The 72089-nt window shown below is 35.7% G+C and overlaps 2 protein-coding genes across 3 annotated transcripts; both read right to left on the reverse strand.

Annotated features, from left to right (window-relative positions):
• Positions 1-3053: 3053 nt before the first annotated feature.
• On the reverse strand, positions 3054-3737 carry LOC123678639. The gene has a single exon (XM_045615771.1). The coding sequence runs from the start codon at positions 3735-3737 to the stop codon at positions 3054-3056; it is 684 nt and encodes a 227-aa protein (XP_045471727.1).
• Positions 3738-17188: 13451 nt separating this feature from the next.
• On the reverse strand, positions 17189-57031 carry LOC123677500. 2 transcript variants are annotated; one of them, XM_045614050.1, is made up of 4 exons: positions 56875-57031; positions 39949-40084; positions 25197-25376; positions 17189-17829 (listed from the first exon to the last, which is right to left on the reverse strand). In XM_045614050.1, the coding sequence occupies exons 2-4, from the start codon at positions 40082-40084 to the stop codon at positions 17447-17449; spliced, it is 699 nt and encodes a 232-aa protein (XP_045470006.1). In that variant the 5' UTR covers positions 56875-57031; the 3' UTR covers positions 17189-17446. The 2 variants fall into 2 exon arrangements, with proteins under 2 accessions (XP_045470006.1, XP_045470007.1); XM_045614051.1 differs by lacking the exon at positions 56875-57031 and adding an exon at positions 55652-55799.
• Between the last annotated feature and the right edge of the window lie 15058 nt (positions 57032-72089).

Below are 72089 nucleotides of genomic sequence, written 5' to 3' on the forward strand. Positions count from 1 at the left end.
CTGGATCTTCTGTGTGATCTTCCTCATGCTCTTCATTTTCGCGATTGTCAAATATGTAGGCACCGTCGTTTCCTTGTCATTGATCTTGATGATGAAATGTTTTGGGTCTCTCCTCAAAACTTCGTATGGTCCGTCGTAGGGTTTCTGCAAACCTAATTTTGGGCACTCATGTCGGACGAAAACGAACGGTGACGTATCCAATTCCTTTAACACGAAGCTGGGTCGTTCTCCGTGGTGGTTGGCGTTGATAGGACTAATTCTTCTTATTTGTTGCCTCAGATCCACTACGAAGTCGGCTGTGTCCGCACCGTCATTCGTACTTGTAGATAGAAATTCTCCAGGCAATCTTAATGGCTCTCCGTATACCATTTCTGCAGCGGTTGCTTTCATGTCATCCCGCCAGGCTGCTCTCATCCCTAGGAGGACACTGGGAAGCGTTTCGGTCCATCTGTCGTTGTTGTGGCATTTGATTGCTGCCTTAAGCTGTCGATGGATTCTTTCTACCATACCGTTAGCTGCTGGGTGGTAGGCGGTGGTTCGGATGTGGTTCGTGCCAGTCAACTTACATAGCTCGTTGAACAGGCTTGACTCGAATTGTCTCCCTTGATCTGTGGTGATCCGGAGTGGAGTGCCGAACCTCGCTATCCAATTCGTGTAGAACTCCTTAGCGATGGTGGATGCTTCCTGGTTCTGAAGGGGGATTGCTTCTGGCCATCTGGTAAATCGGTCGACACAGGTGAGGCAGTATCGGTAACCTTCGGCGTACGGTATGGTGATAATGTCCATGTGTACATGATAGAATCGACATACCGGTGGCGTAAATGACCCTGGTGGAGTGATGACGTGACGAGTAACTTTGGATCGCTGACACTCTAAGCAGGTGCGGGACCATTTCCTGCAATCTGCGTTAACTGAAGGCCAAACGAAACGTTGCTTCACCATCTTCGTAGTCGCATTGGTGCCAGGGTGTGCCAGTCTGTGGATCGTGTCGAATGCTACTTTCCGGAATGGCTTCGTCAGGAATGGACGTGCTTGGGGGGTCGACGTATCGCAGTACACCAAGATGGTTGATCCATGCGGCTTCATCTTCCGGACCAGCAAACCTGTATCGCCTCGCAGATATCTCCGTAGTTCGTCGTCGTCCTCTTGTGATCTGGCTAATGCTGCATAGTCCAAGGTGGGAGTAATTTCGTCCACTCTTGAAAGGGCATCGGCGACGACGTTCTGATCTCCTGGGACGTAGCGTATGTCGGTGGAGAACTGGGAGATGTAGTCCAGATGTCTGAACTGTCTGGGCGAGCACTTCTCTGGCTTCTGCTTGAAGGCAAATTTTAGGGGTTGGTGATCCGTGAAGATCGTGAAGTTTCGTGCTTCTACCATGTGCCTGAAATGTTTGATAGCTAGGTAGATGGCTAACAGTTCTCGGTCGTAGGCTCCATATCGAGTTTCTGGTGGTGACAGCTTCTTCGAAAAGAATGCCAGTGGTTGCCATTCGCTGTTGACCATTTGCTGAAGGGTCGCTCCGACTGCAATGTCTGATGCGTCGGTTACCAGGGCTAAAGGTGCACCATCCTTGGGGTGCGCCAGCAATGTTGCTGAGGCTAGCATGTTCTTCCCTTCTGCAAATGCTGTAGTGGCTTCTGGGGTCCACTGGATTTTCGCTTTTCCTTTCAACGTTGGAACTAGTAGATCGTTGAGTGGTGCCAATGTCTGTGATGCTCTGGGTATGAAACGACGATAGAAGTTTAACATACCCAGGAATCTTCGAAGGTCTTTGGCGGTTGACGGTTGGCTGTACTCCAGAATGTCTTGGACTCTATCTGGAAGTGGTTTCGTACCTTCAGCAGAGACTAGGTAGCCTAGGAACTTTACTTCTTGTTGTCCGAAGCTACACTTTGCTGGATTGAGAACGATGGAGTATTTTCGGAATCTTTCGAATATGGTGCGAAGATGTTCCATATGCTCCTCTTCGGACGATGAGGCGATCAGCACGTCATCGATGTAGCTGAAGCAGAAGCCTAGTCCTCGTAGCACTTCATCGATGAATCTCAGGAAGGTCTGTGCAGCGTTCCTGAGTCCAAAAGTCATAAATGGGAACTCGAATAACCCAAATGGAGTCGTGATGGCGGTCTTAAGTATGTCTTCTTCGGCTAGGGGAATCTGGTTGTACGCTCGTACTAGATCGAGGGTAGAGAAGATCTTCTTCCCTTGGAGGATGTGAGCATAGTCCTGTATGTGCCTCACAAGATACTGGTCGGGGATAGTCCGGGCGTTCAAAGCTCGGTAATCTCCGCATGGTCTCCATTTTTCTGAACCATTCTTCGGAGCGAGGTGTAGCGGGGACGACCATGGACTGTTGGATGGACGGGCGATTCCTAGCCGGAGCATTGCTTCGAACTCCTTTTTGGCTGCCTTGAACTTCTCAGGTGCCAAGCGCCGTGGTCTCGATGCAACTGGTGGTCCATTGGTCGTTTTGATGTGATGCCTGGTCTGGTGTGTGATTCGTCCGAGGGCTCCTTCTGGTCGAGTAATTTCTGGGAAAGCCATTAATAGCTGATAGTATCTGGATGATCCGTTGACTGTCTTGACTTCTGGGATGTTGCACTCAGTCACTTCTCCTCGAGTAGTGAGTTGGGTGGTTCCGTCCAAAAGTCTTTGGTTTCTTACGTCCACGAGTAGGTTGTAGAAGCTCAGGAAGTCGACACCGATGATGGGTTTGGATACATCTGCTATGACAAACCTCCAGGTGAAATCTCGGCGTAGTCCTAAGTTCAGCGTGAGGGTAATTGTACCATACGTTGCGATGGGAGTACCATTGGCTGCTGATAGGACGTAGTCAGACTTCTCTCTTCTACCGTGGACTACACTTCGTGGAAAGACGCACAGATCTGCTCCAGTGTCGATCAGGAACTGCAGCTTGGAGTCCCTATCGGTGATGAAAAGGCGGCGCGTCGATGGGCTGGGATCACTGGCCGCCCCTAGTGAAGGCCCCCCTCGTTTCCCGAGGCGTAGTTACAGGGCTGTCTGCATCTAGTGGACCTGGCTCCAAATTTTCAATGATACCAGCACTTGCCGTCGATTGGCTGTCGGCCTCGGCTATGACTTCTTGGACGATGCTGGGAATGGCCTCTGCTCCTGTCTCTCCGGGATCGGTCTGCTTGGGCTGCCAGTTCAGCTCTCAGGGTTGCTATCTCCTGGTTGAGTCCGAGTGTGAGCTGGGCAAACTTGGCACTGAGGATGGCCTCGATGCTGGTTGTCTCGTTCACCAGTTGTACGGGGGGTCGGATTGCTTCCATGATGTGGTCTGCATGGACAGCTAACTCTTGGAGGCTGCTGTCTTTCACAATGGCCAACGACACCTGGACACTTCTGGGTAGACGGTTCATCCAGAGGGATTTCATGAGGCTCTCCGGAACGGCTGGATCAGCAAGGCTATGTAAATGACGAAGAAACTGTGAGGGCTTACGGTCTCCCATTTCTTCTCGCTCCAGGAGGCGTCGGGTCTTCTCCTCTTGTGTGGCACTTAGACGTCGAATTAGCTCCGTCTTCAATTTGTGGAAGGCCTCGTCGGTAGGTGGATTCAATATAATGTCCTTCACCTCCGTTGCGTACTTAGCTGGTAGGGCACCCACAATATATCCAAACTTAGTCCGGTCCTGTGTCAACCCCGCGCTGTGGAAACTTCCTTCAGCCATAGCGAACCATAACTCAGGATCGGTGACGACAAATTCTGGCATCCGGCGACTCTTGATACCTCGGTTTCTTGTGGCATTTTTCTTCGGGATTCGCTTCTTCTTCAAATCACGTCGGGGTCATCAATTTGTGGGCTGTTGTCCTTATACGGTGACTATCAAGTAGTTCACTGCCAAGGAATTTAGGGAATAAAAAATACGTATTCGATTTATTTCAACCCATTAAAAGAGTTTGAAGAAGATGAGTATTTGTCTAGATTCTTAGGGTCGTTGGACGCTTGGGTCGTCGTGGCTCGGTCGCAGGTAGTTTTTCACCGGTCGGGAACAGATGTGATATTCTTCAATCTTCTTGTTGTCGGTGCAAGTGTGGAACATCTGTGGAAGTCGTAGTTTCTTGTAGAATGATCTGAACTCTGTTGAATTATTCTCCCTGAAATGCCTTGTTTTAAGGGCATTCAGGCTGTTTTCTATTCGCCATTCACAACGCCTTTCTACGGATCCCTAAGGGGTGTGGCTTTAATTATTCCAAGTTTTTACACCGAGTTCTTCTGTTTTTAAGATTTTCGTTCTCGGACGGAATATTTTCGAGGGAATCGATAGATTCCCTACAATCCAATGGGGTTTTATCTGATGAAAAGTCAGAAGCAGATTGAGTAGATTGTTTGTTGCCTACGATGGGCGATAAAGGAAGGGAGATGTTTAAAAGTTGGGAATCATGGAGTTCATGATCATAACCTGGGGACTGTGGGTTTTTCCTACTTTTCTTACCTAAGACTGCTGAATAGGAAGGAGCTGGAGTTGATCGAGAGTTAAGTAGAGTTCTTCTATTGTGCACAGAGACAATTGTTGAATCCTCTATTGTATTGTTAGCCCTAGAGGGGAGCTAAGGAAACAATTGTGAGCGTAGTTGTTGGGAAGGGGAATTATTGTCCTGAGGCGACAGGTTTACCTTATAAGTTTTGGGGATGAGTTTAACAGCCTCAAAGTAGGATATATTTTCTACAGATATCAAATTATTGATTTTCCTCTGACGTAGGAACTCAGGACAGTTACGACCCGTTAATGCATGTTTTCCAGAACAGAAGACACATTTCGGGTTGTTAGGATCAGGGCACTCACCCTCATTGTGATTACTCGCACAATTTCTACAGCGTTTGGAGTCAACAGGGTTACTGCAGTTAACCTTGGTATGGCCATACCTCAAGCAGTTGTAACACTGTATGACAGGACCCACATATAGGGACACATGTCTCATACAGCCTCACAAGACAATTCTATCTGGGAGGTTTTTTCCCTGAAATGTTAGTATCCAAGTATTCGATGGGACGTAAAAAACTACACCTTCTGTAGTTATTCTTCTATTCAGTTGTCGAGCATCTAATATTTTAACGTTACTTTCTGCATGGTTGATTATATCCTCTTGTTATTTCCGACCCAACATATTTTATTGTTGAAATATTTACCCAGTACATAAGTAATATAAGTTGTCTTGTAGTATTTCTATGCGCGGCATGCGCAGTTGTATATTTATTCTGTGTAATTGTTAGATAGGCCATGTGCAAGCTATGCTCGCTCCTTTCTCTCGTTGGCCGTTGTTGAAGAGTATTATTGTATATTTGTCTGTGTGTTTACTACACAGTTATTTCCTATATTTCATTAAAGACTTCTAATTATTAAACAGTGCGTTTAATTTATAACAGGTTATGTGCCCAGGTGCGTTCTCATCGCGTGCAATCTAGACTTTTTATAATAGTTTATCGGTCGGGAACGTTCCACTACGTAAGTACATTTATATATATATTGTGAAATAGTGTTGTGAAACAGACGAACAATAATTCAAGATGGCAGCAGTTAATTATTTCGCCAGTGTGCCAAAGCTAAACGGACGCGAAAATTACCAGGAATGGGTATTCGCCATTGAAAACGTGCTAGTACTCGAAGGGCTGGATAAGTGCGTTGATGGCAGTGAATTGGACTCCGTTCTATTAGCCAAAGCAAAGGCAAAATTAATATTGACAATGGAACCATCGCTTTACACCCACGTGAGAGATGCAAAAACTCCTAAAGAAGTATGGACGAAACTTAAAAATCTGTACGACGATAGCGGTTTTACCAGAAAGATCGGGCTTTTAAGGACTTTAATATCAGCCAGATTGGAGAACCATGATTCTATGGAGAGTTACATAACTCAAGTCGTCGAAACATCGCAAAAGTTGAAAAGAACGGGCTTCAACATTGATGATGAATGGGTCGGATCATTACTCTTGGCAGGCTTACCCCCGAAATATTCACCGATGATTATGGCTGTTGAACACTCTGGTATAAAAATAACAACAGATGCCATTAAATCGAAATTGCTCGCAGATGGCGGTAGCCAGGGGCATGGAGAAGCGTTTTCTGCTAAAAGTAACGCACGAAAAGGGAAACAGTTCCAGAGATGGTCCAGAGATGGCGGAAGAAGCAGCGATTCGAACAGTAGGTCGTACGTCAATGAGAATAACCAAAGATTTGAGAATAACGTAAACAAAAAGGATCGTAGTAATATCACATGCTTCAAATGTAAGGAAAAAGGACATTATGTGTCGCAGTGTCTAAACAAAAAGGTAACTTACGCTTTGAGTGCCGTGTTTGCTAATGGTTCTTTTAGCAACACTGACTGGTATATTGATAGCGGTGCCAGTTTTCACCTTACAGCAAGTGATAACAATCTCATTGACAAACGGAAGCCAGAAATAAGAGAAATATTATGTGCGAATGAGGCCAAACTTGCAGTCGAAAGTGCAGGTGATGTCAGAATGGAAACTATGGTGAGAGGAAAAAGTGTTAATGTACTTTTACAAAACGTACACTTCATTCCAGGACTAACCACGAATCTGGTCTCTGTTAGCCAATTAATTAGAAACGGAGCCAGAGTAAATTTCCATGACACAGGATGTGAAATTTTTAATAAAAATAACGTTCTTGTTGGAGTAGCTGATTTGAAGAACAATGTATACAAGCTGAGATTGAATAACAAGAATTCAACAGCATTGTTGGCCGCTCCAATGGTTACACCAGATCTATGGCACAGGAGACTAGGGCACATCAACTCGGATTTCTTGATAAAAATGCCAGAAGTAGTTGAAGGTATGACACCGTTCAAACTTGGAGAAAAAATACAGAAATCTAATTGTGAGGTATGTTGCGAGGCAAAACAAAATAGATTACCGTTCCCAGCAAAAGGAAGTAGAGCCAGTGACGTATTGGAGATTATTCATAGTGATGTCTGTGGACCTCATGAAAAATTATCTATAGGAGGCTCAAGGTATTTTCTCACATTCATAGATGATTACTCAAGAATGTGTTTCATCTATTTTTTAAAATCGAAGGATGAAGTTCCAGAGAAGTTTCACCAGTTCAGATGCCTAGTAGAAAAACAGAGGAATAAACGAATAAAAATTCTGAGAACAGACAATGGAGGGGAGTACATTGGTAGAGATTTCCAAAATTATCTCAAAAACAATGGTATTGTTCATCAAAGGACAAACAGTTATAATCCAGAGCAGAATGGTATGGCAGAGAGGTTCAATAGGACGATTGTAGAAAGAGCAAGATGTTTACTCTTCGACCAAAACCTAGGTAAGCAATTTTGGGCTGAAGCGAGTAAAACTGCTTGCCACCTAATCAATCGTTCAGTTACCTCTAGTATTTCAAAAACTCCATATGAAATGTGGCACAACAAAAGGCCAGACATTAGTAGCATACGAGTATTTGGAAGTACCGCAATGTCTCATGTCCCAAAAGAGAATAGGCAGAAATGGGATAAAAAGGCCGTCAAATGCATCCTTGTAGGATTTGATGATCACACCAAAGGATACCGACTTTATAACCCAAACAGCCGAAAAGTTTTCATCAGTCGAGATGTCACAATAATGGAGAACATAAAGAAGAGTGTTGCTCTAAACATCGAAGAACCAGTTCAAGAGGTGACAGATTCAGTGGGGGTCTCCGCATCAAAAATGAAAGATTTCAAAGAAAATGGTCAACCAACAGATGAACTGGACGACAGTGAACCTGAAACTACTTCAGGTATATCAAACGATCAACCTAGAAGATCTCAAAGACAGAGAAAAAAGAAGGTGGATCCAGACTTCGTAACATATGCATGTGGTGGACATAACAGTGCAATAGGTAATCCGAAATCTGTTTCAGAGGCTTTATCCAGTCCTGATAGTATTTTTTGGAAAAGTGCCATCGAAGAGGAACTACAGTCTTTTGAAGAGAATCAGGTATGGGAATTAGTTGAAACGGAGAGAGATGTCACTGTTGTCGATTCAAGATGGGTTTTCAAGAGGAAGTCCAGTGCTGATGGAGAAGTGAAATATCGAGCAAGGTTAGTCGCAAAGGGATTTACACAAAAGTATGGAATTGATTACAATGAGACTTTCTCTCCTGTAGTCAGATATTCCACTCTTAGAATTTTATTTGCATTAACAGTCAAATTAAATTTAGACATAAGGCATTTAGACATAAAAACAGCCTTTCTAAATGGAAATTTGTCAGAAAAAGTTTTTATGAAAATACCTGAAGGTTTTATATGCTCAGAATCTGATAAATGTAAAGTTTTGAAGCTTAATAAGGCAATTTATGGTCTTAAGCAGTCAGCTAAGTGTTGGAATTAATTCAGTATTATTAGAATTGGGATATACTAAATCTCAATATGAACCTTGTCTTTTTTCCAAAAAGGTTGAAGATAGCTTTATAGTCATAACTTTATATGTGGATGATTTTTTCATTTTTTCCAATGATGTAATGAAAACTAATAATTTAAAGGACGAATTAAGCAAAATATTCAAAGTAAAAGATTTGGGTGTTGTCAGAGAATGTCTTGGTATGAATGTTAATTATGATAAGGAACAGGGTATTTTAACATTGAATCAGGAATCTTACATTGACCAAATTTTGAATGAATTTAATATGTCAGAATGTAATATTATAAAAACACCTATGGAATGCAATATTAGTCTAGAAAATGGTGATCAAGATCAACTTTCCATGTACCCTTATCAGAATTTAATAGGGAGTCTTATGTATTTGGCAGTTATAGCTAGACCAGACATTGCATTTAGTGTAAGCTACTTGAGCCAATTCAATCGGTCATATAGTCAACTACATTGGAAGCATGCTAAACGCATATTAAAATATTTAAAGGGTACTAAACACTATTGCTTGCGATTTTCAAAGGAAAACATGGAACTAGTAGGCTTTGTAGATGCCGATTGGGGCAACAATTCTATTGATAGGAAATCATACACAGGGTATGCTTTCAAATTTTGTGGTTCCGTGGTTTCCTGGCAAAGTTGCAAACAAAAAACAGTTGCGCTTTCTAGTACCGAGGCAGAGTACATGGTTATCTCTGAAGCGGTAAAGGAGGCTATTTATTTAAAAGGTTTATTGTACGAGCTAATGGGAACAGCTCTTTGTGTGAATTTGTTCAGTGATAATCAAGGTGCAATTAAATTATCTGCGAATGATACCTATCATAAAAGGTCAAAGCATATTGACATCAGACATCATTTTGTTCGACAAGTTATTGCAGAAAAGCAAATTGTATTGAAACATTTACCGACACATGAAATGCCAGCTGATATTTTAACGAAAAGTTTACCTGCTGTTAAACATAATTATTTTTCAAAAATGTTGGGCATTCATGATATGTAGTAGTTCTTAAGTTTCCTCATGTGATTTTGTTTTTATTTGTACTGTGTAAGTGGGGGTGTTGAAATATTTACCCAGTACATGAGTAATATAAGTTGTCTTGTAGTATTTCTATGCGCGGCATGCGCAGTTGTATATTTATTCTGTGTAATTGTTAGATAGGCCATGTGCAAGCTATGCTCGCTCCTTTCTCTCGTTGGCCGTTGTTGAAGAGTATTATTGTATATTTGTCAGTGTGTTTACTACACAGTTATTTCCTATATTTTATTAAAGACTTTTAATTATTAAACAGTGCGTTTAATTTATAACATTTATGACCCCCTTACTTGTGACCATTCTAGATGGGATAAATACATCAATATCGGGATCATTCACAAATGGATTTTCTGTTAAAAAATTGTTAGCTCTATCAGAAAAATTCTAATGAAATTCTATTTTTGCCTCTTTTAGAGATATTTTTGATTCCCTTTAATTTTTTAGCCAAGTTCATGGGGTGGATGTTCCCGATATTTCTTGTAGATTTTGATTCTATCATTACCATAAAAGGGCCCAGATCTGTGTGGTTATATTTGAATTGGAGCTTAGGTTTATTTGGTTTTGAGCGGTTAGCTTTTTGTGTCATAATTTGAGAAATTGATTGCGACAAGGACTTTGCTTCCTCAATGATTTCTGAATAATCGTGGAAGGAGTCTACAAGATTATTTACCTCTCTTGATGGGAGAGACAATTCAGCAACAGAGAAATTCTCACCATATGATTATTCACTAATTGAATATAAGTTATTTAATATTTTTTGAGAGGATGGGGTTAGTAAACCTATGGTTCTAGGGGACATAGGCGATCCCGGGGGGGGGGGGGGTGGATTGGGGTGGAGGGTTAGACATAGGCGATACAGGGGGGTCCTCAGACCCCCCTGAATTCCAATCCATCAAAAAACAAAAGTTCTATCGGCTTCAAAGATAATACCTCTGTTAATGATGTTAATAATCCCAGTAGTTGCCTACCTCACTTAAATTTTGTATCACAAAGATTTAGTAAGATATGAAAATTAATCTCAACAAGGATTTCCACTAGTATTAATTACTAATATTTAATTTTTCCAATAAAACTCAAGACTACACGTGCTAAGAACAACGGTTAACCTCCGAATTCCTAAATTGAAATTATAGATTCTCTAAAACACAGAACAAGGTTCAACGTATTTATTGTGCACAGCTTACTCAGTTGAGATTCAACAAGTAATTAATTAATTCTTAAGTTTCAAGTGGTTGGCTTGGCTTCATTAGTCGAATGTAAACAAACATTACATATCAAATCTATGCTCCGTAGGATGATCATTGGCTTCTAAACATAGAGCCACTTAACCAGTTCATTTATTCCAATTCAGGAATTATTGACATCCCGGGTGGCTGTGGAAAATCGAAATTAAGTTGGTATTTGCTCATTCAGTAATATTTTGATTTGCAGATTTCGGGTTGCTATTGGAAATGTCATTGATAGAAATAAGGTTGATTTTGTTCAGTTTTGTTTGTGTTATTGGTTTTGATCCAAGAAATTGTAAAACTCAAAATTTTGCAACCTCAAAATCTAGCAACCTCAAATCTGATGTTTTTACATGAACTTGTGTATCCGCGGCTTGCCTCAGTGGAGACGAGGGGATTTTTCAGGATGGTAAGATGTGATATGTAATTCAAATGGGCGCCAGGTAAATTTCTTCCCGGAAATACCCTCCAGTCAGAACAAACAACTCTAAAATTTATCAAAAGAGTGTAATGATAAAAAGGTTTATACAGGTAGCACAAGATACAGCTGCCAATTGGCGTTGACAAGAAGTAGGAGCAAATTGGTCGCAATTGAACGATAAGGAGGGGGTCACTGATACAAAACAGTGAGAAACACAAATAGATTCAACCTCACTAAATGCAAGAGGGAATAGAACAGCAACGTTACTGTCGTGGGCATGAATATACAGAGGATCTTAGATGAATTTCAGCCACTGAATGGGGGTGGTGATCACCCTAGTCTATTTATGCCTAAAGCAAGAGACAGCCATTCTCTGTCCCAAACTACCATTCATAACTTTATGATGAATCAGGCGGATGAGCCTTCGCTTTCATATTTAAGAATATTCCTAAGTGTCTTGCGCATTTCAGCAACAGTGCAGGGGTTGGTAATACCTCGAAAACCTAACTCATAACTTAACTCATCCTTTTCTAACCGATTAATCTCCATCTTATTATCCATCATATACAAGATGAATAAAAGAAACCTTAAAAAAAAACTAGAATGATACAATAAAACGATATCCGGGGACGATACTCGAAACGATGATGGTAACGAGATTACGAAAACGAGAAACGAGATTCCAAATGCGAAAAACGACAAGAATTGAAATTCAGTCGATAATTAATCGAAACGATAACTTACCATTAAAATGATGAGTGGAACAGCCATATCAAAAGGGAGTAGATCCAAAAATAAAATTTGTAACAGTAGCAGCATTATAGGGCCCCACGTTGGGCGCCAAAATTTGTAACTTCAAATATGAGGTTTTCACCCGATCTACCTTCTTGGGTATCCGCGGCTTCTTCAGGATGGTAAGATATGATAGGTAATGCAAATGGGCGCCAGGTAAATTTCTCCCCGGAAATACCCTTCAGTCAGAACAAACAACTCTAAAATTTACCAGAAGAGTGTAATGATAAAAATTTTTATACAGGTAGCACGAGATACAGCTACCAATTGGCGTTGACAATAAGTAAGAGCAAATTGGTCGCAATTGAACGATAGAAAGATAGAGATAGAAAGTGAAATTGAAGAAATCAAATATCAACCGCGTCGCGTCGCTTGAGCTCAGGCGCAGGCGCGTAGTATGGTAACAATTTATGCGGAATTACTTCTAAAAAAATTCGTTCAATCAGTACCTCACAAATGAGATAATCGTCGGTATATATAGGCGATATGTCGTCAGACAATGAGGATTGTAATCCTACTAATAATCTAATAATGGTAACTTTCTTTATAACACTTGCATGAAAATAACCTTACTTGTAAGTGGTATATCGACAAAGGTAATGAGATAACGTTATCTTTATGAAACTGAAAGTCTTCGCAGTTTGAACCTGCGTGGTAATAAAGTTCTTCACAAATAGTATATCAGTAGACAATAATTAGGAATAGGCAACTTTCATAAATACAGATATTTCAACAATCCACCACTTGTGTTAAAATCCTCAATGGTCCTCAACTTGATGGTTCTCCTCTCAGGAACTACTCCTTCTATACTTCCCCAATCTCCTCGATTCCAAGTTGGCTGTCCCTCGAAATCGATCTCCAGAGTTGTCGACAACTCAGCAATAATCTCACAGTTCTACGTAGAAAACGTGGTGTTCCACCAAGACGTTATGTCACAAGGACGTTCTACTACACCATGTAGATGAGGAGTGCAAATGAGGTTTCGACAGTTAAGTTAAAGGGTTTAATCTCTATCACGTAGAATAAAAATTGATCAATATTAAACACAAGAAAGAACGAGGAACTTTTCAATACATACCCAGTTGTTCGGGGGCAGACTTCTTTTTCACTGAGTGGAATTTTTCAGTGAATTCCAACCAAATTTCAGTATATGGAAATAACTATTAAAGAGGAAATATCAGATGGTGAGAAATATTACAGAAAGTGTACACTACGAAACATACCTGATTGACGGAAATTCCAAAGAACACCACATGCAATTAGAGCAGTAGAATATTCAAATAAGCTTCCTTTGAGAAAAATACGGAAAATACCAGATTCTCCAAAACGAAAAAGGGCTTGGATTGTCAATAATGCACAAAATACGATTATCGAAATGATGGATGACCCTAAGTCGAAAATTCGAAAAATCGCAAATGATCACCATCAGCTCCTAACCAAATTGCCCTCATCACAGTGTCCCTGGCCCGTCAATTTTTCTTACTCGAAAATCTATGATCGACAGTTGACACCGGTAGCGCTAATGCACACAGTTTGAAATACAAACAATAAAATTAATCTCAAATGATGGAAAATTCCACAACAAATTCGAGCACGTAAAAATTGAATGATTTTATTGTAATCAAAAGCAACGAATAAACCAGTCTGAATAAAATTTGACCAAAAAGCATCTGGATTTTAATCAAACGAAGACAACATTACATAAAATTAATTGGTTACACATTAAAAAGAGAAAAATTCTTTTTGATAAACAGAGAAATATAAAAAGTAGATAAGGTACAATTTTATGGTAAATACAGATGATTTTTGCAACAAAATGTAATATTCATTCATTCATTCCATTCAAAGTACCATACTTTGGGCAGTGTAAACCCCCACTGTGGACCAAAATATGAGTTGGGCTCAGCAGTAATGCTATGTACCCAAAATCAAGTAATGTAATATAAAATAATTCAATCGATAATAGTAATGTGGAATGATTCCTGGGGTCACGGAGTCTAGGATTAACCTATATCATCCCACAGTGGCAAACATAGTTTATAACAACCATCTTCTACATTTATGACGATTTGCTATGTTATAACATCGATTCAGCACTTAATCTCACAAACTACAACAATATTTTCAACAGTTACACAAAAATTTTTGAGCTCCAAAATGGGACGGAAGGAAAAGTAGTCATCTCCCTGTAACAACCATTTTGGAACTGAAAATGTAATATTCATTTATCTGGATGAAACTTGGTTATTTGCATAGACAAATAAGGAGAAGACTGACGACGTTTGAAATGTTGATGCTAGCGACCCGAGGGATAGGGTTTGGAACTAATGTATCGCTATTTCACACAATAACATATTTCATCCTTTTCTACTGAAAATGATGACTACCGTAAATTCCAACTCCTCTTTAGTCAGTTGAAAGTGGCTAGGTTGACATGGGTAGTGCATGGCATTCGTTGATTTCACTTTCTTTTTCACGGGAACACGCTCTATTAGTGATGACGTCACACACCGCCATTTAGTTCTTCTATCAGTGTTCGGAATCCAAACAAACAAATTGTCATTCAAATTAGTACGTTGTCGTTGAAGCAATTGGCTTATTTTGAAAAATAAGATTATTTAAGGAACGATTTTACTATTAATTGATAGGCAGAAGGCACGAGATTAATGCCAGTAAGTTCGAACTTGAAGTTCAACTAATTAACACGACTTTTTACAAAATCTGGGAAATGATACAGGATTCAAACTTACTGGTATTAACTCGTTTCTTCTGTCTATCAATTAATACCGAAATTGTTCCTCAAATACTCTTAATTATGAAAATAAGCCAATTCCTTCAACGACACCGTACTAATTTGAATGAATATTTCCCTCCTGTCAAAAATTCTATGTATATGGAGAACAATTATCGAAAATTACAGCGACAATTGCATTGTAGGAAGCGAAACAGCACTGCGATAATTGTTCTGTTCATAGATGCATAGTTTCTACGCATCTTACACAGTTCGGATCTATGGCAATTCCATTCTATATTAGTTTGACAAGTGATGTAACAGTTCATTCGGGAAATATTCCCCCGAATTACACTCGTGCATCGAAATGACCGGATAATTTCGCATTCCAGCGTGTTTTCTTTGAAAAACTGCATTCGGTCATTTTCATTTTTATGACAACACGCTGTCATGCAAAATTATCGGTAATTTTGATGCACTTGTACAATTACTTACGAAAATTTATTTGTTTGGATTCCGAATACTGACAGGAGAACCAAAAATGGCGGTGTGTGATGTCACACTAATAGAGCGTATAGGAAGACGTATATTCGTATTTCAAGAACCTATTTGGCAAATTTATGTTGTTTCTTCGTCGGCACAAAGGGATGCCGACCAGCCCTAATGACTGCACGTGTCTTTCAGCGTCAATCTGGATATTTATGACTATGAAGCGGAACCTTTTTGATGGGAATTAACTTTGTTGGTAATCCTGCCTGTTTTTTATGAACGAATTATTTCTCATTCCGAATTTCTAAACATGTGATTTTTGTTGATCAATCACAAAACGTTTGTGGCTCAATGTTCATCGGATTTTCCTATCCAAGGAATCTCCCATTTTCTCGTGCCGTTAATATTTTCACAGAATTTTTGACTGAGAATTGTTTTATATAGTTAGGCTATATATAGGATATCCCGGGAAGAATGCGACAAATGGATACATAAATGAAGGTCATCATGGAGGACTCGTATCAAGATCGCCGTTTATTATATACAGGGCGATGTTAATCTTAATAAGTGAAATTTCACAGATCAATAACTCTTCAACTAATCGACCGAATAATTTCAAATTTTGAAGTCTCATTCTACTATCGTCTATTTTTCACTCGTGTCATCATTTGTTCCTCTACCGCTTTTTTGTTTTCTTTCTCCTTGATCTCATATATCTCTTGTACACCAAGATACTTATACCTGTCCTTCAATTATCTCCCCATGTGAGAGTGTGACGTCCTCCTCTCTGGCCAGTTTTCCTCTTTTTACGTCGACCGCCGCACATTTTTAGAGACCAAACTTCATTCCAATATCTGCACTGGCGAAAACCTATAAAGAGAAAAACACAAAGTGTGAGGCACTGTCGAGACAAATCAAAAGCATGTGGAGACTGCAAAAGGTGGAAATCAAGCCGCTTATCATCAGCTGCAACGGGCAAGAACTCCAACTACCTACATACTCAATATGTTGGATGCAGAAAGCTGTTATCTTGGGTATGGTGAACATCATACGACAAGTGGTCTACCCTTATTGACAGAAAACTGATTCTTTGGCACTTGTGCCCGGACAGTCTAGTGCCGCCGCGAAAGTGTCAAATTAACAAAAAATTATATATAGGGTGTCCCGTAAAGACCACGTCAAACCGAGGGAGAATGTAGATCAAAGGATAACCCACCTGCTATGGCAAAATTCCCATTATAAAAGTCTTACCGTTTTCGAGATATATTTTTTTGTTGAAAATAATGAATTTTTGCCCCTTTCAATAGTTTTGTCCTTACGGTTGGTACAATTTTACATCTCTTTGGTTAATTTTTTCAGTGAAATATTGCTGAAGAATGATTTTAACGTTTACATTGAAAACATCCTCCGAACATTTTAAAGGGGGGCTATGAGAAATATTTTTATTGGAAATTTTGGTAGTGGATTATTTTGTTCATGAAGTTTTGCCCATTGTAGTGGAAAAAAAATGTACCGAGCTACTGCTGCACATTACACCAATAAATTGTCTATTTTATAGTGATTTCAAAGAGGTATCACACAAATCATTTGTTATTCAAAGAAAAAGATATGGCTGTTTTTATCCAAATGGGTACGTTTCTGACAAAATCAAGTTTGTCAATTCTGTTAAGAAATCTTCGATATTGTATTACTTAGTGAACAATGGCAATTGTTTACGTGCGAAAATATTATTCGCATAATTATTCACCTCAACGAAATTCAATTTTGCCGGCAAATTTTGCGAAAACATCATGCAGATCCAGATTTTTTCAATAAAATCATTAGGAGCGACGAGTCTTCCTGTACCAACATATGACTTGTTCATATGACTTGTACATACATCTTAACAGTAGATTATTCTAGATAGTATTCTGACTTTTGAATTATTGGAGGTAGGTATTCAGTTTTATAGTTCTAATCTATGAAAGTATTTTATTGTGTTTTTCCTACTATGCCACCCCTAGGCTATTGGCAGCTGGCTTATATTGCCACTAGCACTACTATTAATGGTTGAATCAGCCTTTATAGAAGAAACATAATTACGGAAAAAAAATAAAAACAAAAATATTTTTCTAGAATTTTATTCGTTTTCACACGTTTTACAGCAAAAACTTGCAGAGCTGAAGGATTTGTACAATTCACTTACATTTATTAATTACACTACCATTAAGGTCGAACCATTTCAGTTTCGGCATAGATAATTGAGCTTGTTTTGTACAGATATTAAAAAATTGAACTTATGAAAAAATAAATATCCATTTACAATATTAAAAATTAAATCTGTTTATAGTAAAGAGAGAGTGGTTGAAAATTTGCTCTTCATTCATAAACGGATTCCCCTATTTGTGGAAGCGACATAGTTCAATAATTCATCGGAGTCTTCACATACAACTGGTTTCTCGTGGTAGCAGGCCACGTCGTGCCACGCGATGCCGTCGTTGTAAACGTTGTTGAGGATAGAAAGGCAGGACTCGTTGGTGCCGTTGATATCGAATTCTGCATTGTCTGGTTGGGGTTGTTTTTTGTGACCAGTTTGAGACCAGGGGTTGTAACTAAAGCCGTTGGGAGTCCTGTTGGTTGGAGCCATCTTTTCCCTGTTTGCAGACCAGAACCAACCTAAGACCTTTTTGGGCTCGAGGTCTGGACGATTCTCACAACCTTTGAAGTCGCAGAGACGACCTGATGTCCAGATGTATGGTACATCATCTGAAGAAATTGGATATTAATATTTAGAAGGATATTGAATATTTTGCTGGAGTTTGACTGAATTAATTGGGAACGAAAAACTAAACATAAAGCATACATTTCAAATGAAGACTTGAAATTTCATAGTTGAGCTTTATTGGGAGAGAAGGATTAACGGAAATCTGATTCGTTCGATTGATACCAACTTTCGTTTTTTTGAAGGTAAGACCCAGTTCTTTTATTCATAATCAGATTATTTCTTGCTTTACTCATTGCTTTAATATATTATTTGCACATTTTTTCCATGAAACTTGTCTGAAATCTTCAAACTTTCTCAAATAGTACTTCATTACAATGTGATTTTTCTATAAAAATTTCTAATTTTCTAGCTTCTGAGGGATGATATATTAATGCTTCTCCTTCGGTAATCAAAAATTGAATTGAACATACAAGGTGTTTTCCAATGAAAACCCATTTTTTCATTGGTTAAATGAAACCTACGTCAAAAAAATAAATGATAAATGTAAATAATACTGCTCTAAAATGTTAATTTCCCGAGATATATGTCAAAATCCCATTTTATTCTGAAGAATGGTCTGATTCTCGTTTACATTGTCGAAGTTTTATCCATTCTTCAGAAGTCATGATGAGAAAAATAGTATATTGTGCAACAAGTGGGGAAAGTCCAACTTTTCTCGCGAGTGTGGAAGTTTGTGGCACGAGCCTGAAAGGCGAGTGCCGCAAACACACGAGCGAGAAAAGGGCTTTCTCCACATGCTGCACACTATACTTTTCCTACAACTGCACAAATTTCAATAATTCAAGTAATGGACTTGATTCAAATTAAAATGGCCTTCGTTGACAGTATGTGCTTATTTATTTCGTTTCCATAGAAACAACTCAAAAGCCCAATTTCATTGGTCTACCAAGCGAGGTGTGGGCAAAGTGCCGTGAGAAATAATATTTCCCACAGTATGAGCAATACATAGTTTTGAAATTCAGTAAGCTATGAAGAATACGCTTCTTTTCATAGTAGTTGTAGGAGAAAGAATTTAATGATTAAATTTTCAATCTTCAGTTCCATATAACCAAAATATTTCTTTGCGAGAAGTGCTTATGAATTTCTATAAAATTTTTCTTCCGTAATATGTGTTAGATGTGAATATTTTGTGTTGAATGCTCGGCATTTTTGATAACTGCCGTTATCAAGAATAAATTGAAGATAATATTCGAATAATGTTACATGGCGACAAAAGACGAGCTTCTTAACAATAATAACAATTAAACAAAACTGGCTTAGAATTGGCAAATGCGAATATTCGTACCGCATCTGAGCCTGGATCCTACTAATCACTTATCGGTTGATAGTTTGATAATCGGTACTACCAATTATCAAACTATCAATCGATAATTGGCACTACCGATTATCAATCGATAATTGGTACTACCGATTATCAAACTATCAATCGATAATTGGTACTACCGATTATTAAATTATCAATCGATAATAAATTATAACGATCTAGGCTCAGAAGCAGTATGAATAATCGCATTTACCCCATTGGTTTGAAGGAGCCAAAATAGACGGTTGGAAAAAATTCAGGCGATATAAAAAAATGACATCCCTCAAAACCAACGTTATGTCCTGTTTCAGAGAAGTGTTTAAATAAGGCAGATGTTGGATCGCCTTGGCGTATTGCGAGTTGGTGCTCATATACTCTGTTAGTTATACGTCTGTTGATTTGTCCTATGTATGTTCTGGGACATGCGGAACATGGTATCTCGTATACACCTTGAGACTCGTTATCGATCGTATCCTTTGGTGTTCGAAGAAATTTGGAAATTTTGTTATCGGCTGCGAACACTGTCTTTATATTCTGTTTTAGTAGGATGCGACTGATTTTGTCAGTGACACCTTTGATAAAAGGTTGGAGAACTTTATGAGGGAAATTTTCTGGAGGATTTTTGATTTGTTGTGTATGGGTCTGATGTCGGTTGATGGTTTTCTGAATTTTTTGACTGTTGTTGCCTAGGAATCGTTGGATTTTGATATGAGGACATCTAGAAAAGGGAGTGAGTTGTTGGTCTCAACTTCCATTGTGAATTTGATAAGGCTATTGATATTATTCAGATGATTAAAGAAGTCTTGAAGAGTTTCGGGTACATGTGGCCATATGACGAAGATATCATCCACATATCGAATCCAGCAAGTAAGTTTTAACTTTGAATTGAAAAGGACCTTTTTGTCTTTAACCATCAATATTTTACCTATCAATGATTGCACAGGAAATTCAAGGGATGTTCTGAAATCTTGAATGAATTCTCTACAAGAAGTAGCTATCAGATTTTTGGAATTATTTTCTATTCGTTCTTCACTTCAATTCGAAAAGTTGATAAAAAAAGGGATTATCAAGCGCTGAATTGAAAATATCGAAATAACCATCAAAGTTGAGTATGCGTTTTACAGTTCAATATCACCATAAAATCCCAGAGAATTTCAATTCAATCCATGGAACGGTTTTTCTGTTTCATTTGATCGAATTTTAAAAAAATTAAAGGAAAAATGTTCCACTAGTTTGACCATAATTCCTAGGTGGTTCTTATTGCCTGTTATCAGTTTCAAATCATTCATGTAGAGCAAATGATTGAGGGTGGTAGTATTATTATTTCTTCTAATGTTGGAACCCTCTTCAATAGCGTTCAGCTGTTTAGAGATTGGGTTCAGCTCTTCTCTTCTCCTGTTAATTGGGACCTGCCTGGTTGTTATGTTTGCCGTGGAAAGCTCGATGTTTGTTTTCCAATAGCCCATTGTATGTATTATGCTATTTATGTATTCGACTAGCCGGCCATGCAGACACCAAAACTTCTTCAACCAGAAGTTGTGAATTCTATCTGGGCCTGGGGATTTCCAATTGTGAGTGCGGTTCAATATTTCTAGTAGTTCTTCAGACGTTATTTCACTTTGTGGCATATTTTCTATGGTCTCAAATGATTTTTCCTCTCTTCTTATCCAAAGCGCTTGGAAGTTAGAAGGAGTTGGTGTTGACAGTTGATCGGTCCGAAAATCTCTTTATCTTCGGCGCTGGGAGAACTCCTTGATTCTGTTGACGTTTGTTCATTCAGCATACTATGAAATTTCTCTTCGGAGTTTACAAAAATGATATTGTTATGTTTTCGTTTATAGCTCTCGTTGTATCATCTCATTCGTTCAGATTATACACTCTATTTTTGTTTGAGTGTGTCAAAAGTTTCTTGAGCACTTCCATTGTTCGCATCATATTTTGCCATGTCGCCTATGTCGATCCATAATTACATCCACTATCTTTTGCAGTTTTCTCGACGGAGAACCTTTTGCAAATTGTGTTAACGTTCCTATATCTTGTCGGAGGCTATCTACTTTTGCTTCTAGCTTTTTTTGCCAATGTGGTTTGTTTTGCTGTTTTATCTAGGCTGGTTGCTCACTTCTAGATTTCGGCATCACGCCGAGCACTGCTGATATTGTGGAGGCTGCACAGTAGGTAAGGGGTTGTCCATTAATCACGTGAGGCTTGAAAGGGGGGGGGGAGGGGTTTGATAAAAATCACGAAAATAACACAAGGGGGAGGGGGGGTGTAGTAAGATATCACGTGTATTTATTTTTTCGTCAAACGCGCGATTTTTAAACAAATATTAAGCGGCACGGCGCGGCGTGTAGTGCAAAGCACAGTGCCAACAACTGACCTGCAAGATGCTTATCCAGTTGTTAGTGTTGAAGAATGTCTTGCTAATCCGTGGTCCGAGGACAATATACATTAAATATATTCATGTACTAGTACAATACATGTTTTTCCTTTGATGACACTCTTCGTTTATTATTATTGTTATGGCAATCAAAAAAAACTTGCAACCAGGTGTAGACATTTTTATTATAGTCCTTAATTTCAGAATAAAATAAGATTATAGTTTATACCTGTATTTAAATTAAGATAATATTCAGAAAATTTCAAGATTCGTTGTAGGTACTAAAAATACACGTGATGTTGAGAAGGGGGAGGGGGGGTGGTCTTAAACCTCACTACGTATCACCAATGGGGGAGGGGGGGTTAAAAAATGCTAAAAAAAAGATCACGTGATTAATGGACAACCCCTAATAAGATGCAATGACTCGAGGTTCTGGTCATTCGAAAGAAATGGTGGAATTACCTCTGTGCAGAATATATAAGAGTTTTCTCGATGTCTTCAGTCTAGAAAGAATTGGTCGTTTCAGAGGATCAGTACCCTCGCATCCTATGAAATATCTATTCATTATAGCAGATAATTGCTCTAAGTGATCTCTTTGACCTTCTTTTCGGTTTTCGATAAATACAGTTTGTATATTTGGCCGTTGCTCATCTCTTATAGTATCAAATATCTGCTGTTTTGTTCCTCAGTATTAATTTGTGCATTGATGTTGCGTTGGTTTTCAGCACAATCGTAGTTTTCATCAATTGTCGCTTCGTTGTTCGCGAGGTTCCTGTTCTGTAGCCTTTCTGATCCTTGGACCTGTCCGTCGCCTCCTAGGAATTTTCTAACCGTTCTTGCAGTACCTAAAAGGGCAGCTTTTTGCATTATATTACATATATACTCACCTCCTACCTAGTTGCTTGAAATTCCTCTTGAGATTTTTGGGTACTATTCCAGTCGCCGTTATGGGCTTCAAGTTTTTTGATGGGATCATTTCATACCTTGTCTGATTGAAACGCATATAAAGTGTTAGGTGATTCCATTTTGGGGGGGTCATGACCCCCCTTACCCCCCGCTTGATCAGCAGAAGTGCCTGGATCTATTATATCACACCAATATAGTTTCTTACCATGTATGGAAACTAGCTGACTGTTTGGTCATTCATCAGTCGCATACGTTTCTTTCCCTCTTCCCATTTTCTCAGATGAGCAGCGGAAAGAGAACTTCTGAGCAGTGTGATCAGAAAGATGGGATGGAATTAGAGTTGTTTCTCCGCTTTCCAGGTTAGTTATTATGTTGTCAATGCAAGTGAATGAGGTTGAAGTGATACTACTCGGTTTATCTAGCATTAAATCCTTCAATGGGTGAAACAAACTCTCTACTTTCTTTCGTTTTTGAAAGAAAATCAATATTAAAATCTACAACTCAAATATACTTTTTCCCTCAAGGGTGTGTATATTAGGAAGTTTATTTAGATTTTCAAAAAATAATTCATCATTCCCAGTTGGCGGGTATTACTTTGACGATCCTAACTGTACCTCCACTGCAGATTATCAAATCAGTACGCTGTTCACAAGAAATATTAGACCTACAGTAAATTGTAATGCGATTATAATCCGTGGCCCCTACTTGGACGACAGAAATAAGACACCAATTTCCATCCTTCAATGACATATGCTACTGCATATGTCATTGAAGGATGGAAATTGGTGTCTTATTTCTTCACTTTTCCAGTGACAGCCAAGAAGCCTGCGCAAATATTGTTTATAAACACTGTTCAGACAGTGACCTATAGATTGGACATTTTGATGGACCAGAATACAATCTTTAGTGTTCAAATTTTCACATTCCGGTGAGCAAGTCGAAACAAAAAATTATTTATGCATGTAACTGCTGACCAAATTTCAGGCTCTTTAATTTTTTTGAAGTCATTCTCCGGCACATTCCGAACATTCTTCCGATTCCGATTCTAGCTTTTCACACTTAACCTCTTCAAAACCATTTTCTTTCACATAGGTGTAAGATTAGATGTAAGTTACATGTCTTCTTCTTCAGCCCTCTTTCATCCAGTGTCGGACATAGGCCTCTTTCAGTTTTTTCCTTGCTTCTCTGTCTTTTACTGTTCTCATGCATTGCTTGCCGGCTACATCGACTATGTCGTCCATTCATCTTTTTCTCGGTCTTCCTATGCTTCTTTTCGCCTCTCGAGGTCTCCAAAACGTAACTTTGTGTGACCATCTCTCCACACTCTGCCTTGTAACATGTGCCATCTACTGCCACTTAAATTGCGCTATTCTACTCATGATGTCAGTTACTCTGGTTTTTTTTCGTATTTCGGTGTTCGGAATTCTGTCCCTCAAGCTTATACCCACCATAATCCTTTCCATGGCCCTTTGAGTTACTCTCAGTTGTTCTGCCACTTTTTTCGTTATTGCCATAGTTTCTAGACCATATGTTGCCACTGATAATATACAGCTGTCCTAGGTTTTGCGTTTTAAGTGTAGAGGAATATTTTAGTCCGTAAAGATGAAACTCAGTTTGCCGAAGACTGCCCAATTTCCAATATTTGATTTTCTTTTCCATTTTTAATCATATGCCCCAAATATACATATTGTTCCACCTTCTTTATGCTTTTAAGTTAAGTTACATGTAGATGACCATATTTTAGCGCATTCTTTATCGTGATTTTTTCACCTTTCCCTATTCCGATAATTCTTTTAGTTGAGGTTCGAATTGTATTTTGTGCTTTTGACCAACTGAAATTATTCGTCAGCAGATGTAGTTGATCTGATCTGATTATGAATTAAAAAACTGGGTGTTACCTTTGAAAAACATAATTTGGTAGTCGAAAGAATCTGAAGAATTTCAGTTCAGTTTTATTTGAAACATTCTAAGCAACGGTTTTCGTGAATCAACCTGTATAGATTGGAATATGAATACTGTCAATCGACATTCAGGCTTATCTTGGTAATTATGTACTGTATAAGAAATTCCACTTTTGTATGCCAGATATTGCCTGTTATTTTCTAGTTTGGCTCTATTTCAGATTGGAGAAAAAAATTGGAATCAGGATGTTTTTAGTTCAAGAGGAACAGCAGAAAGAGAACACTAATGATAAATAATAAATAAAATGGCTGATACTTGGTAACGAATTAAGAAAATACAAAAAAATAAACCGCATACTGCTTTTGCGTCTGCCAGCGTTCAATAAGGTGCCTACTTTTTCGTTTGTTTGTCATCTTGGGTTGAGTTATGTGGTACTGATGATCCCTAACAAGGGTGAAACCGGTATATCGCTACTCTCCCTCGATGACATGCAATGTCCTTGGGTTACTTTCGATTATGATTCCTACGTAATATCGTGGAAATATTCTGTTTGAAAATGGTTATGTTGATGGCATTTTTGCTGATACATTAACCAGATAGATAATTAATATTGTTATGATATCATTACATACTTGTAAATTGTACTTCTTTTACTTTTTCTTTTTGTATTTTCTAATGATAAATGCTCTTAAATTCATGATACTATCGAAAATACAATTGCAATGGGTTTAATGTAACTCCTCCTTTTCGAATTGCTTCGTATTCCCTTTTTTTACTAACCTCTTTTAAATATTATTCAGTATATTTTTGAAATGAATCCTTGAATGGACCTATGTACTATTAATTGTTGTTTTACTTACTTTGTTGAATCAGTCGGAAGATCATATTGTTTTCTTCCTGAGTTTCTAGAGAAACTAAATCCATACAGTATTCCCTGCATATATTTCTGCCGTCCAACCAATCTACTTTCCTACCAGCGAGTTCAGGCACATGACCACTGAAGAAATAGTTGTGGCCTCGGAAAAAGAATTGCTTTGGTCCTGGAATAGTAAATAAAATGAAATCTCTAGAAAAATGGATAAATGAAAAAAAACTAAATCAATTCTATCACGGTTATAAATCGTTGATTGTTTGATTAGGTGTATACTTTGCCCAGAACTGGAATAGTTTATGACTGCACCCGATTGTCAATCGACCATTTTGTTCAGCTAGATTAAGTAAAGTATGAGATAGAGATTATTAGAATGTCTAAAATGAATAAGATCAGAAGAGAATTAATACCCATTTATAAAATAGCACAGGCGGATTGAGTGGAAAATTCTCAAGTCGAATTTTCGAGAATCCTGTAGAGGTATTGTCCTGAACGCATTTGCAGATTATTTGGCGGCGATTCTAATCACTTGAGTTTCTGGTACCTGTTTCTGACCTGTATTTTATTCTGCCGGCTTTGCAGCGGTCCTAGACTGAGTTAACGACGTGTTGGCTTGCTATTGTGAAGAGTTTTGGTCCCGGAATATATGAGTATTTGAGGAGAAATATATTGTCTTCGAATCCAGGAATTCAAAGAACGTTAATACCCCCTTTATCGTCGATACAGCACTGTTGGGTATTGCAGAGTTTTGCCTCAGAATGAATGAGTATTGCTGAAGTATTCTATAGAGTTCGAGTCCTGGAATTTAGAGAACCTGAATGGTTGCCAATACCTGTGGTACGAATGAAGAGAACGCGAATTGTACTGTTGAAGCGAGTGGAGTTTTGTACCGGAATAAATGAGTATTGGAGGAGAAGTGTTTGAGTCCAGGAACTGAAGTTATAATCCCTGATCTCTGAGTGTCATAAGCGTTATTGCATACATAGTAAGACAACGGGTTCAATATTAAGTTAGTTGAAACTGTGAATAATTTCTGGTCGAATAGGTAGGTATTATTAAATATATTATATTATTATATAAACTGTGAATCTTCCCGAATCGTACAGCTATTCGTTGCAAGAAATAGTTTTCTCGTAAATAGCTGAACGATTCGATGAGATCTAACCGGATTAATTAGTAGTTATACATTGTTTTTTTTTTTTAATTTCGGTGTTTCACAGCCACACACACATGATTGAGACTAGAACCTGAGTCACTTCCTGGATGAAGGACTCGGAACCTAATCCACATCTTATATGATGTTCTCCACATTAAATTTGCCAGATACAGTCCATTTTCTTTTCAAAAACTTTTCAGCAAGTTGGAAGATAAAATTCCAAACTTATCTAGATCTGATTGCATTTCTCTGGTGAATTGTGATCATTGTCGATTAGTGTTTATTGGTCAGACTACTCAGTGTTTTAAGAGAAGATTAGCAATTCATAAAAGTGATATCAGATCACACCCGAAGAGATGTGCACTTGCAAATCATACATCGTCTTTGAAAAATCAGTTTAATTTCAATGAACCTTAAATTCTTTCAGCCGTTTCCAATTATAATGAAGAACCTTTGAAGGATAATATAAATGAGGAAAATGATATAAAAAACTTGAGTATTATTTATAGTTATCTGCTATCGTTGAATAGGTTGGATGATATCCCGGAAACATAAGGCGAATATTGTCAATGCTTTCGGATTGTTTTTGTAATTTTTCTAAATTTGTGTTCACTTGTTCTTAGTGTTGTTTATCATGATTTTATGACTTAACCTTAAACAATTGACAATTCAAACGAATTATCGGTGTGACCTGGGGGTGAAACTGTGAGTTCTATGATCACGATCCAACCAAAAATGGATGAAATCTGGTTGTTGATTGGACAGCCGGAAATTTGGAATTACATGTCATTCATCTTTATCGTTTGTAACGTTTGTGTTTTCTCCTACCGTCTTGATACCAAACAAAGGCAATTAAAGAATGAATTTCTTTGAACCATCTATTATATAATTTTACCCCCTATGGCTCTGTTTTAGAAAAACATTTCAAGAAGAACGAGATAATACGACACGAGAGACTTCTACATGTCGATGAAACAATATCATTTTTTCTACTAAAATGATCGAACAAAGCGCTGTTCCAAAAGTTTTTTCGAATTTATCTTCATATCTTTCAAACCAAGGGCGTAGTCCTTTTTTTTTTGGGGGGGTAATCAAAAAAAATATTTTTGACGACATTGTTTACTCATATCTATAATGTGAGAAAAAGAGGTTTGATAACGAAGTTTGAAATATTATTTCGAGTATTAACTCGAAATAATTTATTTTATTACCAATTCGATGGTTCTTATCTTATACTGGGTGTTTCTGAATTGGAGTTACGAAGAGAATGAATGAGAGATTCTTCGGATAATTTAAAAAAATAAATGGTCCATAAACATGAGCTCGCAAATGCTTCGTTTTCGATATACAGGGTATATCTTGTAGTCCTACTTTTTTGTGGTGCTTAACCATTTTAACGAATCTTTATTAATCTTCGCTACAGAGTTGCTGAATAAGTACCAAAACTTATAATTAATTTATTTAGCACAGCTACCTAACTGGATCTTTATAACAATATGGATTGAATTTTGATAGTCGAAAATGGATTAATCCAAGAAAGATTTCAAGCAATTCTTACCCTCGTTTACATTGCTAGAATTCCAATAAATCAAAATAACAATGAGTTTCATTCAGAATAAAAAAAAATTCAAGATTTTCCAAACGTATGTCCAATGTTTTGATCATATGATGAGCTGCATCTGCCTCTTTCATATTCAGCCTGCCGCGAACTCTTCGTGAAAGTCACGTGAGGGCCTGTCTCAGTGGCGGCCGCTCAGAGGAGGCAGAGGAGGCCGGGCCTCCCCAAATTTTACCGCATTATATTTAATTCTTAGTTCAAGTCCAACTATATTATGTTAACCTAAATCAATAGAATATTCAAATTTCTGGATACTTTTTACCCCAATATTTCATCATATTTATACATTCTCCGCAACAGACTTCAAAACTGAGAAGATTGCGCACCGCTGCACCGTACTACAGGCATGCGATGCGCTAAAGAATACAGCAGACTCCAGACGCGGGTCGCGGAGGCCCAATTCCTCTCTAGTCGCGTTTGTCTTGAACGTAGAATTTAAAATTTCTCCCGATACGAAGCTCCAGCCACTCTAAATGCGAGCTGGATATCACGTGACGGAGGCCAGGTCTCCGTTGACCGAAGCATATATTCGTTTAACCCGAACGGCCCGAACATGATCCACGGCGATTAACGATGGGTCTATATCAGCTGTTTCTGTTTATTAGCGCCAGAATTAGGGAAAGATAAAGATAGGTCAGAACTTTTTATTCCTTTCGGCGTGTGCATTGTGGTTTCGTGTTAGGATTGTTCGGCAAAGTTTGTAGGTAAGGAAGGATATTGGCTGGCTATTCAGATATATTTTATCGAGAAGAATGGAAACGGAAACGTCGGAAACTAGAAATGAAAATGATAGTGTCAGTAGGGAACTCAGAGTTACTGAAGATATTGTAGTTTTTATTTTGATTAAAAAGTTCAGCCAAATGCCTTACGATGACAAAATTTTCATTACCAAAACTATATATTTATTCATTCCTGCACTTGGGTATGCATTTCGCTGGCTAAGTAGATACACTAGTGGTATACCTATTTTTTTGCTTGGCCTCCTCTGAATGAAAGCTCACGAGCCGCCACTGGCCTGTCTATTTGATACTAATTATAATTTATACTATATTATATATTATAAGTTATACTAACGCATTTCTATCGACTTAACTTGGTTCATAAGTACAAACCACGTACTTATTCCTCTTTGATATTAACTACACAATATTATGAATCGAATTATAAAACTAACATAATATGATATGCAACTCTAAATATATATTGCAGGATTGTAAGTGATATACAATTCTCCAACAAGTTCCTTTAGGCGCCCTCTTTAAATGATCGATTCCTGTCACTTTCTCTAAGAATGTAAATTTCTATTGTTTTATAGATAACACGGTGGCCATTTGTTTAGCAATAAATAACAGTTACTACTACTACTACTACTTCGATAACAAAACTGTCAAAACTATATTTCTATTTATATATTTTCTGAAAAAAAAAACTTCAACTTCATAGCATAACAAATTGCTGTATAAATTCTAAATCTTCTCTGATTAGGTATTGATTAAGAGCCATAGCTTGTAGATTTCTCAACCAGAATCTTATACCCAATTATGTGTGCATGAGGCAATTTTAAATGTTGCAAATGCATCAAGCGAATTCGTCAATTCAACACCATCCAAGATAATGCAATAGTGACAATATATCAGATAAATAAAATTATACACTTGCGACATACTAGGAGAAAATGAAGACATTAGATATGCGATGTCTGAATGAATGTGACCTATTTCGATCCAAGTACGTGTCAAATATGTGAGAATTCTACACACGGTGATTTTAATTTAATATCTCCGATTTCACTAAATATTTATATCTTTGGAGTATTTCCACTATTATGGAATATAGTTATGCAGATTATCTAGAACAGAGAACCTTACCCAACCTAATGTTTGATAATAGTATATTCTAAAACAAGTTGCAGAATGGGCTTCTTTTCCAACACTAATGTGAAATTCGAAAACAAGCGACGAAGGAGCGAGATTCGTGATTTATGTCTGACGAAATCAATTTTACACCACCAGAATTAAGAGAAATTGCGAATAATGTTGCAAATCATTTCACTATATCCAAATTATATTGACAATTATTTAATTGATTCAGTCCTTACTTGGTGGAAATTCATATTAATTTGGTAAAAAATAAATATAAACACTTACTACTTTCCACAGTGGATTTAATCAGATTTTGAATTTTATAGCTTTCTGATCAACTTTGCCCGATCAAAACTAAAATTTAAATCAAAATGACGCGACTAACTCAGAAAATGTGAATTGTGAGTCTACCTATTTGCTCTAAGCCATAGGGTGCGGTGAAAAAGGACCTTCTTCTATAATTATTTCACTTACAGCAGGAACACTTTCAATTATGTATGTGCCTTAAGACATAAGTTACATATTCAGTCTCTTTTCACTGCCTTACCAATTGCTCAGATGGACGATAATGTCAACCATAATCTGTCAGTGATGCACGAAACGTAATTACTAGAGAATCATATTTTTTTTTGTAAATTTTCACAATAAACGATCCATATTTTCAAATAACTACCTAACCTAACTTTCAACTAAACATATGATGCTTCTGATGACAGTTCTGTTTGAAACAGGAATGTGAAATTCTAATCACGACTTGGATAACCACTGTGTAATTGAAAGAAACTTGAAGATTTACAGAAATTTGATAGAAACCTTTATATTGATATATCTAGTCTATAGCTTTGCCTTGAAATAATATGTATGTATCTATAAGTAATTCTTTTAATGACAGTGTTGATGCACAATTCCAAATAGACACACAATTTCACTACAATCTGACGGAAAGGTTCTGAGATATTAAGATTCCCATCATTCTTCAATGATCTTTTATGATTTTTTCCTGACAAAATTTTGTATGAACATTCATTCCACTGTTTTACAAATGATTGCAAACGACGAATTATTTCAGTGGTGTGAGGATCGGTTTTTTTCAGGAAAAAATTGAACCTTTTGAGATATCTAACGTTTCGTCAATTTTGATTGACATCCTGAGGACACTGTTTGAATAAAACAAACAAAACCATAATAAATTCGGATAAACTGTGATTTGTTTCAACAGTGTCCTGAAGTTGTCAATAAAAATTGACGAAACGTTGGCTAACTGAGAAGGATTAATATTTTCCTGAAAAAAAATGATAATATAAGCATTTCCAGCCGATTGCAAAATTGCAGTGTGATCCGATGAATATTTTTTCAATTGTCTAGGAAACAAAATTTTATGTGGGGTATTACCCTGAAACATTTAGATCATTGAAGAACTAATGAGATATTGGGACTCTTAACCTATCCTGAAAATTTCAAGTCTCTAGCACAATCCGTCTGCCAGTTATCGTATATAAGGCAGTTCGCTGGACATAATTTATTGATTCATAGCGTTTTCTGCTTGTTGTACTGGTGTGCACTAGTGCTGCACCGATCGAGTTTGTCGTTTTCCGCTTACGTTTTCGGTGCGCACTATTTCAGTGTTCTACTCTGTTATCTGTGTTCAGTGTTGACGTTTTCTGCTTATGCCCTGGTGCGCCCTCAGTGCACACCTAGTTCAACTTTTCGACACTGGCTCTGGAAGTCGGTGCATCATTTCCAGTATTTGCACTTGTTTCATATTTATGGCGGATAACAAAAAGATATTTACTTTATGTGCAGAGTTTTCAGAATCATCTTCATCTTCAAGTGATGATGAATTAGAATTTTTGACCAAAGAAAAACTAAAAATTGAACCACGAATAGAGGGTTATGTGGAATTATTATTAAAAACAATGAAACAGGACTGAGTTTGTTGTAATAGTATATTCTAAAACAAGTTGCAGAATGGGCTTCTATTCCAACACGAATGCGAAATTCGAAAACGAGCGACGAAGGAGCGAGTTTTGGAACGCATGAGTGTTGGAATTGCCTTCTGCAACGAGTATTAGACGATATTTTCTCTATTTCAGTCAAGTTTCGTGAAATATTATCGAAATTCAATGAAAAATTCAGATTATATATCCTAGTGACTTTTTTATTGTATCTTGGCAGTTGGTGTGACTGTTACGAAAATTGACAGATTACTGAATTTCAATATGAATCGTATGTTTCGAATTTAGACATAATTTACAATTATTCATTAAATACGTGAATTATGTCTGACGAAATCGATTTAACACTACCAGAATTAAGAGAATTTGCAAATAATGTAGCAAATTATTTCACTATATCCCCAAATTATATTATATTGACAATTATTGACGTTTGTCGAAATTTGATAGGATTGGAAGTCAGCATAGGCAACCACACGAAAAATATATCTGAAAACGATGCTGTAATGAGTTCATTACAGCACTGTTTTTAGAACTGTAATGGACTCATTACGATACTGAAATAGAGAAAATACATTTCAAATTTATTTGAACCCAATTGAGAAAACAGTTGCATTTATTTTTTTTATTAATTTATATTTTGTTTGGATCTATCTAATTTTTTTTTCAATTCAATATACAATTTTTATCCATAATAATAGGTACTAATATGCTTACCTGGCAAAGAATTTTCGGTTTCCATCATTAGGTATTTGTATTTTCATTATTATTAAATTATAGTAAATTTAGGGTAAGATTGTTGAGTTTGTGTGTGAAACGTCGCGAGAGGTCTCTGGTAAAAGTGCACTGAGAAGAACTTTCGTTTTCAGATTCATTTGTCAAAATGTCAACTTCTCGAGTAACCCGTAAAAGTGCATGACGTCACAGGTTGCACTCAGTGCACACTTGCCCTAGTGAATCAGTGCGCACCAGTGCAACAAGCAGAAAACGTTATTAGACTGTTCAATTTTTCCAATCAGTAAATTGATTACAATAATATGAAATCAATTTTGGCTTAAAATTCGAAATTTACAGACATTTGGAAAAAATACCCGCTGTCGCAGGAAAAAAGTTAAAGAAAATTTCTCGACGATTAGTCAATATCTCAAAACACATTAATAGTGGAACATTAAAATGAACAATCGATTACTTACTAATTATTTCTTGAGCAAGTTTCACATTTCTAATAGTTTCAGAGCAGACCTGTGTCGTTGCATATGATTACATGGTGTCATTTCGAATGAATAAATGGATAACGTGTTTCGTCCATACCAAATTTGGATACGGGTTCTGTAACAATGAATCGTTAGTTTTTAGCCCAGCTTCAAGAACACAGCATGCTGTGACAATGAAAGTATGAAGTAATCATCGATTACCTATCTATTTCTGTATTATGACCTACTGAATGATGTTTTCATTGCTCGCGATATATGATAGTTTATTTTTCATTGAGCCGTATTTACTCAGGTATCCATTTTTTTTTTGTTCAATTGCTGACAATGTCAGACAAATAATCTTCATTTTCAATCTAATTGAAAACAAAAACTTAGGTGGCAAGAAATTTTGACAGATGGTTGTGACCCTTTGTCAAAATTTTATTTCATTTTTCAAATTCTATGGAATTTAAAAACCGGGTGTGGTACTATGCTTCGTTTTCGCAGCCCCTTAGTGTACATTACTTTGGGTATTGTACTGGGTTATCCCTGGTGCGGATTTCAAAGCCATGTTTCAAAGACATATATCAAACATGACATATGTCTCAATATAATTTACCTCTGGTGAGCTATTTTGATCTGCTCTAGCAGGTGGCAATCTGCCACTCAGAATGTTTGTGTAATCATTACATCATTATAATCTCTGTGCCAGTAAGAGATTGGCTTTAACACACAATTCCTAGGGAAGTGCCATCTTCGGTGGTTTGTGTTTCCTAGGAGCTTTTTCTTCGTAGTCGGAAGCCTTCCTTTTGAGAGGGTTTGCGTGATTTTACATTTTAATGAAGGTCTTCACGCTCAGAACTTTTTAGATAGTCGTCTGGGAATGGTATTTGCATGTATCCGTACGTTGCTGACAAACCATGGTGCATTTACTCTCTGGATCGTATTCTGCACGACTTGAAGTCTCTGCAGATGCGTCTTTGCGGCGTATTTCCAAGCCGGGCATGTAAGACATGACCGGCCGAATTGTGGACTTATAGCTTGTTGGAAAGAGACATTTTGCTGCTTTTGCAAAGTAGCGGTTGCAACACTGTCGCTGCTGCCTTTCCCTTGGTCACAGCTGATGTGACGTGTTGATTCCAAGTGAGCTTCTTGTCAAGTATCACCCCCAGATACTTGGCCTCTTTTTCCATTCGATCCTATTACCGAACATTACGACGTGTCCGGCTTCGCTCTTTTTGGGGTTTACTTCAATTCTCCATCGAGCAAACCTCGATTGAAGTCTGTAGATGGCTTCTTGTAGGTTTTTCGTTGCCATTTTGGGACACCAAAGACTGGCAAGAATGGTGGTGTCGTCAGCGTACAGTGCCATGGAGGTTTTCTCCGTTTTTGACATGGATACATATAATATTCTAAACAATATTGGAGACAGCAGAGATCCTTGCGGAACTCCGGCTGAAAGAGACCTCTCTGAAGACAAAACTCCGTCAACTCTGGCTCTAAACTTGCGAGAATGCAGGTAAAAAGCTAAAAGCTGGACCATGAAGAGTGGAAAACCTGCCGCAAGCAGTTTGTATAGCAGTCCATTGTGCCATACTTTATCAAACGCTTTGGCTACATCCAAGAACACAGCCCCTATGAATTGTTTGCGGTTATGTCCATCCGTGATTTGTTCCACTACTCGGAGCACTTGTTGCACAGTGGAGTGTTGGCTTTGAAAACCGAACTGTATGATCTTCTTTATTCTTCCGTTAATGTCTTCAATCTTTTCAGAATGACCGCTTCCGTAATAAAGAGAAATTAGTTTCTCTTCCCAACGCTCATTCCGGACCTTTCTGAGAGCCTCCTTGTCTCTAGCGTTGGGCTGATTGAACACTCGACGGTCCTCAGAGCTTAGTGTGTTCTGAGCTCTACGCCTCGCTCCGTGCTTCTTCCTGATTGGCTCCTTGATATCCTTTGGGATCGTTTCTCCTGACTAGGTACAGAAGTAATTCGTCTTGAGACGTCCAATGACGTTTTGATGTTCTTCGTTAAAGACTGGACGGCTGAGACCAGTTTCTTGGAGTCATATATGAGTTTGATAGGGCCCATATTTGTCGTCATCTGGTCCTTGAAAACCTGCCAATCTGTCCATGACTTAGTTTCTGTGAATACTCATCAAATTAATCTCCAAGATGAACCAAAAAGAGATTCTGATCGCCGGATGAGGGCCATTCATTGAGCGTATTTCGGCGGGTTCTATTTCTCCTTGGGGCACTTCGTAATTCCATTGTGATCCTCTGCGTAGGCCACGCATTTTCTTGGTGCGTCGCATCTATTTGCGGCATGCCTGAATTTCTGGCACCTATGGCATTGGACCAGACCGGGTTTTCTGCATAGACGCAGACATCAGCGGCAGATTTTATGTCTTAAAAACGACTTTCGTCTCTGGGCGCAAACCAGAGGGGTTGGCTTTCTTTCCTTGCCACTTTTCATCCTGAAGGCTCCCGTTGGGTGGAAGCCTTGTTTCTTTAACTCATCTTGGACAGTTGACATTTTCCCTCAACACCACTTTAAAACTTTCTCCTCTGGGAGGGGGAAAGAGTGGTACGGAAGATTCTTCTGATCGAATATTTTGGTAATCTACAGCTTCTGCGGGTTGTATTCTAACCCCATCCTCAATATTCTGACTCCTCAGAATATATATTCCGCATTCTTTTAAAAACCGGATTATCTGCGACCAGTTTTCCTTGGTCAGCAAGATAATTGGCAGAACTCTTCGCATTTTCTCTTCCGAAGCAGCTGGTTTGGATGGTACCGGCGCCTCGGTTCTCCTTTTCTTCTTCATTGAGACGAGTTGGAACTCCTCGTCATCATCCTCGTCATTTGAGACAATCTCTTGCGCTTTAGTTTTGCCTTATATCGGCCGGTCGACTTCCATCTCGCTTGCCGCCTCCTCATTGGCCAAAGTTGCTCCTGAGGGGGTGAGGTCTATGTTTATTGATTTCGTGAGCATCGTTTCGAGCTCCGAATTTCTACGACTGAGGGCAGCTACTGTCTCTCTCAGCTTCCTGATCTCAGCCATAAATCCCAGAACATCTTCGTTCGTAATTGGTCTGGTGACCTTACTCTCCATTTTATTCTTATCTTATTATTTTATTTCAAATATAAACAAAAATCTTTTTTTTATTCCAAGCTGCAATGGAACATTGGGAACCACAACACTCATAGAATGTCACTTTATTAACACACAATACTGAAAAGTACTAAAGAAAAACTTCTTGAGCCATAACGGAACACTGCATTCACTATACCACGTGTTTCACCACGTGTTCGCTCTCTCACACTTTGCGCACTTCGCGGCGCAACCATCACATTACAACACTATCTTCCCTTCTGGATGTCAACAGCGAGAGATCTTAAATTTATAGTAGAAGGGGTGTTGGTGGGGTGTGGCCTACGTGGTGAAGGCTGCGCAGTAACCGGTTGTGTTATTGTCAAGTGAGTTTGAGTTATCGAACACTTTTGGATCAACGATGGACAAACGATCCTGAAATTTTGTACCTGATTCGTATTTGTGGGTGCCAACTTCACATTTCCCGTAATTTCGAATGATCGATATTTTGGTTTCTGTGGTTGGACAAATGAAATTATTGGGTAGACAAAAGTGAACTAACGTTGGACAAACGATCTATGGCATTTCAAACACTTTTTTGCAATTTAGGGGTGCTGCTCAGAAAATGAACGGAAAAGATGAATTTTCTTGTATTCCTCGAACGGTGCCTGGACAAATGAGAAAAAAGGGTGGACAAACGTGGACCTACGGTTCTGAAATTTTGATCCCGATATTCGTATTTGGGGGTGCCATCCACACAGTTTCCAAATTCTTAAGAAACTTATGAACTTTCTGACAGTTTTTTGGAAAATATCGGTGTATTCATATTATGGACAGAGTTAACGAAGAAGTACCTACCCCTTCAGAAATATAGGAGGTGGCAAGAAACATTGAGACTTCTCAGACAACTGCCGGAGAAGTTTCGGATGAAATATAAAGGAAATTATGAACAATTTATGGATTATTGCAAAATGCGAAGACTTTTTGGAGAATGTTTTAGATATCTACTTGCTTATTTTACTGTAGTACCCAAAACAATGTAGATTTCTACACTTTGGTCTCTATATTACATGTTGAAGTGATATGTTATAATTGCTAATAAATGGTTTCCATCGAAAGATGTTGAATGTTTTTTTTTCCCATTGAGAATGATCATTTTGCTGCCTAGACAGGAAAGTCCTTATTTTAGCGCCAATGAAGAAGTAATCGCCGAAAGTGAGGCCTATTTTGAAGCGAAAGACAAATCGTACTAAAAAATGTTCTCGGAAAGTTGTAAGATCGCTATAATCGCTGCATCGACCTCGAAGGCAACTATGTTGAAAAATAAAATCGAATTTTGCCAAAAAAATGTGTTTCACCATAGTAGTTGCACTTTTCAATTGGCCTGTTACTAACGAGTGAATTGTTAGATTAATCTATTCTATTCGACATAAAACAAATTTGTGAGATGCCAGAAATTTGTTTAGTTTGATTGTAAAGGTTCGAGGTGAAGTCTGTTCACCAGATCTTCGGTTATGAAAGACGTTTGACTTGCGGAGTCTGTCAAACAACGAACATTAACTTGCTTTTTATACGAATTATACAGGGAGTAGCTAATAAAATTTCATTATTAGAAGATAGAGTTGAAAGACTAGACACGTTTTGACCTGGACTAATATTTTCATTACGATTTGTAATGATTGGTTAAGCACAAGTTGACAAATGATTAGCTGCTTGAGATTCATCCTGAATTTGTGACTGATCTGGATACTTCATTGTTAGATCTTGGACTAGGAACTGTATTAGAGTAATGGCGAGTTTAAGTCCTATTGAAATGAAGCAAACTGTGATGCAATTGAAGCATGTGTGTTGACTAGAACACGATTGTACATTATGACCTAAAGAAAGACAATTTAAACAAGCATTCTTTTCTTTAACTACAAGGTGACCATCGTTAGGAGATAAATTCAAGAATTTTCCACTTGAATATATCTTATGTTCATCAGTATTACACATAAGACATTTGAACAATTTACTTATGTTCGAATTGTTAGCATGATAAGTACTAGTATGGGCATATTTTGGGGAAATTTTGAATGCCCTGTTTGTTCGGTTGAACCTAAATTTTCGAGTACCTTTTATTTCTTTCCTAAAAAGATCAATAAATTATGGGATCGTAGGAAAATCTGGAGTATTCTTTTCTACTTCAAAATTTTTTTGAGAGTAAAATCAATTTTAGGGTAGAAATTTGTATAAGAATTAAATCAGTTGATTTTTCCGATAAATTATAACTTTTTATGGCCGCAATATTTGTCTTTATTTGAGCTAAGCAATATCTGAACGCGTGTTCGTTACTTTTCGTCAAGAAGGGAACATTCACAATACGATATGGGTTATCATATCTGTCTTTTAAATTATTAATTGCATTGGGAAAATTTAAACCTACAACTTCCAAGTTTTCAATAAGGTGTAACGGTTCTTTGAATAAGGCTGATTTCAAATACACCAATTTTTGAATGTCAGACAAATTGTCATTACCAAATGTGAATTGAATAATTCAAAGAAACTTGGCCATTGTTTGATATCACTCGAGAAGTAGGGAATCGAAATTTCCGGCAACTTTATACTAGAATGAGAAGAGTGAGATATGGTGGTTAGAAATAACTTTAAAATATTTGGTTTCGACAATATCTCTATCCTCTTCATATGAGTCAGAATTGAATAACTTCAACTGAGCCTGTGTGCTGAGAACATTTTTGTTTTTAAACTCAAATTGCTGTTCTTGCAAAAATATTAACGGACTGGGCATTCAATATGCGTAAGCAAAATGACGATGAGTACAAAGAATTTAAGGTTAAAACGATTTGGAACGTAACCGCTAAATTAGTGATGGAAAATTATTTCACTGAATACAACATCAATTCTAACCCTTTTATTAATATCGAGTTCAAGGCAGCCAGTGATGCGAACAATGGTTTGCAGGAGAAGTTATTAATTTTTTGTTGGGATCGTTGAGAAATCCATATACCAGTACAATTTTCAATTACGAATAATTCATTACAATTCTTGAAACATCAAATTCAGTTAGCGAAACATCGAATTTTAGTTTCTTACTGTGTTTTCCATAAGTCAGACTACTCTACATAGATAGAAATTGCGGTTTTTCCTCATTGATGTTCTTTCTCGATAATTCTTAAATCTTAGTTTTTTTTATACGTAGAATCCACTCAAATAATAAAAAAAATAGGTTTTAATTTGATAATCTTGAGCTTTGATGAATTTGATTTGTCCAAGTTCATGATCTTCTGATGAACTCCTAGTAGGTACAATTTCAGCTCAAACCACGAACAGGTTCATAATACTACGTATTCGCAGAATCGAGAATGATAAAGGTTTTTCGAAAAAACGTTTTCTGCAGAAATATTCGAAAAAATTTGAGTCCATGCCGCCACCATTTTTTTTTTCATATGTATCCTCAGAGGAATCATATGTATCCTCTGAGTATGTATCGCATAAACTCATGAATCGTTGAGTTTTTACCTGAGGTATGGAAAACGTATCGCTGAAATTCTCATCAAAAAAGCTATCTAATGATGCAATAATTAACTGGGTGTGCATTTGAAATAAACAAGTAGTAGTATGTTTCTGTATAACCGGAAGTTGTAGAGATCTGAAAATATTTTAGGCAGTAAGATGCAACAAGCAAATTTTCAGCACAAATTAATGATTAGTTTACCTCAAACGTCTAATAGGCCGTCGCAGTGACTCACCCTGTATATTCAGAACATAAAACTCATCTGATTCAATTTTGCGACTTTTATCCAAACAAGAATCTATTATGAAAACCCAAATTTAATTTGGTATACGCCATAGAAAATACTTACGATTCGCACATTTTTGTGGATTCGGTAGTGATAAAAATCTTCCGGGTCTGTTTGAAACTGGCCTGGCTTGGCTGATTGCCGGCTCTGCCATTGCTGCAGCTGCACAAGCAGCCAGCATGAAGAGTGCCACTTTCATCTGTAATAAGAACAAAAACATTGTATACGGAGACTATACTCGAATAAATGAAAGTTTCTTTTTCGTCGAATCATAATATTGAATAAGTGGTCTGATGTTCATGTCCCGATTTTGAATCTTGATGGATTTTTGTTCTTCTGTTATTTTAGATGCAATTTCCTTTGTTGATAAGTAAACACATATTCGGTTATTCGATATTCTGGAAATGAATCGAGTTGGCGTCGTAAGATTTCCAATTGCAATTGCGTATTCCTTTATTGCGATTCCATCAATTTCATCTAACACAATTGCTTGATCTTTAGTTGGGAAAGTTTCAGACTGAATAGCTGTTGAATAACTTTGTTTGTTCTGGGTGGACATGTTTACGAGTGAGTTGGGCCTTCTGTAGTCAGAAGGGTCCCAGAAAACAGTTTTTGATAATTTCAAAGTAAGGATACTTTCTTTGAAATTTCACTAACTCTGTTATTTTATGTAATATAAGTCATATAATTTTGATTATTAAAAGTATATTTCCAAGATTGTGAATTGAACATTTGGACATATTTCAAAATTTTTAATTGATAAATCGAATCTGAAATTGTTATTATTCAGCTGTATAATACCATTGGGACTTGGGAAGCTCAATAAAAAAATAATATTGAATAATAAATATTCGAAATTTTTAGAAGTTATTCATTCAGAATGATACAAATTTCAGTATATTTCATTGAAATATTTGTACTAGGTTTTTAGAAGAAAAAAGGTTATGATTGGAGGAAGATAGAAGATTCATCATTCCAATTCTACTGATGGATTACCTTTTAGATTGAAGAAACGCTTATTTTTTGAATAATATGGTTTCTGGAGACCGTGGTAACTTCGATTTTTTCAGCCCTATTTCTGTGATAGATGTTCAAGTGACATTCGATTAATAGTATATTGTGCAACAAGTGGGGAAAGTCCAACTTTTCTCGCAAAAACACGAGCGAGAAAAAGACTTTCTCTAATTCTGTGGTTATTCCGTTCATTCTTCCACATCTTGTAGAACAAAATCGTGCGAGAATATATCAGAAACGCACAGTTTTCATGGTTATATTTTATTATTCTATGTTGGTACTCCGAACTTTCCGCCACGGCTTTATCTGTCAATTCATCAATTTGCCTTAAAGAAATTAGTTCTGCCAACCAACATTTTTCAATGCAAAAATCACTAAATTATATTTATGGAAATATTTCATTAATTTCAACGAAAATGCACTGAATTAGAGAAAAAAATGTATAATACTCGTACAGAAGGCTCATTCTACCACTCGTTCATTCCAAAACTCGCCACTTCGTGGCTCGTTTTTGAATTTTGAACTCGTGGAAGTGCCTTCTGCACTTGTACACACATCGGAAAAGTCTAAGGATTTTTCAGTAGGTATATCTCGCATGGTAAATCGCATATTGCTTTTATCTCAAGTTTTTTGCAGACTATCAATTGAAATCATCATGCGGAATGAATTTTGGTTGTATACATATGCTAGCCAAGAAAATATGGGAGATATGATAAAAATAAAAAAAATGAATGTCGCAGTTAAAATTTCTGTATTTGATTTTAATCATTTCATGCATTCGTTAGATCGATTTTGGGTTATAACATCGACAATATTTTTCTATCAACTTCTTTTTATTATGGAACGACATCATTTAACTTTGGAAGAGATGAATCGAGTGGTTGGTTTCACAAAGTGTTATAGGTCGTTTGTGGAGGCATTTCAGAACAACTGGAAATCCTGCCGAAAATCATCCAGGACGTGGACGTTGTACAACTGCTATTCAAGACAGATTTTTGGTTTTGACCGCCCGAAGGCAACCCACTATAACGGCTCCTGAGTTGGTTATGGAATTTCAACGGGCTCATAATTTGACCATTGGGCGAGATACTGTGAGGAATCGTCTTCATGAAGCCGATCTTCATTCCCGACGGCCCATTAGGTGTCCACCACTTTCCAGAGGAAATCGCGCTGCAAGATTGAATTGGTGTCGTGAGTTTCAAAATTGGGGTGTCAATGAGTGGTCCACAGTTTTATTCACAGATGAATCAAGATTCGGATATCATCCAGATTCTCGTCGAATAAGACTATGGAGACGATCTGGTAATTTAGAACGCTTGAGACACGTCCAGGAAGTACACCGTTATAGAGGTGGTACAATTATGGTGTGGGGAGGAATTTCCATTGGACGTAGAACAGAGCTCGTTTTTCCTGATGGTTTTCTAAGTGCTCAGCAATATTTGGAAAATATTCTGCAACCAATTGTACAACCTTATGCAGAAGCTGTTGGTGAAAACTTCCATTTGATGCATTACAATGCTCGTCCCCATACCGCTCGTATTGTGACACAATGGTTGGATAATGAGGGAATTGATGTTTTGCCATGGCCAGCACAATCTCCGGACCTGAATCCGATAGAACATGTATGGGACATGCTTCAAAGAAGGATTACGCCAAATATGGGAAACGTCCAAAATGTTTTAGAATTCAGGGAGCTTCTGACAGCTGAATGGACAAATTTAAATCAGGAAGACCTAAACAATCTGATTTTGTCTATGAATCGTAGGTGTAGAGCCGTAATTAATCAACGAGGAGGCCACACATTGTTTTAAATGCCAAACTTGAATTGATTTTCGATAAAAAATTACTAAGAATAATTACTATGTTCTTCGCAATTTAGAGACTTCGATTTTTTTCAGTTTTTCACTTTTTCATTATAAAAATTTCGGTTTATTTGAAGTATATAAACAATTATTGAATACATCTATACATAATTTCCTCGAATTTTCTTTCATTTAACTCAAAACCAATCATTTCGAAGAATATCCTTAGACTTTTCCGATGTGTGTATTATAAATAACTATTCTCCACATGTTGCACACTATACTTTTCCTACATCTGCACAAATTTCAATAATTCAAGTAATGGACTTGATTCAAATCAAAATGACTAAGATGCATAGAATACCTGGTGTGTTTACTGATTCGATTTTGTTTCAGACTTTTTGGGAGACCCACCTGTTGCTTTGGTGGTCTGCTTCACCAGAGTTCTGTAAGGGGGCGCTCTTCAAAAAATTTCGAATTCCCGCTATCTGCCAGGTGCCGTTTAAAAGGAAATACTGATTTTAGACACTGCAAACATTCTCAATAAATTACAATTCAGTTCATATCGAATTTTTACTCAAATGAATGGAATATAATGACAGACCATAGAATACAAAAAATATTATTTTTCTATACTCAAAGTTCACGACAAGAGCGTAGAAATAGGGGGATACTGGGGGTAATTACACGGTGTTCCTAAATTGGAGATACAAATGAAAATGACAGATTTCCGCATCATTTTAAGAAAAAAAGTCCTATAACATGAGTCCCCAAACATTTTGTTTTGAGATACATGTCTTAAAGTTTAAGTTTTTTTTCTCGTATAACCTTCCCTTCACAAGATATTTAATTTGAATTGGCCATAGATATTCCAGTTTAAAGTTGTCACCATGTGATATGCTAAATTTGAATGCAAATCTACAGGGTGATATTTTTTCTGGAAGGATACCTGCTTCCTTCCTCCAAAACTATATTTTGGTGAATGGCTGTTAGTTTAGAAAAATGTAGAAAAACACTCTGGTCCAGTACTACACTTTTTGGTTTGTTATAGTTTTGTCGTATCTGCTATCGATTTCGAGATAAAATCTCTAGTAATCCTCAGGAAAATCCAAATTATTATGAAGATCCAGTAAGCTTGTGAGCTCTAATGAATGAATTAATTCTAATTTTTGGTATTTATTTACCCAATCTGTAGCGAAGATTAATAAATATTGGATAAACTGATATAAGCATCACAAAAAGTAATACAACCTAGAAACAACCTGTATATTGAAAGCCAAGTGTTTGTGGGCTCATATTCATAAAACTTTTTTTTCTCAAAATTATCCAAGTAATTTCTCATATTCCTTCGTAACTCTAATTTGAGAACACCCAGTATAAGGCAAGAACAAACCGAATTAGTAACAAAAACAATTATTTCGAGTAATTTGGTTCAAACTTCCTTATCAAACTTCTTTTTCTAACATTACAGATATGAGTAAAAGTTGTCGTCAGAATTTTTTTCAATTATCCCCCCAAGAAAAAAAAAGATCTACGCCCTTGATTGACGAGAGTCGAGAATTGAGAGAAATGTCAAATGTAAACGATGTTTGCGCCATCTGAAACAGACCGCGATCCCTTGAAATCAAGTAGGTATAAATCTGAAAAATCTCCCGTTTTTTCTGAAAGTTTTACAGGTATAAGTAGACACACCAGGTTTTCTATGCATCTTAAAAATGACCTTCGTTGACAGTATGTGCTAATTTATTGCGTTTCCATAAAAACGACTCAAAAGCCCAATTTCATTGGTCTACCAAGCGAGGTGTGCGCAAACTGTCGTGGGGAATAATATTTCCCACAGTATTAGCAATACATAGTTTTGAAATTGAGTAAGATGTGAAGAATACGCTACTTTTCATAGCAGTTGTAGGAAAAATATATTTCTATATTCTTCCAATTTTGATGTTATAACCATGCAAAGTGAAGGGTTTCATAAAATTTTGATTGATAGAACAACTCGTTGATTGTGGTTTGAAATAGTCAAAAACGTGTCAAAAACGAACTAAAATTGAACACATAAATGATTTGATCGAGCAAATCACCACGATGAAAGTTTTTCGAATCACACCATTGTGCTGGAGAAGGAAAAACAGTTTTTTCTTCTGGGTATTGATCTTTTTTGCACTTATATGATCTGCCTTTCCGATAGAGATTCTAAGATAAGTGTCCCAGATAATAGGATGTATGTTAGCAAGCGATAAAATTCCAAAATGATGATAAAGTGACGAGTTGGTTGTATCTAGATTTCGTCTGATGTTGTGGATGGTTTTCCGGATTAAGGCATGACTGCACTTTGCGAGGATGTTTACGGTTGAAGGTGAACCGTCTTAGTGTTTTAATCGAAAATTTGTAGGAATGACCTTGTTGTCTCGGCATGACTTGAGGAATGTTAAGTCACAGAGAAGTTTGGATCTACGAATTAGGAGGAAGGATAAATTCTGGGAGATTTCAAAATATCCTCTCCGTAGAGGCGTGAAATGTGTTCGGATAGGTTTCCGCGGTAGGAAATATTTGAACTTTGTGTGTTCCGGATTGGACCGCGTCTGATATTTTGTACTGTTCGACGTTTCGGCTAAGATTTTGGAGCCATTCTCAAGAAACGTTGACTTTACGCCGGGGTCTCAATCTGCCTACTCCCCAGGTCTTCCGTTCTTTGAGGCGACTGAACGTCGAACACGACAAAATATTAGACGCGCTCCAATCCGGAACACACAAAGTTCATGTATGTATATGTATATATATGACAATATTATTCGATTCGATACATTTCTTCAATAAAAAAAATAAGTACCTTATGGTCGATCTGGGATCTTGCTCTAGTGAATAGTTTGAAATAGTAGCCATTGATCTTTGATAACTGTCAGTATCAAATCATTTTTATGTTCTACTTCATTCGTTTTGGATCTATTCAAGATTTCTAACTTAAAACAACGAGTTCATCATTCGATCAAAGTTTCGTGGATCCCGTGTTGTCTATCCTAAAAACTGGGAGAGACTGCAGCATTGCACTATTATTTGACTGTCCAATAATAATAATAATGATTAGAATATAAATCATTTAGAACTCGGCCAGAACAACACAAATCATGATCAGTGCAATGATTTTCGCAGAACGTCATGTTGATTTTCGACAGAGCAATCAGGATTTCTTTCGTTCCAATTCTGGCTCCTTAATTATTCAATACACTTTCTCCTACACAAGACGCGAATTCTTGGCGGCGCTTATGAAGAAACAATTTTGTAACAGCATCTTTAATCTGGTAGATTTTCGAGGAATGTGGCCTCCAGTTCCGTCAGGTTCAAGACAGGTTAACTATTTTGTCTGAAAACCTCAATTCATTGTGAGAACCTTTTATTTATGTAATTGGGTTATTAGTGCAATTCATCGATCTTAGAATGAAATCACCAATTGCCGGCGTCTTCTCTCGCAAAAAACACTGTAGCGATTTATTGCAACAGTGGGAAACTACAATTGAATTCGTGATTTCATCTTTAGTGCTTACAGAATAATGGTTGCAACAACCCATATATTTATTTCATTATATATCATCAATTTCAGGTGGAATTTTGTTTTCGCTGTAGACATTTGAAAAAAACATTTTGTTTTATTTATGATAACCTTTTTGCACAGAAATTAAAATTAAAAAACTAAGTTCATTCAGAAAAAGTCTCGAACGTTTATTTATAATTGGTTTCTTGTGCTATTTCAATTAGGGTTATTGATGAATCTCGCGAAGAATGAATCTTCTGATATCATGTATTAATTTTCTATTTGCTGATGGTACTTGAAGTCAAATATTTCTGTCGATGAAATACATCAGTTTTTTTATGACAGATTGTAAACATTTTTTGCAAAATCAGGAGAATGAGGTTTTGCAATATCAGGAGGTGAGGTGGGAATACAATTTCAGTTGCTACCTTTCTAACAGGTCAATTGAAAAGTCCCCGGTCTAGCATAGTAAAACACATTTTTGGCAAAATCCAATTTTATTATTCAACATAGCCTTCGAGGGCTATACAGTGATCTTCCAACTTTTCGATACCATTTTTGTAGTACGATTTGTCTTTCACATCAAAATAGCCCTCAGTTTCGGCGATTACTTCTTCATTGGCGCTAAATATCTTTCCAGCTAGCATTCTTTTGAGGTCTCAGAGCAGGAAAAAGTCACTGGGTCCAGATCTGGCGAATACGATGGATGCAGATGCAATTCGAAGCCCAATCCATGCAATTTTGCCATTGTTTTCAGTGATTTGTGACACGGCGCATTGTCTTGATGAAACAGCTTTTTTTCTTCAAATGGGAAAGTTTAACGATTTCATCCTTTAAAAGATCCAATAACGCTATATAATAATCGCGGTTGATGGTCTGGACCTTTTGTTCTGCTTTCACATGCAACTCAAGAAGTATCCCCTATAAAGTTACTCGGACTACATCTAGAGAGTAAGTTGGGTTGGAAAACCCATATAGATGTCTTAACCAGAAAGTTGTCAGCGGTGGTTTTTTCGATTCGTAGAATAAAGATGAGCACTTCACTTTCATGAGCTGGGTTAGCATATTTCGCTAATTTTCATTCTTTAGCCTATATTAGAACACGTTGCGGTCTTCAAGGCAAAGGCAGCTGTAGGAGTTCGTTTGTTTCAAGGATACTTACAATATGAAGCATGTATATCCTAGCCTGTTTGAAATATATTCACCAAAGTATTGAACAATTTCCAAGAAATATGAACAGACCTGCCTTTGATACAAGAAATAAATCTGCTCTAGAGATACCTTACCATCAACTTACCTCATCCCAACAGTTAATTGACCATTGGAGACCTGTTTTTTTATTATAGAGTTTCGAATGCTTTCAAGAGGTTGGATGAAAAGCGATTCAGTCTGCAGATGAAAAAGATGCTGTTGAAGACTACTTTCCTTAGTGTGCAGGAATTCTTAGACAGTGATATTTTTACATGATTTCTATTAAATCTAGTCTATAATGTAATTATTGTATTTTTAATGTATACTTGTTATATATACCTTATATGTTGTTATATTTTCATGACGTCTGCATATATCTTGATATAGAGAATAATAAATTATGATTATGATTATTATCTCAGTCATGTTGATATGAATAAATAAAAATTTTCGAACTTTGTCCGATTTCAAAAATTCATAAAAGAAGAATGTTATATAGTCCATTCAGGAATTATTGACATCCCGGGTGGCTGTGGAAAATCGAAATTTAGTTGGTACTGGATCATTCAGTAACATTTTGAATTGCAGATTTCGGGTTGGCGTTGGAAATGTCATTTACAGTAGGTTAGATTGTTCAGTTTGTTTGTGTTATTGGTTTCGATCCAAGAAATTTTGAAACTGAAAAGTTGTATCAATTTCAAACACACATTGATTAGTTTACTTGAGTGTTTCTCACAGTACTTTTTGAAAAAAGGAGAATTCAAATCATAACAGCCTGGATTTTTAATTGAAGAAAACCTGTTCAATACCATTTCACCTTCAAAGAATTATTGAATGATTTAACTGTTACCAAAAGCAACCAATTTATCAGTCTGGATAAAATTTGACCGAAAAGCATCTGGATTTTAATCAATCAAAGACAACATCACATAAAATTAATAGGTTACAAGCTCAAAACAGTTAATAAAAGGAAAATTCTTATTGATAAACAGAAAAATATAATAAGTTGAGTACGATTTTATGGTGAATACAGTGAATATTTGCAACAAAATGTGAAATTCATTTATCTGGAGGAAACTTGATTATTTGAAAATGGCAGTCTTATTCAACAGTGAACTCTAGAAAGAAAACAAAAAGTTTTTCAAGTATATTCAATGATTCAAGTATGTACAATGATACAGGGTAAAAGTAGAAGGAGCACTGGATATTTTGTTTTGACAGTGGTGATCATGAGGATAATATAAATCTATGAAGGGAGAATTATTTTATAATTGGGTTGCTAAATTAATACCTTTTCCGCAGATAATTGGAATAATGTGTTCACAGCTCAAATGATGAATTTCTAAAATTCATGGAGCATGACTGAAGTTATATTATATCAAGAAGTATGAAAAAGATTTGTAAACAAAGTCTTGGCATTGCATCTATAGTTTATTTATATTCTATTTTGAAATTAAGTATAATTTTATCTGTTTTTGTTCTTCAATGAGTAATCCAAGAATCTAATAAATTCTAATTGCTTTATAGAAATTTTACTGAGTATTTAATCGAAAAATATACATTCAGACGAGTAAATTTAAGAATTTCTTCACCTCTTAACCACTAAAAGATAATAACGGAATACAATAGAATTTTAAAATTCACAAATTAAAAATAATTTCATGCAAAAATGCTTTTGGTGAGTGAACCAAAGCTGTTGGGCAAAATACTTAATGTAATTTAAAAGTAAATAGTATAAAAGCATTTCAATAAAAAATAGAAAACTTAAATGTACAAATAGTATCTATATTTTTCATATAAGTTTAATCAATCATTTATGTCAAGAACAGTTTCAATAAATAATGATCTTCCATTGGCGATTCTTTAAGGATTTGGTATCTCTTCATTGGATTTCCTTGAAATGTGGTAGCATTCTACTATATTTTCACATTATAGAACCTGAATTCCATTTCATGAAATCATGCAGTGGCGACGCCAGTTTTCAAAAACAGGGGTGGTCAAGAAGGGGTCGGATTTTTTTTGAGGGGGGCCGAAGTAAAGCGAAATTATAGTTCTGCCAATCTTTTAGCCTTAGTATGTCAAATTTTACGGGGGCCATCAGAATTTTAGGGAGGCCCGGGCCTCCCCTGCCCCCCCTAGCGTCGCCACTGAAATCATGACTGTATGCGCCCCTTCGTAATTTAGAAAATTTGGGATCTTTGGAATACAAAATCATGAAAATAATATAAACTGATCATTTCTATGATGGATCACTGCAATTTTTAGTGATATTTTTATAACTAGAAATAAAGCCGCGACTAGACGTTCAAGGCCTACTTCGATGTCAATAATTCCTGAATGGACTATAGATGTGACAACTTTGAGTGATACCTAAGATGCATAGAATACCTGGTGTGTTTACTGATTCGATTTTGTTTCAGACTTTTTGAGAGACCCACCTGTTGCTTTGGTGGTGTGCTTCACCAGAGTGCTGTAAGGTGGCGCTCTTTAAAATTTTTCGAATTCCCGCATCTGCCTGGTGCCGTTTAAAAAGGAAATACTGATTTTAGACACTGCAAACATTCACAATAAATTACAATTCAGTTCATATCGAATTTTTACTCAAATGAATGGAATATAATGACAGACCATAGAATATAAAATATTATTGTTCTATACTCAAAGTTCACGACAAGAGCGTAGAAATAGGGGGATACTAGGGGTAATTACGCGGTGCTCCTAAATTGGAGATACAAATGAAAATGACAGATTTCCGGATCATTTTAAGAAAAAAAGTCCTATAGCATGAGTCCCCAAACATTTTGTTTTGAGATACATGTGTTGAAGTTCAAGTTATTTTCTCGTATAACCTTCCCTTCACAAGATATTTAATATGAATTGGCCATAGATATTTCAGTTTAAAGTTTTCACTATGTGATATGCTAATTTTGAATGCAAATCTACAGGGTGATATATTTTCTGGAAGGATGCCTGCTTCCTTCCTTCAAAACTATATTTTGGTGAATGGCTGTTAGTTTAGAAAAATGTAGAAAAAAAACTCTGGTCCATTACTATACTTTTTGGTTTGTTATAGTTTTGTCGTATCTGCTATCGATTTCGAGAAAAATCTCTAGTAATCCTCAGGAAAATCCAAATTATTATGAAGATCCAGCTAGTAAGCTCTAATGAATGCATTAATTATAAGTTTTGGTATTTATTTACCTAATCTGTAGCGAAGATTAATAAATATTTGATAAACTGTACGACACACTAGAAACAACCTGTATATTGAAAGCAAAGCCTTTGTGGGCTCATATTCATGAAACTTTTTTTCTCAAAATTATCAAAGTAATTTCTCATTTTCCTTCGTAACTCTTATTTGAGAACAAGGTAAGCACAACTGAATTAGTAACAACAAAAATTATTTCGAGTAATTTGGTTCAAACTTCATTATCAAACTTCTTTTTCTAACATTACAGATATGAATAAAAGTTGTCGTCAAAAATTTTTTTTCGATTATTCCTCCCCAAGAAAAAAAAGATCTACGCCCTTGTTTCACAAGAGTCGAGAAATGTCAAATGTAAACGATGTATGCGCCATCTGAAAAGCCCGCGATCCCTCGAAATCAAGTAGGTATAAATCCGAAAAATCTCCCGCTTTGTCTGAAAGTTTTACAGCTATAAGTAGACACACCAGGTATTCTATGCATCTAAGTGATACCGCTTATTCAAGCTGAATGTATGCATGTGTCAATAACATGCCAAGTATCAATAAATTTCACCAAAAAGGTGGTTCTGATGATGGTTTCATTATTTCCATGAATACGCAAACTCACCCTAGTAGCTTTCTGCATTTCCTCAGAAAGCTACTAGGGTCCTACTCTTCCTCTGGTAAGAGTATGTTCAGACACCCTTTACAACATGAGGTATCAATTAATAATATATTACTTATTATTCAATTTATTTAACAAAACGGCACCAATCTTTTGGCAACCTGAAATACGCAACCTTTGTTAATCCCTCTTCACTACTCTGACTCTCGGCAGGATTTCACCTAAAAATGGATCAACTACAACCTTGTTTCCAAAGTCCGTGAAGGAAGATCCGTCTTGTAACTATATTCAAAAAGATTTCTCAATAGGATGAAGTCGTCCTTGGTTTTAATACCGGCTTCTTCAATTTATCGAATTCTCATGAAGATCGCACTAAAGTAATTTCTCATCTCATAAGGATGCTGTGGAGGTTCATTAATATTTATGAGCAGAATAGACTATTTCATGAAAAATTTTTGTAGTTTTAAATTTTCGAAACCTTTCACGTCTTGGCAAAAATACTTGTGTGTTAGTTGTAGAACCTTCATCATCTGAATACTCCAGGTCATTGTCAACCAGTTTAGATTACCGAAAATGCTTTCACAAAATGAGAAACATATTCGATCGATTCGTTCATGTCCTGGTTTAAAAAAAAATTGCTTATCCTTTTGAGAAAATATGTGAATCTATTCTTTCATTAGAATAAACAAAATCTTTTTCAGTTAAGTATTTGAATGATTCAATCCTTACTCTAGCTTTTATTGGGAGTGTATGTTTATTATTTTCCATGAAACCTTTTGGAAAATAAAATGAGTATTTCGTCTGATATTTTCGAACGCTTGTTCACTAAACGGAGCGATATATTTTTTCGTTACGATGAAATTCTGACACGAAATCGTCTGATCGTCCGAAAACTATAACTCTTGAAAGGAAAGACCTGAAAACTGTGAATTGGGTCGAGATAAAATTCTGCATACAAAACGACAATTGCATCACCAGACTAGGACTAGAGGCAACTGAGAAGAATTTCTAAAAATTTATACACAATTGAGCAATTTATCACATGGACGTGAATACTTCAGAATCTTTTATACACAATATTTCCGTGAATTAACTTACAAAACTATTCTGATTAAAAAATTTTATATCTAGTTTTGTTCGACTGGATTTTTCTTGATTATCCGACAGCGGGTATAATAACTTGAAAACATATTTATAATTTTTGTGTATTACCTAAATCTCAGAGTTTTTCTCTGCGATTATGTTCTGAAAAAAAATATCAACTTTTTGAAAAATCATCGTACCTTGCAACGTTGTGTTTACTAAGAGCATATTTAGATGATGATGATGAGATGTAAGAAATATTAAATTCAAAAAAGTACAAATTCTTTGTACGAGAGAGCATCTTGTCATCTTTTTCAAATTTTTCTAAAGAATATTTGTAATATTAGGATAACATTTCGAATTTTAGGTTTCCACGAAAATTCACTTTCCTTTGTACTTATGGACACAAACTGACTTCTGAATCATTAATGACCGATTCTTTTTTATTTCAATGAATTCATGAAATGAGATCAAATTATTTCTTATCGAATCATTATTTATGTAACAATCCTAACGTCTATTGAATTTTCTTCTATATCAATTTGCATTCATAATTCTTCACCTTGACGGTGACCTCAAACAATGGTAATTCTTTACACTTATGTACCTAGATATCATCATGGATATTTTTTGGTCATCTATCATATCCGCTTTCGAACACTTAAGATTTCGTATTTCCATTAGTCCTTGTTAAAGGTCTATTCAAGCGTATTTATCGTTTAGTTTTTTTAAGAATATATTCGATTAAGTATAGATTCCAAAACGTGTAAATTATAGAGAAATCTTCGTCTGTCATTCATCAATTTAAGGGTGATAATGAGGCTAATCCTGTTCAATTTTGCAACATATTACGTTAGACTCTGTGCAATAATCAGTTGTTATTCATTGAACATTGAAAGGTTAACCAAATCGAAGTGATCTACCCGTTTATGAATACTGTTTGTAGATTTATATTATTGTGCAGTAATAACTTTGTTGGTTGAATTTTCAGTTTTTATCTTAAACTTATATAACTGTTTGAAATTATTACTAGATAAATTGATGAACTTTACTTCAGATTATTTTTTTCTTGAAAATTTCCCAATTTCATTGACGAATTCCATATACCTAATATGAGAAACTGCGAATAAGTAATTCATTCAAGATTTGGGGAAACAATGCAATTTAATTTCGGCACATTGAAATTTCTAATTCTCTTGTTTTAATATATAAAACCAAAATATCCTAATGCAACGAATGGAATATTCAATTTAAAAACAGTTTTGGGAAGCTTGGAAACAAACAATTATGAAATTGAGAACATGTGATGGAACATGCTACGATCATACTGGGTATGGGATACCATAAATTTTATTGTTTTGTAGATATGAATTTTTGAAAATCATCTTGGAATTCTGAAAAAAACCATGAATTCGAACACCGTACGATATTATATGATTTTTTATACGAGTTGATATTACATGATGAGTAGAAAACCCGTTAATCAGCAATATTTTTCAAAATTCTCTTCGAAAATAGTAACAAAAAGATGAATTATAAGTTGCATATGCCCAATTGGTCTATTTTGATAGCATGTTCTAGGGTAAAGTCAGTGAACTGAAAAGAGGAATGAAAGGGACAAATAGTTTCGCCAATTCGGCTCAAAGAGTGTAAAAAAGGGTAAAAAATGAGAGAGATGGGGTAATTTTAGGCCATCCTTTTTTCGAAGGTTCTTGTTTTTATGATGATTTTGAGATTTATCCAATGAGAAACCGGTACTTGAAAGTATTTTGGAGATTTATGGAGTATTTATTGATTTATATTCGTTTGAAAATTGAGGAAAAACTTCAAACTACAATAATATAATGAATCTGGTAGTTCCACTGCAGATAGTTAACCCCCTTGATTACCTGGTATTCACAGGTTGATGAGAAATATGGATAAACAGAAGGGAGAAAAGTTAATTATTGGCATAATTTTATGAAAAAAAAAATAGCCTGTGTAACTTTGAGTTAAAAACCAAATATTTTCACAGTAACAATTTTATATACACTTCAATAATCAATACCACTCCTCAATAAATTTTGAGGGAATATTATTTTGTTCTATTTCGATAGTTTAGTCATGTCAAATACAAAATTCTAAATATAAACAAACACAACAGGCCAAAAATTCAGTTTTTGTTGAAACTCCAAAGAAATCTCGATGGATATTACGAACTCGATAATTTCCTCTACCCTAAAAGGTTAAAAAATCGTTAAAAATTATTCCAATCACAAAATAATACAAAAAATTGAGCCATTAGTCAGTTTTGGTCAAAAAAAACCCACAAACTTGTCAATTTCGATTTGAAATCACGAATACCTTGAATTCTGTGGTGAGGAATCCGAGATGCAATTCCAAATTTGTATAATCTCTAAGCTACTTCAAGGTCTCACAGAGGCTTAGGAGAGTAGGAATAGAAAGCATTAAACATTATAACATCTCTAAATAAAACATTCCTCAATTCGATAAATGATGTTTTTGTTAATGTGTAATACCTGTTTAATTCTTTTGGAGGGATAAGAAATCACCACAATTTTTCATAGAATTCGAAATCATTCCTCATATTATCTAGTTTTGTTTGTACAATTACCTAATGCCTGATATCTTGATCCCTCATTCAGAGTAAGTTCTGAACGGTATTTCCCCAAATATATTGCGCGTTACGAAGACAGTTTGTAATACATATTTGGTTTCGACAGTCCGTCCGTAAATGTTTCAACTCCTGAACAGGACCATCAAGAAACTTGAAATACCCAAGGTATGTTCAGCAATTGATTGTCTTGTTTGAGATCGTTAGTGGACATTCTCCGTCAAGAATTTTCGAAAATTTGACCGCCGAAATTTTATTACCTTAATAATTGAAAATAATATGAGAAAATTGTTGAATAATCCTAATGTTTGAAGATTATACGAAGAGAAAGTAAAATATTCTCTATTTGAAACTACTGGATGCTTTATAGGATTTAGAAAGGGACGAAATAATATATAAGATGTTCAAAATTATGTGATTTTCCTACATATTTAATTGAATATACGAAAAATTTTATGTATTTATAATAATAAATCGACATAACCTACATATAATGTCATTTGTGCTGAAATATCATTCAATTTTCAATGCATATTCAATTTCCCCCTTGCGAATAAGAACAATAATTTTTGAAAAATCAAGGAGTAGATGAATCATTCACCTCATTCCAGTATTGTACAATTAGTTTCTTATAAGCCAATTGAAAGAAGAATTGAGAGAACAACTGATCCGAAAAGGACTTATATAACAGCGAAATAAGCCGCGCTCTTGGCACTACTTACATTTAACAAGTCCTATGAATGAAGTAGAAAGCGAAAACACTCCCACATCCACACAACAGATGAAACCTCGATTATATTACAGGTAAACACTGAATCTCACGAAAGAACCACCTAGCTATATATGAGTCAATTTTCTCAGATCATGGTGGGAAGTTTTCGATTTGATGCAAGTACGGTACTACCATGCTAACAATCACCAAATTCGGATGCAGAAATAAATAATATTGAAAGTTTTTGATTTCTAGATTTGAGAATTATTAAATAATACATTCGACAGGTATGTTTATGTAAAAATAAAAGAATATTGATATCACCTTAGTTCATCGGAAGCTTACCCAGTGTGTGCATGTAAGTTCACTTGAAGAATAATAATAATAATAATAATAATAATAATAATGTTTATTCAAAGCCGTAAATTGAAGAAAAAAATGAATGTTAAGTTTTTGTGTGTATTATTTTAAATTGTCTTCGAAAGACTCTTTCTTCTTATGAAATATACCTGAATAGTGCAATTTCCGAAGTATTATTACAATCGGTTCAAATTTCATAAAGGGAGAGACCTTTCGAAGTTTGGAATATAACCATTATTTATTATTATTATCATTCTTAGAATGATGACACGATTCATGGCTGTCAATCCTCCAGCAATTATTTCCTTAATTATCTGTCAATGTATATCATAATCAAACAGTGGCGTACCCAGACATAAGCCTGGGGGGGAGGTGGATATAAAGCTTCTTTTGAAGCAGATTTCTTAAGAAGTTCGCTTACTCATAATGAGATTGTGATATATAAGGTTATTACATATAATGGATATTCCTGCTGGGGGGTATATATATCCGCCTATTCCCCCCCTTAGGTACGCCACTGTAATCAAATAAATTCTGAATGTTTCTCTTATAATTCTGAATTTTTACAATTGATCAATATATTCGTAGGCTTCATTCATTCAGAGAAGATGTTTACTGGAGAACACGACATAAGAAAATGAAGTAATTACAGAGAATTGTCAATTATAAGGCACCATGAGAATATCCAAAAATAAGATAAATTGATTAATTAGATGATTACTTTAACTGATTGAAGGATTCTTGAAAAAAATCACTATGTATACTATAGAAATTGTGGGAAAATATAATAATTTCACTATTCATCAGTTCATTTAAGAAATCGAACACTGTCATCTCTAGTCAGTTCCTAAATGCTCTGTAGTAAGAACTAACCTTCAATAAATCCAGTGAGTGTACAACTAGAGATCAAAACCCACTCACACTAGTTTGCACAGTTGAACATAAAATCTTTCTTTGTACAAAATCGTAGAGCTATATATTGAGGCTAGCGTTTCAACATATATGGTGGGATAGTTCTTTCATCCCACTATGAGGATGTTCAATGACCATGTACAGAATATCGGTTGATTTTTCCTATATAAGTTTGCCGACAAAAAGGAATTAACCGAGAACAATCTAACTGTGACTCTGATGATGAAGTCTGTAATTATAGTCGCTATAAGTTCATCTATTTCTATGTATGCTAAAGAAACGATCACTGTCATGGCATGATATCTACCTATGATGGAAATAACTTTTTTTAATTTTTTTATACCAACTCCATTATAATTTTTCTGAGGAATAAAATTCAGAACTGAATGTGAATACTTTTCTTAGGAATGTTTTCATATAGTTTCTTCTGAGAAATACACATTCAAATCTGAATTCCTTAAAAATGTTGTTATTTCCAAATATTTGTATATAGGATAGCCCAGGTTTTAGTGCAATAACGTTGGCGTCGAATGGAATAACTCTTTTCATGAAGAAATTCCAATAAACATATATCTGATAGGTCTTGTCTTGCTGTTTAATTGGGGGAATATTTTCTTGGCTTCAGGACTGTGGGGTGAATTATAACTTTTTTGAATCGCCGACGTTTCGACCCTTTTTTGGATCTTTTTCAGGGCTGCAAGAATATTTATTTCTCAATCTTGGAGAAGTGTACAAGTTTATGTATATTACAATTTTAAACTTTACGCTGCACACACTTAATCGAATGAAACACAACAACGAACAAGTTACATGTACACGGATTAGTGAGGGACTAACATTCAGGTGGAATTTGCTATTTTATTATTTTTTTTATTTATACCGTATTTATATTATTATTATTATTTTTTTAATTTTTATTATTTTCAGGGATTGGCGTGTCGATGCGTAATCGGTTAACAAGATCGTGTCACAGGGTATTAGTTTTCGGTGAAATTGGAACAGAAAACGCAAAATATTAAAAGGAAAGTTGCAAGATTGTGAAGTGGTACATAAGATTAAAAGAATAGAGAAATAGACTCGTAAAGAAACACCAAATAAAAAGTGAGGTTGAGGAAGTTTCAACAGTTCAAAATAAACCGAAGCAGAATCAGAACGGTAAGCTGTAACTGAAGAGCCAGCGGTATACTGGGTCGGAGCCTGATGGGTAGGGAGCCGACTATAACCGGTTTACTGACGCAAAAAGGTTACGCAGTCGTGAAGCGGGAACGGTAAACGGCGATCACTATTGAGCAGAGATGACAGGAAAAGGTATCGGTTTGAAGAGAACGAGGAAGACTGGTCAAGAATAATAAAAAAAGTATTGAAATCACCTGAAGTTGAACAGATGAAGAAAGGCGACGAAATGGATGTCAATAGTTTGGAGATATTGATCAAAAGAATGATGGAAGAGATGAAAATAGAAATGAGAAAGAATTCTGAAGAAGTGAAATCGGAAATAAATGATATAAAACAAGAAATGAGGAAAAAGAAAAGGAAATAGTAATCTCAAAATGAAGCAGAATCAAAATTCTGGAAGATAAAGCTGAAAAAGAGGAGAAAAGGATGAAGAAAAATAATATTTGAATCAAGAATTTGAAGGTCAAGAATGGTAACGAAAAAGAAGAGGTGAAAAAATATTTTGCTGGAGAACTACGAAGCCAGGTGGAAATAACGAAAGCATTCAAAATAAATAGAGGAAAGAGGAGCGAAATGATAATAGCTCAAATTCAAGATTAGGATCAGATGCAGAACATAATGAAGTCAAAGAACAAATGAAAGGAACATTTGTTCTTTGACTTCATTATGTTCTGCATCTGATCCTAATCTTTGAATTCAAGATTAGGATCAGATGCAGAACATAATGAAGTCAAAGAACAAATGAAAGGAACATTTGTTCTTTGACTTCATTATGTTCTGCATCTGATCCTAATCTTGAATTTGAGCTATTATCATTTCGCTCCTCTTTAATATTGGTTACCAAAAAGTATGGGTAAATGGACAACAATATATTTGGGACGATGAAAATCAAGGACTGAAGAAACAGAAAGTAGTCCAGAAGGAAAGATTGCCTTCAAAATACCGAAGAATAAGATAGTGGAGTGGTTACGACAGTGCAGAAAAAGGAGAAGATAACGGAAATACAACAGGTCAAGAATAGAAAATCGCTCAGAAAGATAAATAAAGAGGTACAGTCAAAACAGAGAAATTTGAAATTAGCAACCTGGAATGTACGGGTGTTATATGGTAGAGAGTTGGACTTGATTATGGAATTTGAAAAATATGGTGTAGATATAACAGAGACGAAGAAGAAAGGAAAGGGAGAGGAAATTATGAGAAATGGGCATGTGCTGCTATATGGAGGAGTAAAATAAGACAAACATGGAGCTGCTGTAGTTGGATGTATTATAAATAAGGAAATGCTAGATTGTATGGACCAATGGGAAACATATTCGGAGAGAATACTTATGATGAAGATTGAAAGCCAGAAAAACGTAACAATATATTTTTTTATTTATTTTTTACCATTTCAATTTTAATAATATATCAATATCAATAATAATAGCCTTTGGGCCAAATGAGGATGCAAAGGCAGAAGATAAGGACAAATTTTGGGAAGATATGAACCTAGTGACAGAAAAATGTACAGGAAAGATTATTATTTGTGGAGACTTGAATTGAAGAGTTGGAATAGAAAAAGATAAAAATGGAATAGTCGGGAAATATTGGGAAACGAATAATGGAAATAGAATCGTAGATTTTTGTAGAGCCAATGATATGATTGTTGCAAATTCCTTTTACGAACATAAAGACAATCATAATTATATGAGGCAAGGACATAATAAAGATGAAAAATCGATATCGATTATTTCATAATAGAAAGAGAAAACCGAAAGGATTTATTCATTCAACCGAAAAATAAACTTTATTCCTGAAAATTTCATCTTTTTGGCGTGAAGGGAAAAGAAATAGCTGAAAATTCAAGACGAAAAACAGTTTTTTGTGAATAACTTAGAAAATATCCACTTTAGGGCAAGGGTGTGATGCATACACTCACATTGTTTTTCAACGTAGATTCAATATCTGCCATAAAAAAATGGGGTTCTAATTTGAAAAAATTGATTTTTCACGATTTTGTCATCCCTAACTTTGAAAGCGATTTTTTCACCCCCTGTATCATGAATCGCGATTTCGATTTTTAAAGTGGATACATCAATCTTGAATCTTGAAAAATCCCAAAAATGAAAATTTTCCATCCAAAAACCTCGAAGTTATTCTTGTTTCAGCGGAGCTCTATTTTCGATTTTTTTTTCGAATTTTCCCGCTCAGAGAGAATTTTCCTACCAAAACTGAAAAATGTTACATCAAAATAACTTGAAATTTTCTAAGGAATCTATTTCTGCAATAAAAAAATGGTGTTCTAATTTGAAAAACGGAAGTTGACGTCATTTCCGGAAAAACCGGAGGTGCTCATGCCTTGAAAATATTTTAGATTTCATCAGCATCGTGAAATACTTATAAGTGCTGAATTTCATGAAAATACGTTCAGTAGTTTCCCGTATAAATATGGGTGAGGTTCCTCGTGAAAGACCCTGTATAGAGGAGCAGAAATAGGAAGTGTCATTACATGTTGGTAGCAAAAATGAAGAAACAGGAGAAACAAATGAAGAAACAGGAGAAACAAGGAAGTAAAAAAGGATGTGATGCTGAAAGATATGAAAATATCAGGAGTTACAAATTGAGAGAAGAATATAATGCAGAAGAATATAGGAAAAAAACCGAAGAAAAAATGGGAAAAGTTGAAATAGAGAAGAACAGACTGAAATTGGAAGATTTATGGCAGATATTCTAGACAAGACTTTCAAGTTCCGCAAAGGAAGTATGTGGCAGCGCAATAGTCAAAAAAATAAAAAATGTACATATTGGTGGTCGGAAGATGTAAAAGAAAAAATAAAGAATAAAAATAAAGCTTGGAATGAATACTTAAAGAAAAGAAATCCGGAAAATTATGGAAGATATAAAGATCAGCGAGAAATATCGAAGAAGACAGTGAAAGAAAGCAAGGAAGAAAGTTGGAAAATATTTGGAAAGAAGTAAGAGAAAAATGCAAAGGAAAACCATCTATTTTATAGAATTTTGAAAAATATGAGAAAAGAAAAATCGATCACTACAGCAACTAAAAGAAACAAGAAGAATGAAACATTAGAGAAAGTGAAATTATGGAAAGATGGAAGAAACATTTCATGGGATTATTAGATGGAAAATCAAGGAAGAGTTGAATCAATACGAACATATCGACTCAGATGATGAACAACATAACGAAGAGCAAATAAAAATAGAAGAGGTGAGGGAAGCTATCAAAAGACTTAAAATGGAAAATGTCCCGGACACGATAAAATAACGCCAGAAATGATGAAAAATATGGGGAATCAAGGACTAAAGAGCTTGGAGCAAGAAGCAAATTCCTAATGATTGGAAAATAGCGATGATAGTGTCCATTCATAGTGGAGATACTAAAGACTGCGCGAATAATAGGGGAATAAACTTATTGAGCACTGCAATGAAGGTATATGAGGCAATTTTGGAGAACAGACTCAGAAAAAATATGTATCCAACACTGGAAGGAACGCAGAGTGGATTTCTGAAGGGGAGAAGTGTGCAGGACCATATATTCACCATCAAACAGATAATTGAAAAGGAGCAAAAAAGTAGAAGAAATGTTTACTTCATGTTAATCTGGTAAAAGCATTTGACAGAGTGAGAAGACAAAAGATGTGGGAAATATTGAGGAAGAGAGGACTGAACCAAGAACTTCAGCAAGCCATAGAAAGTCTTTATTGTCAAAATATAAATTACGTCATCCACAGATATATGACAACAGCATTCGAAATAACGGAGGGTTCACGGCAAGGAGGAGTCCTGAGTCCAGCGCTGTTCATCATTTTCTTGAATGAAATAATAAGAGAATACAGGAAAAATATGAAAAAATTAGTAGTTGGGCATAAGAACATGAGAAGGGTAGAAATAATTGAGTGTGCATTTGCTGATGACATAGTGCTCCTGGCAGGAACCAAAGATGGTCTACAGAAGAATGTGGAGGAATGGAATAAACAGCTGAAAATGTAAGAAATGGAGATAAATAAGAGTGCATCGTACCTCTTGCGATGCACCATTTGGACGAAAAATACGAACAGGTAAACAAAGTCAAATGAAACTAAACATCCACCGTATCTTATTACACTTGACTGAATTGGTAAGAATTAAACTAGCAACTCCAAATGTTAAATTAATAATAGAAAATATATTTATAAAAAAAAAATAATAATAAATAATAATAGAAATACGATATAAATAAAAAGAAAATATATTAGCAAATTCCACCTGAATGTCAGTCCCTCTCAAATCCGTGTACATGTAAACATGTTCGTTGTTGTGTTTCATAGTTTGTACAGCGTTTGAAATTGTTATATACATAAACTTGTACACTTCTCCAAGAATAAAAAATAAATATTCTTGCAGCCCTGAAGAAGATCCAAAAAAGGGTCGAAACGTCAGCGATTTAACCCTTCGTTAGGCGCGTGGATTACGATTGTAATCCACCACTATCCCAACGCCGATATTTTCCTAATTTCATTGGTTATGTAGGCGCCGACCTCAGTAGCTGTCAATTACATCTCTTTCTAGCGATTCAGTATTCAGTAAGCGGTGGAAAAAATTGTTGCTGGAATTTAGGAGCGTCTAAACACGACTGGATTACCATTGTAATCCGCGCGCCTAACTGCGTTACGTTTGCTCGAAGTACTCGTGTTGTCAAAAATTTGGTAAGTATAGTTTTTTTTGCATTATTACGAATATTATCGAATGCATATGTATTCTTATATCATTATCTCATGACTATTGATGTTTCAGGAATATAATATGTCTGACCCTAAGAATAAATCCGTTATTTTAGTATCTTCAATGCACCATGATGATGCGATCGATCTGGAAACAGAAGATAAAAGAAAACCAGAAATAGTGACATTTTATAACCACACCAAAATTGGCGTCGAGTTAGTGGACCAACTATGCCAAAAATACAACGTTGCGAGAAATTCGCGACGTTGGCCAATGGTTGTTTTTTACAATCTGCTGAAAGTAGCTGGAATAAATGCCCTCTGCATTTACAAAGCGAACCATCCTACGGAAAAAAAAAGTAAGGAGTGATTCATTGAAAAATTTGCTTGGGAACTCATCAAGCCACAAATAGAGGCCAGGTCGAATATGACCTGCTTACCCATAGAACTCAGAAGACCCTACCATGTATATGTCCTAGAAGCCGTAACAAGTCAACAAGGAAAGTGTGCGTGAAATGCAAAAGGCACGCTTGCAAGCAACATGCAGTAGATATTTGCACTGAATGTTTGGATGGTTGAAGAAATCACCATAATAGTGTGAATTTTCCATGAATATGATAACTTCTATCGAATGTAGCAAATTGTATTCTTCATATTTGATTTGTCTTCTTTCAGAATATTTGTTTTTTTTTTTAGCTTTTCATAATTGTTTTTTGTTTGTTGTCCAAAATGTACAAGACGCAGATAAAACTATGAAAAACGTGATTCTTTTGCTTTCTTATTCAAACAGTGAGATTATTGAAAATTTTCATAAAAACTTTTTTTCATCATTGAAGCAGATACATCAACAAAACTGAATAACCAATTTAGCCAATGATTAAAGTCAGAGTATGTGATTTAATGACAAATCATTTTGGATTACGTTTGTAATCCACGCGCCTAAACGCGTTAGGAAATACCGCGCGCCTAACGAAGGGTTAAAAAAGTGTGTATAATTCACCTCACAGTCCTGAAGCCAAGAAAATATTCCCCCAAATAACCATATATCCTAACAAGCTTCGTTATCGAGATACAGAGTGTTAAAAATTGAAAAAAGTTAGTAACTGTAGTATTATTACATTAATTGATTCAATAGCCTTGATAATGTAATGTTTTGAATTAGGAAAGTGTCACCTGACAATATTATCCAGTGGCGTAGATATAGAGGTGCAATTATCTTTCTCTTATTGAAAATCTACACCACTGTCATTTTTTTGAAATAAATGTTTCATTTCAGAAATCAATAGGGCTTCATTAAAAAAAATATTCCAGAATGTTCTTCATAGAATGTACCATTTTCCAGAAAACCGAATATAAATCAAACACTATTCACAAAAATCTACAAAAATTAATTTTTCATATTTTCCCATAAGTGACAAATGAAAGTACAAAAATTGGCGTAGTGCATTATAACGCTTTCAGACGGCATTTATTGAACATTTCTGGAAGACACTCAGTAAAAAATGTTGTTGATTTTTTATTGTTTGAGTGTCTGATAAATTTTCTTTCTGAAATGTTCAATTAAATGCTATCTGAAAGCTTCATGATACAATACTTTTGTACCTACTTTCATTTATCGCTAAGAGAGAAATTTTATTTTCATAGATTTTTGTTGATAGTTTTCGCTTTGTATGTGATCATCTCGAAAATGGTACATTCTATGGAAACATTCGAAGAGACCTATTTTTTATTTCAGAAATAAAACAATTTTTTCTAAAGAAGACACTAGACAAGGCAATAAGAAAAGTATCATCGCACCCTTAGATCTACGCCACTGGATAATTTTGGAAGGGGATACTCACCTGATTCGAAAAATTACATTATCAAGACTTCAATACTTACTCAAAAATCTAAACAAAAAATGACTTTAGAACTATAAGTAAAAAACTGATATTTTCTTCAAACTTTCACACAATGTATATTGAAGACGAACCTTGTTGTAGTAAGTCGGAAATTTGGAATTTATTGAAATTATTGTAGAAAATCGAAAATTTGGAAATTATGGAAATTATTGAAATTATTAGAATTATTATTCAGAACGATGGACGTTAAATTCAGAAGAGCGGTCGAGACTTATGTGTAAATCGATCTTATCTTAGGAGCTGGATATATTCTTTATCGATTATTGCTTTTCATTACTTATCGTCTCACTGCGTTGGTGAAATCAATATATTTTTTACGGATAAGACAAATAATAATAATCTTGACTTATCTGAGTTCGATACATGCGAAAAAACCGTCAGGGTCTTTCCCAGATGACGCAGCAAAAAGGTCTTAGGCGGAGTTGAAGTATGTTTCTTGCTGAGATCAACAGAAAAATTTAGTTTGAAGTAGAGGTAAGGACTCTTATTGAAAAAAGATGAAAAATGTTTTAACCAATGATCTAATTGACATGGTATCATGAGGAGTAGTTAGGGCGGTCTTAGAGAAGTATGATGTTAGGATATTTTGTGGAGGTCAAAAGAGTTAGTCAGTATCGCTTAGGGTCTCTTAGTAAGAACGGTTAAATTAGGTCAGAAGTAGAAAACTAGGAATTTTTGGGATAAAGTTAGAATTTGTTTTTTTTTTAATCTCTTTGGAATAAATTAGGTCAGATCGGAGTTCGCGGATCGGGAGTGAAGTTTTATATAAGAAATTACACGTTTTTCGAGTGAGCAGTTTGTGAAAAATTAAAACTAGGTTTAGGCAGGGCCTAAAATACTTACCTAGCATCGCGGGATAAGGGCAAGTCTTTTGGTTAATTAATTTCATTTTATTTGTTGATGTTTGAATGTTTTTTTTTCAATGAAAATAAGTATTTGAGTAGTCCTGATTCTCCCAAATTCAAAGTTGATATATTGTTTCGTTTGTTTGAATAACAGATTATTTGAGACATTTTTTTGTTTTATAAAATTTTGGCCGTTGAGTCAACATTTCAAGGGATATTGTAACTTTGGTTATTTTTTTTTATTTTTCTTTATTATATTTAGTTTTAAAATTAAAATCGATTTTCATTGACCCAATAAACTAATTCCTGTCCCTAGAGAAGGAAATTCAACTAACAAGACCTGTCCATTAAAGCGACAGGCCGGACTCACATAACTTCTTAGTGAATTCACATAATTATTAATTCTCCGAGACCTCTGGAACGCCGCTCTTCCAGGGGTTAAAAGAACATCTCAACCGGAGATAAGTGAACGATTGGTCAACTTTCTCCGACCAACCCGTTCATGACAATTTGGTGACAGCTTAAGGGATAATTGTTGATTTTTGTTTTTGGGATTGGATATTTTCCGAAGAGTTATTCTTGGTAGTTTATGCGTGGAACTGTTGAATTGGGAGATTTTCGGATGATTAGACTTTGTCTCATTTATGTCATATATTTTGGAATTTGAATTGTTTTGAGCGTATTGTTGTTAAATGTGAAAACATATAATTTTGTTGAGGTAGAGGAGTGTGACAAATTTTGATTATTTTGGTATGTTATTTAGGTAGTTGGAGAACATCAGCTGTTGGGCCTGAATTATATTTAGTTGATTTTTTCGTTGGACGTTCATTTTCTAAATCCACTAGAAGTAGAAGCGAATAAACAATTTTTTCATATTTAATCGACACATTTTTTTTATTATTGAAGTGATTTTTCTTCCAAAATTATTTTCAAGTAAGTTTTGGATTTTATTTTCTAATTTTCAAATTTGGAAAAGAGTTTCAAGTAAACATTAAAGTCAGATTTGTGCTAGTTTTGGAATTTACAGTTTTCGGTGTTAAAAAGAAATTTTAGGGAATTTCAGGAAAAGGTCAGACAGTTGATCAACGTGGGATACCAAATATATAAGGGTGAAGGTAAAATATTGTATTGGTTGTATCATTTTTATTATTTTTTTTGATATTCAAATTTAATTGAAAATGTCGATTACACCTCCTCTACCTGGTACTATTAATAGCGCTCATTCAGTTAATGCGCCAGGCGGAAATCCACCTGTGAATCCGGCAATAGTAAATATGCAACGTTATTCGCTTGGAATGATGTCGACTACCTTGGAAAATTTTTCAGGAAAAGAAGCTTTGAGATATTTTGATAAATTAGAACTAAGGGCAAAAATAGAAGGATGGAGTGAGGACGAAACCCTCACTCTATTGAAACTAAAATTAGTAGGCGAAGCATACAGCTATTTTAAATCAGATGTTACTTTAAATTTATTGACTTATGCAGAATTAAAATTGAGACTAACTGAAAAATTTATGTCGCAAAAATTACCGGGGGAATGTCAGTGGAATTTGAGTAGATGTATACAAAGACAAGATGAGGATGTATCATCATTTTGTACCAGATTAAAAACTATTGGCGCAGAATTATTAACTGAAGATTTGATCGGAGCTACGAAAGAGGAAGAATTGGGTATAAGAAAGATAAATAGGAATTTGATTTTAAATCAGTTTAAAATGGGACTTCGAAAAGATATTATGAAAGAGGTTGGTATGTTTTTGTTACTAGAAAAAAATTTGGATTTAGAGAAAGCGGAAGAATTGGTAAAATTACATGAAATGAAAAATAGAATTATTCAGGGATACAGGTCATTTAATTCAAAAATATCGGTAATTGAATGTGAAATAACTTGCCAATTATGCGAGAAGAAAGGACATATTGCGAAAAATTGTAGGAATACTGGATTAAGTGGTGGAAAAAGAGGACAAAAAGTTGAGAATATTTGTTTTTCGTGTGGTCAATCAGGTCATTTCGCAAGGGAATGTAGGAATAATGCGAGAGCGATACATAAAACTCAAGGAATGCGAAATATCGATAATCAGCCGGGGCGCTGGGTAAAGGAATGTGCTAGGAACGATCGTGAGATAGAACCAGGCGGACGAAAGGATTTTGACATTGGGACGATACATATTGATAGAGATTTTTCACGAAAAATAAATTTGCCATTCGAAAAGACGAAAAAGACTATAGAGATGAGAAAGGAAGTTGAATCGTGTAATCAGGGAACAAGTAATATGGGATCATGGGGAAAATTTGAAGAGAATCGTGTAAATCGAGTTAGGTCGGAGAAACTAAGCGAGAAAGAGAAATTGCCGGTAAATACGTGTAATAAGGATGTCGATACTCAGAACGGATTGCGTTCTCCAAAAATGCGGCTACCTAGAAGAGAAATTAGGGAACGTACGGTCCTGGTTATTCCGGAAGTAAATTCGGCAGGAATGCATGACGTACCACATTTGATAAAATTAAGTATCAACGGAAAGATAGGTGTTTGTTTAATAGATACAGGAGCAGTAAAAAGAGGATTGATTTCAAGAGACGAGATCAATGAATACGGTGTTGACTGTGATTTAACTAGCGTATCAGGTGATTATGTACGTACCTGGGGTACGGCGAATATTGCGGTGAGTCCAATAGGAGAAAAATTGAGGATAGATTGCACGGTCATATTAGTGGATGATGAAACATTAGGAAACGTTGATATAATACTAGGTAGGGATTTTCTTAAGGAAAATCAAGCGCATATTAAGTATGAACACGAACCATCGGTAATTATGTGGGGAAGAGAGTTTAAATTTCTGAATAAAGATTTGAATGAAGGTATATATACAGGGGATAGATATACAGAGGAGAAGAAAGAGGAAATACAAGTTAATCACTTCAGGGTTAGGCAGGTTAGTTTGGAAAAACAAGGTGAAAGAGAGAAATGGCAGGTAAAGACGGAGGTCGGTACTCAAACGGAAAATTACGAGGAGAAAAGAAATTTGGCGATGAGAGATATAGGCATTCAATTGGAAAATATAGCGGAATTTGAAACAAAGGGTTTTTCAAAACGAGAAGAGATTAATCAATCAGATAGCGATATTGAAGAAATAAGCGTTGACGAAACGATAGGGATGACAGAAAGAGATGAGAAAAAAATCCGTGGAAAAGGAAAAATTTCGAAGCAAAATATTACAAGTACGAAATCTCGGGAATTAAATGAGCCAATAAAAAAGGTAAAATCTTATAGTGTTGAGAAATTTGACGAAAATACAGTGGTTCCTCAATTTGACGTAGGGGAATTAGTTTATTTGAAAAAAATGTCTGCGAAACAGGGTATATCAAAAAAGTTAATGGAACCTTGGATAGGACCTTGTAGGATCGTGGAATTGCTTGGTCCGATGACCTATAGAATTAGGAAATGTGAAGGTAGAGAGGAACAAGTCGTTCATGTAGATAGGTTAAAACCGTATACCGCGAGAAATCGAGAGTTTGGGATTGATATAGAAGAATCCGACGGTTCGGAGAAATTAGATACGGACGGTAGCGAGACTGAATCTGATGATGAACGGACTGAGATACGAAAATTTTCTCCGATGAGGATGATTATGAGGTTGAATCGAGCGCAATTTGAAAATGAGGAAATAGAGGAGGAAGAAATCCCTCTACGTAGATCGACTAGAGTACGTCGCCCACCGGATCGATGGGGTTGGGACTACTAGAGAACGGTACATACAGATAAATCCATTGTAATACCTATAGATTATTCATATTTTGGTAAATTTTCGACATTTTGGATAGGTAATGGAAATTTTGGTGATTTTTTTTATATAGGTTTGATGAATTATGGAAAATTTGTTTTTTTTTGAGATTTTTGATAATTGCGTAAAATGATTGATAATTGATAATATTGGTAAAATTTGATTAATTTTATTTCAAATTAAGGAACTTGAGAAGTATAGCGAAGTGAAATCAGAATAAGTTTTTTTGGGATTTATGATAGTTTGATTCTCGAAATAGTTGAATTATAGTTATAAAATTATTTAAGGAATCAATTTATGGAATCAAGACACTTAAGGAGTAATGATGATAGTTTTTTTTGAGTAGGTTTTGGAATTTCAATAAAAGTTTTGTATGAGGAAACATTAGTGGTATTTTTCATTTTAAGATTTTATTGAGATGATTCTGAATATGAATATTTTGAGTTTAGGAAAAAGTTGACTCCAGGAAAAATGAATAAGGACTTTTTTAGTTTTGACAGTGAAAGGCTTGAAAAGACAATGAAGTAGATAAATAGTTTGATTTTGAACACAAAGAAAGAGGGAGAATAGGCATTTCGGATTATAACTACAGTTTCAGTTTCTGGGAAACATTGTACTAAAATTATTCTAGAATTATGTGGAACTCAGGATATTTAGTAAGAACTAGTAGAAGTGAGGTATATAGAGAGTTGCCAATTTTACGTTGATTTATTTTGTTTTTGAATTCCATTTTTATAAATAGTGAAGAGTTAATAAATTGTAGGTAAGGTGTAGTGTAGGCTGTTCGGGAGATAAGATAATTATTTTTTTGCAATTTTTGGATGATATTAAACCGAGTTTGCTTTCAATTTCGAAACTTTATCGGGTAACGTGGGACACAGGTCCCTCAGGGAATTGAGTCGACCCTGCCCAACGTGAGATTCTAGTGGCTCCTTCTTCCAAAGAAGTCACTACCGGATATAGGGTCCCCATTATGGGATATGGATGTCTCATTTTTTTTGTTGATGTTTTTTTTATTATTATGTTATGTTTCAGAAAAAAAAAGATAATTTGAGATAATATAAAGGAGACATTCAACCCAAGGGTTTGACAGTAAAATATATGGAATATTTTTTTTTTCTTTTTTTGTGGTAAATTTAATGAACGTTTATGGTGGTTATGTTCATATAATTAGTTGGTTTGAGATTTTTTTTAATTTTTTTTTGATTGATTATGAAATTTTAAGGGATATAATGATATCTAGTTAGAGCGAAATAATGCACAGATTATATTTTTTTTTGTAATATTTTATGAAAATTTGCGAATCGAAGAAGAAGTCTACAACGAAGGATGGAAGTAACTTCAGGAATATGGATGGATCGAATCCGAGTTAACGGAATAACCTTACTTCCAATTATGTGTTAATGTCCAAACTGAAATGATATCATGACGTCGGACAATATATATCAATGTTGATTATAAACATTACCTGAGAAGTGACGATCACCTTTTCGATAAACTGGTTAGAGAGTAAATCATTCAGTAGGCTGTAGATAAAGAGGAGTTTTAGAGTGATAGTTGAAGAAGAAGACGAGGAAGAAGATATGTTGACTAAAGAAGATTATGAAATGGAGGAAGAAGAAGATGGGATTACAATGGAACTGAGGATAAAGAAGATGCTCAGAGAATCCTGAATCTTGAAACCAAGATGTAAATGGTAGAAATATGCTGAATGAGTAGCAGCATAGTAGATGTCGTTGGACGACGAGTATGTTTGATTTGGGAGAAATGGCTCCCTCACCGATAGTCGAGTATTCATGAATGGACTTCAATGGTATTCAACGTTGTATTTCGCATGATTAAATATGGCCTTGGAATTATATGACCGACAGTCCTTATATGAAAGTTTGTATGGAAAAATAAAGCTAGCCAGTCTATGAAGTATAAGTCCTATGAGAGAAATGAATCGTCATCAAGCAGAAGAAGAGCAGATCACTGGAACCATGATGGACGTCGAAGTAAAAGGTTATTTCCGTGACGAAGATGAGATCCATGGAAGAAATGCAGTACCATTCCACCAGACAACCTAAGGAAGCAGTATTATGGAACCAGGAAGTGCCGCGATAGTGAAATTTTGAAATCCCGAAAAGTGAATAAACTCCATGCTGGAGTTAGTGAAGTGCATAAAAGAAAAATATGTTGAATTGATTTGATTGTTTTGATTTTTTTTTGTTTTATTACATATTAGGATTTGGATTTTATCTTTTTCATTTTAATTGAGTAAATAATATTTGATATGAATTATTGAATAATGTCGGAAAACATACCACCATAGACTTTAAGATCTTAGGGTAGGTAGAGATGATATAGTTTCTCTTTAAGATTAGCTTCTGAAAAGTTTGGTTAATAGGTTATGTTATTATTTTGTATCTGGTAGTAAGCAGTTTGAAATTTGATAATGATGAGTTTTAAGTTTGAGAATGAAATATTTTAAATTAGTTAGCCAGTCTAATTGTTGATATAGGATATATTTTTGATTTTGTGATAACGGGAGAGGAAGGACTACTTCGTTAATAAGGATTAAAGTAAGGGAAAAGTTATGGCATCCGATGCCACAACTTTTTCGGATGAGGGAGTGATGTAGTAAGTCGGAAATTTGGAATTTATTGAAATTATTGTAGAAAATCGAAAATTTGGAAATTATGGAAATTATTGAAATTATTAGAATTATTATTCAGAACGATGGACGTTAAATTCAGAAGAGCGGTCGAGACTTATGTGTAAATCGATCTTATC

The sequence above is a fragment of the Harmonia axyridis genome, chromosome 4 (assembly GCF_914767665.1).
Source record: "Harmonia axyridis chromosome 4, icHarAxyr1.1, whole genome shotgun sequence".
Classification (NCBI taxonomy): Eukaryota; Metazoa; Arthropoda; class Insecta; order Coleoptera; family Coccinellidae; genus Harmonia; species Harmonia axyridis.

Excerpts from the sequence above, each read along its gene's own strand:
- LOC123678639 (XM_045615771.1), bottom strand. The coding sequence starts at position 3,737 with ATGCCAGAATTTGTCGTCACCGATCCTGAGTTATGGTTCGCTATGGCT.
- LOC123677500 (XM_045614050.1), bottom strand. The coding sequence starts at position 40,084 with ATGAAAGTGGCACTCTTCATGCTGGCTGCTTGTGCAGCTGCAGCAATG. Across the intron at positions 25,377-39,948 it reads TCCACAAAAATGTGCGAATC|GACCAAAGCAATTCTTTTTC; the intron begins GTAAGTATTTTC and ends TTACTATTCCAG. Across the intron at positions 17,830-25,196 it reads CTTCCGACTGATTCAACAAA|ATGATGTACCATACATCTGG; the intron begins GTAAGTAAAACA and ends CAATTTCTTCAG.